Here is a 72,089-nt window from a genome sequence, read left to right on the forward strand (position 1 = left end):
CTAAAGAGAAACATATCTATATCTATCTATATCTATCTATCAGTCAATCTGTATAAAACACCGTCCAAGGGACCTGCCATTCCTGAGCGATATATATATTCCAGAGAATATATATATTCCAGTGGTGAAATTTAAATTTTTTGACTACTGGTTCTGTAGGCGTGGCTTGGTGGGCGTGGTGTGGCTTGGTGGGCATGGCAGGGGGAAGGATACTGCAAAATCTCCATCCCCACCCCACTCCTGGCGGAAGGATACTGCAAAATCTCCCTTCCCACCCCACTCTGGGGCCAGCTAGAGGCTGTATTTGCTGGTTCTCCGAACTGCTCCAAATTTCCGCTACCGGTTCATTCGGAACCTGTCAGAACCTGCTGGATTTTACCCCAGATATATATTCGCTCTGGTCCTTTAATCCAAGACAGAAATGACATGCGTCCTTATTTTCCCTCACAAGAGCTTAAATAGTATTTGAACTGGTGGTTTTTGTGAAATGACTTTTTTTTTTTTTAGTAACTAGTATGTCCCAAAGATGTTTTTTTTTTTTTCCCAAGAGGCAACTGGACTTTCTTGTTTTTCTTTTTCTTTGAAGCTTCTCAGGTGGGAAGCGAAACGTCTTTGAAGAAGCTTCTTGGATGAGAAGCGAAGCACCTTCAAAGACGCTTCTTGGATGAGAAGTGAAATTGTCTTCAGAAGCTTCTTGGATGAGAAGCAAAGCATCTTCAAAGAAGCTTCTTGGATGAGAAACAAAACAGCTTCAGAAGCTTCTTGGATGAGAACAAAATCGTCTTCAGAATCTTCTTGGATGAAATGTGAAATTGTCTTCAAGAAGCTTCTTGGATGAAAAGCAAAACATCTTCAGATGCTTCTTGGATGAGAAGCAAAATCGTCTTCAAAAGCTTCTTGGATGAGAAGCGAAACGTCTTCAGAAACTTCTTGGATGAGAAGTGAAATTGTCTTCAAGAAGCTTCTTGGATGAGAAGCGAAACGTCTTCAAAGAAGCTTCTTGGATGAGAAGTGAAATGCCTTCAGAAGCTTCTTGGATGAGAAGCGAAACATCTTTTTTAGAAAAGGAAAACCAGAAAGCCCAGTTGCCAATTGAAAAAGCACCTTTGGGACAACTATGACTTGGATGATTGAGAATCTCCATAGACATTTAGCTATGCACTTTGGGATGAACTAGTATGAATCTCTTCTGTAAGTCAAGGTCTAACTAGTGGTTAAGGTGCTGGCCTAGAAACCAGGAGACTGCAAGTTCTAGATCTCCTTTAGTCATGAAAGCTGCTGGATGACTTTCAGCCAGTTGCGCTCTCTGAACTCACAGGATTGTTGTTGTGGGAAAATGGGAAGCAGAGGCATGTTCACGCCTTGAGTTATGTATAATAAAAAATAAAAATATGGTGATAGCTAATAATACTGTATGTTATTAGTGTTACTATAGCCAGGTGCTATAATATCATTATATCAGGGTTCTGTTTGGATCCACACCTTCCCCTGTTGATTTTATTTACTAATTTGAATTGCCAGAATACCATTCCCATCTTTGCAATGAATTCACTCAGTGCTGGCAAGCATGTGATTTGGTCTTAAAAGTTAATGTTATAAGTGTATGGTAATTTGTATAGGTTTATTTACTGGTCCCCTTTTTGAACCCATTTTTTTTTGTTTATAGAGAATCTTCACAATGACTACAGTGGTAGAGCGGAAGTTTGTTAATTTAAGGAAACGATTGGATCAGTTGGGATATCGACAACCACTGGGAGTAGAAAGTTTGCCTCTGGTGGAGAAACTTTTCAGGTATTAAAAAAGGAATAGAAAAAAAATGCTTGGAACAGTGCAATTCTTTATGGAAGAGGACCCAGTTTAGCAATTTATAAAGTAGTATCCCTTTTTGCAGGAAGGATGTAAGATTTTTCTTGTGCATCTTTTTTAAAGCTAAATTAATATGAACCTATTGTTTTGCATGCATATTGAGAAAGAAAACATTAGAATTGATTAGTAATCAAAATATATGGTTACTATTTATTATGTGGTGATTCAATAGAATACTTGTAGGAAATTATAAATACAGTTTCAATATTCCGTATTTTGATTATTTCTTTTATTAATTTTAGTGACCTTGTTCATACAACTGAGAGTCTCCGGAGCACAAAGTTATCTGCTGGAAAAATTGAAAAAGAATGCAGTAACTTTGATGTTGTTCTGGAACCTTATCGAGAAGAAAATGCTAGGCTCACACGTGAAAATAATGAATTGCACTTAGAAGTTCTGAAATTGAAAGAGCAATTGGAAGATCAGGTCAAAGGTAATACAATTTTTTTTTAAAAAAAATAAAATCTACCTTAGATTTTGCAGTTTGTTTTTGCTATCTGTTTTTAACTAAATATTGTCCCTAAATCTGCAAATTTTCTACCTTGATGCTACACCTACGGGTTTTGTTAAAGATAAATAACATCTCCTATTCCCCTCTTCCATACCAAGCTCAAAGGGGAAACAGCAATATCACACTTACTTTTTTCAATTTTCAATTAATTTCGGAAGAAGATGAAAGTAGAGGCTAAATTCTGGTTATACAATTAAGTTTCATTTAAAAGATCAGGAAACCACTGAATTTTTTTTGTGCAAGCAGATTCAGACCAGGAATCTGGAAACAGTTTTTAAGAAACTACTTTTGAGCTAAACATTAATCTGGTGTCTGTAAATACAGAAAGTCCTCATTTACCAACAGTAATTGGACCGGAAACGCCATTGCTGACTGATGTCATATGTCACGATGTTAAGTGACCGTACCGAATTATGATGGCCATTCTAGCAATTTAAGTTGGTGCTGGTAAGCAAATTGCAAGTAGTCGCAGCATCTCTATTTGCTGGCTTCCCCATTGATTTTACTTGTTGAAAGCTGGCAGTGAAGTTTTCGTATGGTGATTGTGTGACCATGGGATGCTGCAATGTCATTGCAAACCAGTTGCCAAGCTGACCGTTGAAACTTCAAATGGTGGCTAAATGGATGGGACTTAAACAAAGGCAGCCGTATATTGTACAGAATTAACATTTTAAATGCACAAATTTTGTAAGAGAAATAAAACCACTTCATATAATTCCCTGGACATTAAGCAAATATTATAGTTATTAGGAGCACTCCCTGTTTTGGCTGGAAGCCAGAAGTAAATGTTGATTTCTGGCGAAAAATGTCATAAATTGTACTCGTGACTATGGAGCGTTGCAAACAACCATAAATGTGAGCTGGTTGCCAAGCGTCCAAAATGCAATCAGAAGATGAGGAAGGGGAGGCGATGTCAGAACTCTGAAACCAGGTCGTAAGTCTCTTTTGAGGGGGAGTCTGTCATAACTTCTAATGGGTATTAAGTTGAGGAATATCTGCCATTAAATCATTGATAATGCCAGTGATTTAATTCTTGCTTAACAATTTTGTCATCATAATGAATGCAATATTTTTGGAGTCCTGAGCATGTATACTCAATATGAGAGGCTCATAGAATGAATGCTATAGTAGTCTAATCTGCTAAAATGGTTGCAGCAGGTCATGCAATATTCCTTTGCTTTTCTCCATATTGTCTACAGCAGCGCCCCCCCCCAACCTTTTGGGCACCAGGGACCGGGTTCTGTGGAGAGAGGTTTTTCAATGGACCGGAAGGGGCGTGATTTTGTGTGCTGCGTGCATTCCATGGATGGGGCTTTGCTTGTTTGCATGGACCAGTTTCTGGCATGCTGCGGCCCAGTGCCGGTCCACAGACCTGGTCTACAGCTCCACGAATGTCCTCTACTTTTCCTTCCTTTCTTTCTTTCTCACCAAGTGGGCTGTTTCAAATACCATTCTTATTTCTTAACAGTGCTGCTCTTCTGCCATTCTTGGAAATAAAGAGGATGCAGACTTTTTTTTTTTTAAATTTGATTTATATGCCGCCCTTCTCCGGAGACTCAGGGCAGCTTACAAAGCAATAGCCTTCATACTTTTGTATATTTATACAAAGTCAGCTTATTGCCCCCACAAACTGGGTCCTCATTTAACCTACCTTAGAAAGGATGGAAGGCTGAGTCGACCTTGACCCTGGTAAGATTCGAACCTGCAGTAATTGCAGGCAGCTGTGTTAATAACAGGGTGGTTTAGACCACTGTACTACCAAGGCTCTCTTGTTTTTCAACGTGCTAGCTTCCTATGCATTTTTTATTTTTTAAAAAATTCCAGATGGAACAAAGAATTTGGGGGTTATTAAGGGTGATGGCTGTATACATGAGCTCTGTTAGCATACTGTTGCCTATGATTATGATCAATAATCATAAATATGTCAATGTAATTTGAGGAGGCGGCTGCTGCTTTCTGTTCAGTCATGGCCAATTCTTGGTGATTCTGTCCACCAGCTCTCTCACATGCGCTTTCTCTCTCTCCGCTAAACATTTTCTGATCTTGCATGACTTCTTTCAGTTGTTCTGTGCTCTGCCTGGTGTTGGCTTTGATAATGTCCAGATGCCATTTTGGGCAGCTTTATAATAATTAAATAATACAAGAAAATAGTTTTTGAAGCATTTCTTATTGTTAGCCTTGTGCAGTTAAAACAGAAGCATGGAATCAAATTGTTCCCCTCCTTACAGATCTGAAAGCTACTTTGAGGAAATTTGAACATGAGAATTCGGATATGAAATTTTTGAATAATCAGTATATACATAAAATGAGGTCGTTAGAAAAAGAAAACAAAGCCAAGACTGACAAAATTCAACAGCTTCAAGAGAAAAATCTACAAGCTGTGGTACAGACGCCAGGTACAGTGACAACCTATGTGCTCACCATTCTGGTCTGATGATCCTTTTATTGGACTGTAATTCTGTGCACTCTTACTACTATTGAAGTAACTTTAGTTTACTTCTGGATCCTTTAGCTCCTTTAGAAGCAAAGTATCAGTTTAAGCACTTGATCCCGAAGAGCATAGGCAAAACAAATGAATGAGTATTTCAATGGACTCTTGTACTGTTTTTCTAAAAACTTCAGTAACTTTCCTATGTGGACTTCAAAGAAGGTGTAAACTATCTTTATTCTCTGAATACCAAGTACAAATTCTGTTTTCCTATTTTTATGCTGTCTTCAATTCTCAGTTTTACTTTTTAAAACCTATTTTAGTGACTCATAGTTACTAATTTGCTTGAAAATGTCAGGGAATAGCCTCTTAACTTATTTTGGTGGAACTCAAAAATACTAAGGCCTGATTAGTACTTGGATGAGAGTACCAGGAAATCCCAGATAATAGATTTATGACTGGTCGTTTAGCAATCATTTGAGATTACAATGGAACCCCCACCCCCCCACCCCAAAAAAGCTATTTACAACCTGGTTTCAAAGTTATAACTGCTACAGGATCCCCCTGACCTCTGAAATTTGTGATTATTTGCCCTTACAACTGACCGAAGGGATGCTGCAGTGCACCCCCACTTATCTTCCCCATCCTGCCCCACTGGGTGTCCACAGGCCTTGGACCTGCTTCCCCCTTCCCCAATTGGGTCCCCTGCAGCCTTGAACTGGGTTTCACATCCTCCTTCCCAACTCTCATCATCGATCACACATTTACCACTGGAAGAGCTCTGGAGCTTGCAGTGGGAAAGAAAGCAGGCCACTCCGCTCTTCGGTTGTCCCTAGGTTGCGTGTCTCCATCCAGGAAGCAAGTGCCATTTTCGGAGTGGCTGCATTGAGCACAATTGGTGATTGAGTAGGAGGAGGGTTTGTGATATGGTGAAATGCGAAGTAGGCACAAGATACCACTAGGGTTGGTGGTGTAAAAACAGGTCCAAGGCATGCACAAACCCTTAGGGGTGGGAATCAGAGCCCAGGATGCTTCAGAGGATGGGGAAAACTCTGTCAGGCCCTGGGCAGTTAGGCCTTGATTTTCACTGAGCCTCCCAGGGCCTCCCCCACCCCTGTGTCCTCTGGTCTGCACGATGCACAAAAATTCTATTGCAGCATGAAAAGGTGGGGGCAAAATTGGAGTCTTTGGGAGGGGGTAGTTTATGGGGTAAAGTGGTGCCTTACATCTTGTACTTAAAATTATCCTAAGAACGGGATGTTTAGATGGTGAAATGATGCCTTAACCACTAGCAAGGTTTAAGATACTCACTTTACTCTTTAAACTCATCCTTTACCCTCAAGACTGCAGGTTGCTTTGTCACTATTTTATGTATTTGTATGTCCTTGGTGTTTCTTAATCGTGCATAATTTTTTTTATTGCAGCACCAAGATTGCTTATGTTACCGATTTTTAATTAGCACGTGAATAAATGCATTATTTACTGTTCACATAATCACAAAAAAGATCCTATTTAAAGTATTGCTGATAAATAGTTTTACTTCAAAAACACGAAACTCTGTAATTTCCACTTTATATATGAATTATGTATGAAAAGACATGACCTGCCCAAAGTTCTAGTAAAACGCATTTATCTTTGAAGGTGGTAAGAAACGAAATATTCCATTTCGACGTCAGCGTATGCAAATAGATCAGCCAGTTCCTCCTTCAGGGATTGGCGCCTATCCGGTTCCTCAACCGAATGACCCATATATTGCAGATCTTCTTCAAGTGGCTGACAACAGGTGATTAAGCTTTAGCAATATTTCAGTTTTAGAAGAAATGCATAATTTATACATATTTATATTACCCTATCCTTGACTGAGAAACTGAACATTTCTACAGAGATATTTATTTACTTATCAATTATGTAGATTAGATTTGAAGAGTATAGTGGAGATCTTATTTTTTATTTATTTATTTATTTTTCATATTTGTATACCGCCCTACTCCCGAAGGACTCAGGGCGGTGAACAGCCATAATAAATACAAATACATATAGAAGTTAAAAACTATTAAGAAACAGATTAAGTAATTTAGGCTCAAAGATTAAAAACATCCAAATTTATCTAAAGAGGTTTAAAACCCAATTTAAAAGCCAGTTTAAAAGCCAATTAAAAAGGGAGAGTTAGGCCAGACCAGCTTGTTGGAATAGAAATGTTTTCAGGGCACGGCGGAATATGCGTAAGTCTTGGATGTTTCGTAACTCCGGGGGAAGCCCGTTCCAGATGGTAGGTGCCCCCACAGAAAAGGCTCTCCCCCTGGGGGCCGTCAGTCGACATTGTTTGGCCGACGGCACCTTGAGGAGTCCCTCTCTATGGGAGCGAACTGGTCGGTGAGAGGCTATTGGTGGCAGGAGGCGGTCTCGTAAGTACCCTGGTCCTGAGCCATGGAGCGCTCTAAAGATAGTAACCAAAACCTTGAAGCGCACCCGGAAGACCACTGGGAGCCAGTGCAGCTCGCGCAGGAGGGGGGTTACATGAGAGCGCCACATTGCTCCCATTACCACCCGCGCGGCCGCATTCTGGACCAGTTGGAGCCTTTGGGTGCTTCTCAAGGGGAGCCCCATGTAGAGAGCATTACAATAATCCAGGCGTGAGGTGACAAGGGCGTGAGTGACCGTGCGTAACGAGTCCCGATCCAGAAAGGGATGCAACTGGCGAATCAGGCGAACCTGATAAAAAGTCCTCCTGGCTACGGCCGTCATATGCTCTTCAAAAGACAGCCGTGAGTCCAGGAGGATGCCCAAGTTGCGAATCTGTGGGGGCCAACGACTCGCCCCCAATAGTCAGAGATGGCGCCAACTGACTATATCGGGACGACGGAAACCACAGCCACTCGGTCTTGGATGGGTTGAGTCTGAGTTTGTTCCTCCCCATCCAGATCCGTACGGCCTCCAGGCACCGGGACATCACCTCGAGGGCATCATTGGGGTGGTCTGGGGTGGAGATGTACAGCTGGGTGTCATCAGCGTACTGATGGTACTTCACCCCAAAACCACGGATGATCTCACCCAGCGGCTTCACATAAATGTTGAATAGAAGGGGCGAGAGGACCGATCCTTGTGGCACCCCACATATAAGAGGCCTCGGGGTCGACCTCTGCCCCCCTGTCAACACAGACTGCGACCGGTCAGAGAGAAAGGAGGAGAACCACTGTAGAACAGTGCCCCCCACCCCCCACCCTTCCAACCGGTGCAGCATGATATCATGATCAATGGTATCAAAAGTCGCTGAGAAGTCTAGTAGGACCAGGACAGAGGAGCAACCCCTGTCCCGAGCCCTCCAGAGATCATCAACCAATGCGACCAATGCTGTCTCTGTGCTGTACCCGGGCCTGAATCCCGACTGGAACGGATCTAGATAATTCGATTCATCCAGGTACTGAGGCAGTTGTCGTGCAACCACACTCTCAACAACCTTTGCAACAAAGCGAAGGTTGGAGACAGGACGATAATTTGCTAATACAGCTGGATCCAGGGAGGGCTTCTTGAGGAGGGGCCTCACCACCGCCTCTTTCAAGACGGTGGGAAAGACACCCTCACTCAAAGAAACATTTATAATCTCCTGGAGCCAGCCTCGCGTCACCTCCCGGGAGGCCAGTACCAACCAGGATGGACACGGGTCCAATAAACATGTGGTCGCATTTAGTCTGTTCAGTATCCTGTCTACGCTTTCGGGAGTCACAGGATCAAACTCTTCCCAAATAATATTCTCAGGACCTGCCCCTGTCATCTCCTCTGGATCAATCCAGTCAGAGTCTAGCTGTTCACGAATCTGAGCAATTTTGTCATACAGATATTGTACAAAATCCTCAGCTCTACCCTCCAAGGGGTCTTCCCGCGTCTCTTGATGGAGCAGAGAGCGGGTCACCCTAAACAGGGCGGCTGGGCGATTATCTGATGACGCAATAAGAGTAGAAAAGAAGTTACTCTTCTCTACTCTTATCGCCACTAGGTAATTCTTAATATGAGATCTTACCAGTGTTCGGTCGGATTCAGAACGACTAGTCCTCCAACTGCTCTCTAGGCGTCTTTTCCGGCGCTTCATCTCCCTCAGCTCCTCAGTATACCAAGGAGCCAGGTGAGACCGGCGCCGGGTCAGAGGCCGCAAAGGCACGACTCGGTCTAAAGCATCAGCCGCCGCCCTATCCCAGGCAGCCACTAAGTCCTCAGCCGAGTCGTGTGCTAGAACCTCAGGAAATGGCCCAAGCTCCATCTGGAATCTCTCAGGATCCATCAGGCGCCTGGGGCGGAACCACCTGGTCGGTTCCGCCTCCCTGCGGTGGGGTGTGGCGGTTCGAAGGTCCAGGCGAAGGAGTAGAGTAGAGCCATAAATTAACTGGGTCAGGTCCATAGCCGTCATGGAAGCCATGAACTCCCGAGCCACCTCAGATGTCTCGCCAACTGATGACAGGTTAAAATCCCCCATGACCATAAGCCTGGGGGTGTCAACAGCCACCGCGGCTATAACATCAAGCAGCTCAGGCAGGGCTGCTGCCACATGGTAGGGAGCCAGGTATGTGACTAGCAAGCTCATAATAGCTTATAATAGCTCATCTGCTTGTTTTCCCCCTTTTATATATAAGAGATCTAAAAGTGATATAGTTTCTTTCATACTTGAAAGGAAGAGCCTTGGTGGTGCAGCAGATTAAAGTGCTGTTAAATAGCACCAGCTGCCTGCAATTACTGCAAGTTCAAATCTCACCAGGCTCAAGGTTGACTCAGCCTTCCATCCTTTCGAGGTAGGTAAAATGAGGACCCGGGTTGTGGGGGCAATAAGATAACTTTGTATAAAAAAGAACACCGCTGGGGGGGGGGCAAGGCCCTACTAAGCAGGTATATACAAAAGTATGAAGGCTATTACTTAACACATTGTAAGCAGCCCTGAGTCTCAAGAGAAGGGTGGCATATAAATTGAACCAATAAATAAATATAAATTGAACCAATAAATACTTGGAAGTCCTGTTTAAGAGTAAAGGGAATTTAGATTTTGTGAAACCATGTTTTTCTCAATCTTCTACCAGTTCATTTTTTCCCCCTGGATGATCTTTGGCCATAAATTGTGGAAACTTTTCATACTATAATATACGAACATGACAGTGCAGGCCCCTATCTAATTGTGAATCTCCTTACCAGGGAAGGATCTCTACAAAATTCTAAATTTCTAAGGAAAACATTTTTTCGTAAATGTATTTAAAACTGGAAGATTGTGTGCATGACAGAGCCAAAATGAAGGTGGTTTATGTATGTATTGAATATTTCAGAATTCATGAGCTGCAGATTGAAGTAGACGACTTGCAGGAAAAACTAGAGATAGCTGAACGTGAAATGAAAAATTACAGCAAACAGGTATATTAAGCTCTTAATAGTTTTGCTTACATATTTGCTAATATCTATAGTTTCTGTAATATTGAAGAAGTGAGTTTTTTATTACTATTGTCCCGTTTCTCTATATATGTACATCTAGAGCTATAGTATACATATATATTTGTATCTACATATACCACATACACCATCAACTCATGATGGCAAACATATCTAATACCCCTGCCTCCTACACTATTTTCCCACAACAACCCTATGAGGTGATTTCGGTTGAAAGAGATTGACTGGCCCTAAGTCACACGGCTAGCTTTCATGCTTAAGGGAGGCCAAAATTCACAGTCTCCCAGTTTCTAGGCCAGCATCTCAACCACTTCACCAAACTGGATTTCATCTCTTAATATTAGAGATGTGCAATCTACGCACAAATCATTCTATGCACAGAGCAGCTAGTTTCTCATGCTTTGTTTCCAGGTTAAAATATTCTCATTTCTATGTCTGAACAAGTCCTGGACATAAAGGGCAAGAGAGTTGAGAGGACAGCAGGAAAATGAAATATTGAGTACAATTGGGGGAGATATGGAAAGAAAAGAGTGGTATCGCTGGGGCTGGGAAGGATTGGATGGGATGGCCAATATCCTTGGCTTCAAGTGCACCATATTCAACTTCTTTCCTAATCTTCCACAGTCCTTATTTCCTTTTTTTTTAATGCTGCACTTGAGGTCAAGGACATTGGCAGCAGCAAAGGGGAGGTAGAGAGAAAGGAAAACCCTGGGAAATGAGTGTGGGTGAATTGGTTGGATAGCTACTATTGCTGGTGTTCTTGGCTTCAGGCTCAGTGGTTAGGATACATTATTGCAGGCTAACTCTCCTGACTGTCAAGTTTGATCCTCACCAGCTCAAGGTTGACTCAGCCTTCCATCCTTCCGAGGTCGGTAAAACGAGGACCCAGATTGTGGTGGTGGGGGCAATATGCTGACTCTGTAAACCACTTAGAGAGGTGGTGAAGTGATGTATAAGTCTAAGTGCTATTGCTAGTCAAGTAGTGCATGTGTGTGATTATATCATAGGGAAAGACTTACAGTACTGACTGGATTAACGCAGTTATTTTTTTTCTTTGAAGGTTGAGCTCCGAGACAATGAGATTGAACGTTTAGCATTCGCACTAGATGGCGGTCGTTCTCATGATGTAATATCTCTGGAAGCCAAAAGCAAAAGTAATGAAAAAATTATTGATCACTTGAATTTGCAGGTAACACTGTTGATTGTCTTTCAGCTTCTACATCTAAAGCATCACCTAAAACTTTAAAATATGGATCCTCTTAACATTAGCCAAAGTACAGTGAAATTTCCATTTTCTACACCTTGATTAAATGGACTTCCCAATGCAAATGGGTAAAATTTCCATGCCATTTGGCATAATGATAGCATTACATAAACAATGCAAAAGGCCAGGTGTCAATTTATGTAATTTTGCAGGATAATGGCATCTTCATACAAATGAATAACAGACACAATTAGTCCATTCAAATGAGATTTCACTGTAATTATTGTCATTTCCTGGAGAACTACTTTTGGTATCTTGGCTTGATGAATGCATGCAGATTGTAATTAAGGTTATCTTAATTATGTTTTATATGCCTTTCCAGTTCTCTTTTGAAATGTCTGAGGTCTAACATATAACTTACACAATTATATATAACTTAGGAGACTTTTTTATGATTCACAGATTTAATGTATTAATTTGTATTCGAAGGGCAGAAAGTACTGTTTGTTCATTAGGGAAGATCCTTGAAGGAATTCCTAAATTTTGTTCAGGTGAATTTAACTGGATACATGGTGTCAATATTTATAGGTTGAATTTCTACAGCAAACAAACAAAGAGCTTGAAAAGCGCATAGAAGATCTTTTGGATAGCAGGCAAAATATGACCAGTGAGGTGGCTCATTTAAGCAACAAAAATGAAGAACTATGTCAAGAATTGACTGAAATTGATCACTTGGCCCAACAGTTGGAGAGGCATAAAGAAATTGTGCTTGAAACTGCAGATAAAGAAATTGGAGAGGCTAAGGTAAGAAAATTTCGGGAATTACTAGAACATCAAGAATATGTTCCAATTCCTTGGGAAAACATTCCACACTTTGTTTTCTTTCACAGTTCATTTTTTGTTTTAAATCTTACATACTAAAAAGTTGTATGCTGAAAAAGTTTTCTTATATTTTTACTAATTAAATGAAATTAATAATGTTAGTTTTAATGGTTTTGTACAATTGTTCTGCATAAATGAATAAGAATTTTTATATTTTGCTGTTGATTAGAATGTATATAACATCTTTCTAGATTTGATAAGTGGGAAAGTTCTGAAGTTAGCCCAGAAACTAATTAAGAGTTTCTTAAAATATTGAAGAGGATTAGCATTTCATAAAGCTACATAAAGATTACTTAATAGAACTCTGTGGGAATATCTAACCAAAAGAAGGCAACAAGTCTTTAGTATGAAGCTGGTTAAGAGCTTTTCACTTTCAGGCAGCAGCTGCCAGTGGCCCAGCATTCAGTTAAGGTCACAGAGCTGAGCTTTTTAATTAGCAGTTAGGACTTTTTAGGGAAGCTTTGGGCGGTGGAGAAAAGCAGTAAAGGAAGAGAGAGCTTGTTTAGTCATTCTTTCTGCTCTGGAGTGGGCAGGAGCATATCATGGGGCAACTCTTGGTTGGCTGTAATGATAAACATGTGAACGAGAGAGAGAGACACTGCACAGGTTATAAATGTGGGCATAGATTGCACTTTTTCATTCCAATCGTAACTGGAAACCGTTGCTGTCCGAGGCAGTTGCTAAATAAGGAATACCTGCGCTTGCGCCTCCAGCTGGTCTTCGGGTCTCTGCCATGCATGCATGGGGGTGCGGGGTATGTGGGGTTGAGAGCGCATGTGCGGGGTGCGTGGGGGTTGCATGTGGGGCACTTGGGGGTGCGCATGCATGCACGGGGCAGGGCGCATGTGTGGAGCCCACACGTGCATTGCATTTTAGGGGTTCGGGTGCACACACATGCATTTGCACGCACACGCTTTGGCCACTCGGTCCGGAAAAGGTTAGCCATCACTGGGCTAGACACACCTAGTTCCCTTAACTGTTCGTTGTACAGTTTAGTTTCCAGACTTATCATCTTTGTTGCTCTTCTCTGCACTCTTTCTAGGGTCTCAGCATCTTTTTTGCCCTGTGGCCCCAGAATTGGACACACTATTTCAAGTGTGGCCTCACTAGTGCAGTACACAGTGGTAGTGCTGCCTCTCATGATCTTCATGTTATCCCTTTGTTGATGCAGCCAATGTTGTGGCCCGTCAGCGGCCTGTGCAGATTGTAGCTGATTCCAACAACGAGGAGGCTGGTGTGGTGCTGCGCCAGCAGCCTATGCAGCTGGCGCTCGAGTCGGACAGTGAGGAGGCTGGAGAAGATGTGGTGCCAGAGGCAGAGATTCAGTCAGGGCCTTCAGAACCTCTAGAAGCTCCTTTAAGTGAAGGGGACAAAGAGGAGGAGCCTCTTCTCAATGCACGAGCGTGCAGAGCTGCCAAAAGGCAGGAGTGGCTCCTCAGGAGGAGGTCTCCTCGAGAGTAAGGCTTGGGGCTAATTGGCCACTCCATTAGCCTATTTAAGGAGGAACACCACTTGCAGCAAGCTGTAGGGAACAACTTTAGTTCACTCTCCTTCGCGTCTGGATTCTCTTCAAAATTGCTTCTGGGCTTTCTGCCAACTCTAGTAAGACTGTGATTACCTTATCTTAGAATTCTGATAGGCTGTTAAGACAGTTTATTAACAGCCTTGTGGTTGATAAAGACTAAGTTATTCGAGTAAAATAAGCTTTGTATAGAGTTTGTGTGTGCTGCGTTCTTTGGGGTCTGTAGCTGGGGCAGAACAGCCAAGGACTGAATTGGCTGTTTTGGCAGCTGCAACACACTGGCTCAGACTTCAGTGGTGGTCCAGTTGTACACCTAGGTGCCTGTCACAGTTACTATTTTTCTCACTACTGAACAGCCTCTTATTGGATAGGGTCCATTCCAGCTACTTGGTTGTGCCATTCAGTGGATGCTGTTCCTGCCTGCATCTTCCATCCTGCCACCATGTGTTGGATGGTCTCTGAGGCTTCTCCACATAGTCAGCACTTTGGGTCCTGTCCTGTTTCTATGGATCTGGTGCTTCGTTCCTATTCTTGTGCGGCTATGATCAGTGCCTCAGTGCTCTCCTGTTCTTTCTAGCCATTGATAAGCTTTTCCAATGTCAGCCACCTCAGCTAAGTGTTGTACATCTCATGCAGGTCGTGCATGGCACTTCCTCTGCTTGATCTTCCTTCTATGTCAGCTGCCACCTCAGGCATTCTCTCAGCAGTTCATTTTTGGGTGCCAGCTTATTGATGTATTTCAGGATGCTCTGGATTGCTTCCCGGAAAATGACTTTGACACTCATCTGACTCCATCCATCCTCTTTTCAGCTGCTATACAGTCTCTAGGTATTGGGTTTGGGAGAGACCACTATACATACACACACACACACACACACACACACACACACACACACACACACACATACACACACACACACACACACACACACACACATATATATATTGCAAATATTTGCAATCCTTCACCAGTTCTGTAAAGTCCATATTGCAGATGAAATATTGAAATTACTTGAGACCAGCTAGGGAATGCAGATAGATTTCAATTTGATTTCTACTATTTCAGCTATTTTACTTCAATAGCTGATTTCTCAAGATATAAAACTCCCTAATATATTTTAGATAGCTTGGTATTTTTTCCCTCCCTCCCTTTCTTCAATCTTAAACGGTTCACAATTATGTAGGAACCAGTCAGCTTACTTACAGTCGTTTGCCCGTTAGGTTTTTAAAATACAGTATTCCAGAAGTAATGCATAATAAAATAAAACCAGAAAAAAATACATTTAAATCTTATTTTAAAAATATAGCAACTATGTATGTGCAGGAGATAATTATTTGGTGACTGATATTTATAGTAGTGACTGTCCTAATACTCATGCAACAATTTATATAGAAATAAATATTTTACTTCTCAAGTTTTATAATAAAATGTTACTTTAAAAAATAATATTTACATATATTTTATGCAATCAGGAAGAAATTAAAAAAAGACGCAGTGAAGTACAAGATCGCGAGGAGATCATAGCAAGACTGAAGTTAGTAAGTAACATGCCTATTGAACTGAGTTTAGCTTACAGTACTTAATAAACTTTTTAATATTTATGTTTGAATTTAATGCATGCTTGCTAATGACAATTATTAATAGCATAAGAAAGTAAATCAATAATATATTTATAAAAATTCTGCTTTTTTATATTGACACTATTGTAGTAGATTTTTATTAGTAAGTTTTATAAGCCCAATACAAATATTTTAAATATCCATCCTACTGAAGATTGCCTCCAATAAAACTGGTAGAATTAAAATATCTTGCAGTATTTAGATGAAAACTTTCAATATTGTATTGATTTAATTTGTATATCTGGTTTTTCACTGAGGACAAAATTTGGCATATTATTATTATTATTATTATTATTATTATTATTATTATTATTATTATTATTATTGCTTTAATTTATATGCCGCCCTTCTCCAGAGACTCAGGGCGGTTTACAATGCGTTAAGCAATAGCCTTCATACTTTTGCATATTTATACAAAGTCAGCTTATTGCCCCCACAAACTGGGTCCTCATTTCACCTACCTTTGAAAGGATGGAAGGCTGAGTCAACCTTGAACCTGGTGAGATTTGAACTTGCAGTAATTGCAAGCAGCAGATGTTAATAACAGTGCTTTAGTCCACTGTACTATAGGCTATTCTCTATTATTTGAATATATTTTAAGTAGTAACAGATCAGATAATAAAAGAGAAATGATAAAGCTGTGCTAGAGTAAGATTCTTCACTCTTCTCAATCCTAGAATTAAAAATACTGTGGGTAAAAATGTTATCAGTGTCCATTTTGGATGGGGTTGCATTTTCTCTGAAAGATCATTTGCAGCCCGGTTTGACTCCTGGATCCATTTTGTCACTTGAGTTGTCATCTGGCTAGCTGCACTGTATTGTGTCCTACTGCATAATGAGTCTGCCCTTCAAGCCTTCTGGTGCAGAATATGGCTATATAGCAAAGTTATTGTTATATCGGCTCGACTAAATAGCACCAATTCTCAAAGAACTGCACTGGGAGGGCAGTTGTTACCAACTGCATCTCCTTACCCATTTAAATGCTTTAATTGTTTAAGATTGCAGTACTTGAGGAGAACACCCCTAGTATATACCTGCCTATGATCTGGAGTGCAGGAGCTCTTTCTTGTTTCATGACTGGGAAGAGTGCACTCTGTGGGAATGCAGGAGAAGACTTTGGAATGCCTTTCCCCAGAGACTAGGCAAGTGCTAGCTATACATATCCCTTTGCATAAGGTAAAGAAATGGCGGGTTTTGTTCATGTAAAATTTAGTTCACCCTTGCTTGGATCTCTTAATCACTTTTCTATTAATAATCTTTATTTGATACAGTATATTTTAACTGCTATGTTTTTATTTTATTTGTCTTTATTATTTTATCTCGTTTTTATGAGCCACAGTGGCGCAGCGGTTAGAGTGCAGTACTGCAGGCTACTTCTGCTGACTGCCGGCTGCCTGCAATTTGGCAGATAGAATCTCACCAGGCTCAAGGTTGACTCAGCCTTCCATCCTTCCGAGGTCGGTAAAATGAGGACCCAGATTGTCAGGGGCAATATGCTGACTCTGTAAACCGCTTAGAGAGGGCAGTAAAGCACTGTAAAGCGGTATATAAATCTAATTGCTATTATAGATGGTTTTCCACCACGGCATCTTCTGGGTGTTGAATAAGCTATAAATAATATAAATTGACTAGTTGTCATCTTATAAATAATATATCAACAAAATAAATTGTATCTAAGTCAAATTCTCTGATATACAATGAATACTTGAAATAGAAGTAGAATTCTTTTATTGGCCAAGTGTGATTGGACACACAAGGAATTTGTCTTTGGTGCATATGCTGTCAGTGTACATGAAAAGAAAAGATACATTCATCAAGAATCATAAGCTACACCACTTATAGGGTACAAATAAGCAATCAAATCATACTAGGAAACAATCAGTATAAATCATAAGGATACCAGCAACAAGTTACAGTTATACAGTCATAAGTGGGAGGAGATGGGTGAGAGGAACGATGAGAAGATTAATAGTAATACTAATGCAGAATTAGTGAATAGGTTTTTTTTGTAATTTTTATTTTTATTTTTTCCTACATAAACATAAAAATTTTTTTTTCAAGAACGAAGTCTTGGTCCGGTCACAAATGGGTACACTAATTTAACAAATGAGAACAAACAATTTTAACATAAATTCCAACATCTTAATAAATCTTTCTATTATCTCATCATACATCCTAATCTACTACTAAGGCAGAGCTCATTTTTACAAACTTAGTGAATAGTTTGACAGTGTTGAGGGAACAATGAATACTTGGTGCATCTAATTTGAATACAGGTAGTCCTCGACTTACAACAGTTCATTTAGTGACCATTCAAAGCTACAACAGCACTGAAAAAAGTGACTTATTGTTCTGCCCCAGCTACGGACCCCAAAGAACGCAGCACACACAAAGTCTGTGTGTTCAAACCTTAGTTTACTAAAATAAAATCAGGGTTTTTTCTCAAACAAAGGCTGTTAATTAACTTTCTTAACAGCCTGCAAAAATCCAAAGAATAAATAATCTTTCTATGGTTGGCAGAAAGCCCAGAAGCAATTTGCAGAGAACTAAGATCAAGGCACGAAGGAGAGTGAACGGTTGTTCCCTGCAAATTGCTTCAGTCGGCGTTCCTTCTTAAATAGGCTAAGGGAGTGGCCAATTAGCCCCAAGCCTTACTCTCGAGGAGACCTCCTCCTGAGGAGCCACTCCTGCCTTTTGGCAGCTCTGCGCGCCCGTGCATCGAGAAGAGGCTCCTCCTCTTCTTCCTCTTCACTTATGGAAGTTTCTGGAGGTTCTAAGGCCCTGGCTGAATCCCTGCTTCTGGCACCACATCTTCCCCAGCCTCCTCATTGTCCGACTCGAGTGCCAGCTGCACAGGCTGCTGGCACAGCACCACACCAGCCTCCTCGCTGTCTGAATCAGCCACCAGCCGCACAGGCCGCATATGGGCCACAACACTTATGACCATTTTTCATACTTATAACCATTGCAGCATCCCCATGGTCATGTGATTTACATTCAGATGCTTGACAACTGGTTCATATTCAACTGGTTGCAATGTCCTGGAATCACGTGATCATTGTTTGCGACGTTCTGACAAGCAAAGTCAATGGGGAAGCTAGATTCCCTTAACAACCGTGTTACTAATTTAACAACTGCACTGATTCACTTAGCAACTGTGGCAAGAAAAGTCATAAAACGAGGCAAAACTGACTTAACAAATGTCTCACATAACAACATAAATTCTGGGCTCAATCGTGGTCGTAAATCGAGGACTATCTGTATATGGAAATGTTATGTGATTAAAAAATTGTTTTTTTAAAAAAAATGTATTTTTATTGTAGCCACAATTCTAAGTTTTGTAATATTTGTGTCACGTTAGGAGTTATCTTCCTATCGCAGAGAAAAAGAAAAATTGAGTGAAGAACTCTTTGGAAAATCAGAGGAAAAACAAAATATTGAGATACTGTTAAACCAGACTCAAGCAGAAAACCATAGATGGTCCAAAAAAGTTGAAAACCTTGAAATTATAAGTAAGTATTTACATTCCCACGCGCTGTAGGAGATGGATTTTCAGCCTCAAATGAAATCTTGGGGAGGAAAAAACTAAATAAGGAGAGTCAGGAACTTTTTCATAATTCATTGCTAAATTGTTTATTAAATAGTTTCCCTGTAATTATTTCAGATTTTGGTTCCTTTCTTCGGGAGAGCAGAGTCCATTATACAACTTGTTAGTGTTGTATAAAGTATAGCATTATTTTACAAATTTAAATATTTGGTTTCTGTATATTAAAATAATATAATTATTGCATTAAACTGTCAAAGGGGATGCGGTGGCTCAGTGGCTAAGACGCTGAGCTTGTCGATCGAAAGGTCGGCAGTTCAGCGGTTCGAATCCCTAGTGTTGCGTAACAGGGTGAGCTCCCGTTACTTGTCCCAGCTTCTGCCAACCTAACAGTTCGAAAGCACGTAAAAAATGCAAGTAGAAAAATAGGGGCCACCTTTGGTGGGAAGGTAACAGCGTTCCATGCGCTTTTGGCGTTTAGTCATGCCGGCCACATGACCATGGAGACGTCTTAGGATAGTGCTGGCTCTTTGGCTTTGAAACGGAGAGGAGCACTGTCCCCTAGAGTCAGAAACGACTAGCACATATGTGCGAGGGGAACCTTTACCTTTATCTAAAACTGACAAATATTAAATAAACTCTAACCTTAATCCTAAACCATTGGATCATCGTTTCAGAGATATTTACCTACCTAAATAGAGAAACAGAATGACTAAGGACGGGCAAAAAATCATGGCATGCAATTTTGAACTTCCTGCCAGTTTCCCCTTTGAATTTACTTGCAGGAAAACTGACAGGGATTATCGCAAATCTTCCTTTTCCTTTCCCTTCCCCTCCCCTTTTTCATTAAAAACAGAAAAATTTTGAAAGAGTTTTTCTTCATCATTTTCATAACGAATGCTTTAGCTGAAGACTTCTTGTGTATGGAAATTTCATCCTTGCCGATTGTGGTCTGTTGCAGATCGTGAACTTGTCATAGAGTTAGAGAGAATGAGGCTGGAGGGTGGCATAGCCCTTGGAGACAAATCACCTTCTCGCCTAGATGCTTTTGTAAAGACCATAGAGGAAGACAGGGACTATTATAAGCGAGAACTAGAGTGTCTCCAAAAGATATTTAAAAGGAAATCTAGCCCGTTGCGCAAATCTCCAGAAAAGGTAAGGCTTTACTGTGCTTAATTCTTCATACTTCAATGGTATCACATAGTCCAATTACTCATCAAATTATCTTTTCAACTCTTAGCTTTATAAAGCATGCTCTTAGCCATCAGATCGGGGTCAGATAATTCCTTTGGTAGCAGACTGATTATTTACTAGGAGGAGGGCTGCTTTCATACTTTGGCAGCGTGCTGGGTTTCATTTCTTGGCTCATTTCTTTTAGAGGTCTCCTCCTCCTTTGCACTCACCTGTATTCAATTTCTTGTCACTCCTAAGAAGTCAAATAGGAGATCCCGATCACAGCTGCCTATTATTTCACAAAAAAAAGCTGTTAACAGCCAATAAAGTGAAAAGAGAAATGATGTAGTCAGGCAGCATCCTCAACTATTTAGACATATAATGAAATAATAATAATAATAATAATAATAATAATAATAATAATAATAATAATAATAATAATAATAATAATACACACTTTAATAAGGGGGAAAAGCTAGTTTTCCCCAGTTAACATTAAATACAAGGCAATGTAGCTTTGTTAGTATCAAAATATTAGCATGCTTTGATTCCCAGCTTTATTGGATTCAGTGATATTCTTTCTTAATAAGCATGATTAATCTCTCTCAAGTTACAGGTAGTCCTCGACTTACAACAGTTTGTTTAGTGATCGTTCGAAGTTACAAGGGCACTGAGGAAAGTGACTTATAACTGTTTTATTTATTTATTTATTTTATTTATTGTTCACACGACCGCTGCGGCATCCCCGTGGTCACATGATCAAAAGTCAGGCGCTTTGCAACTGATGAATCAGTTTTACATCATCATTTGTGACTTTCTGGACAAACAAAGTCAATGGGGACGTCAGATTCACATAACCATGTGATGGGGCAAAACTCACTTAACCATTGTCTCATCAGCAACATAAGTTTTGGTCATAAGTCAAGGACTTCCTGTAAATATGTTAGAAATTATTTGTAGTTCTAGATTTACCTATTTTTCTTGACATATTTTTTTATGAAATTCTTAAAAGGTTTCAGTAAACAAAGGCAAAATAGAAAATGCTACTGTGTTGAATTTATGTTTTACCGACAAAGAAATAAAGGGAGACTAGTATAGATAGATCTATTTCGAACTATTTAGCTCTCATCAGCTAGCCATAATTCGAACCCGAGCTACTTGCATATTAGGTAGATGTATTAACCTCTAAGCCATGCTTAAAAATGCTATTATTTCCTCCAAGCAATTTTACTATAGAAAAACATTTATCATTTGTAAATCTAATAATTTCCCTATAATTAACAAACATATGGGAACACCAAGTCTGTGTATTTTTCTCTTCCCTCTCTAACATGGCCACAGGAGAAGATGGAAAGAAACTCTTTTAGCCTAACTGCAATTTGCAATTTGCATTTGAATCTGGGTAGCAAATGGTTAGAAAATTACTTGTTTTGACTAACCATAATAAATATATTAATAGGGTGTTTCTTGGCCCTACTTGAGGAGGTGGGACAGATCTACGGGCTGAAGGTTCAGAATATATTCAACAGTTTTAGTGCTATGTTTGAATGTTGAGATCCTGGTTAGATAACTGACATAAAATCAGAATTCCCCAGTTCTGGGCAATGTTAACAATATTGTCAGGGCCAATTTTGTATGATTCTTTGTGCTACATGAACCATGATTTATAAAGCATGGAATGATGATTGTTTTTGGACTGCAATCCTGTCATTAGTAAAATGTATTTTATTGAAATGTTTAATAATATGGGTGAATACATATGTGGATGTATAAAGCATATTCTCACTTTTTCTTTTCCCCTCCTCTTTTTGCAGAGTGAAGATCTTAGGTTAGTTATACGAGAGAGAGATGAGCTACAGTCTATGCTCGACAGATTTGAAAAGCATATGATAGACATTCAGTCTAATGTCAAACTATTAACTGTAGAAAAAGACAAATTAAGTGTCCTTTATGAACAGGTAAATAAATATAACCTTGATGCAGAGCTATATATAACAATGAAAATCTGCAGTCTCATCAGAAAGAAGCTAGATTTATTGCAAACTCCAGTTTAGAATGAGAAAAGAAGAATGTGAATGCAGAACAAAATAGTTGTATAGATACTGAATAATGATTTATCCTATGACACATATGTTGCTATGTATGAAAGGAATAGTTACAACCTGAGATTCCACCCAACATAATTTCATGTTTTGCAGTTTGTGAATGCACGAAGATAAGTATATGCATGAAAAACACATATTATGCATCTCTGTTAATAGTCTAGTAATTACTCGGCAGGGCGTATTGTAATTGCTTTGATTTGTGTGAGCTGCCCAGAGCTTTTGAGAGTCAGGTGGCATCTAAATTTAATAAATTATTCATTTCCTGGGCTAGTGCAATTAGGCATTTGACATTTATTGGAAGCCTATTGAGTTTTGATGCTAAGTTTCATAGATATTTAATATTAATATTTAATATTAATGCTAATACACATTAATCTTTATCAAATTTACTATATTAATATTAATACAAGCTCATATTAATATGAATATATATATATATTTGAAACAATGTGTAATATTATTTAATATTTCATTTTAATTTTTTCCATGAAGGAAAAAATACTTTAAACATAGGTAGAAAGACAGTCTTTAAATTAATTATTTAGTAATATTACATTTAGGAACAAGATTTTCTTGGTTTGCAGTGTAGGAAATTTGAAGATATATTTAGCTAATTTGGTCAAGCCCAGTTTCTGTTTAAAGAATATGTAGCATATATGTCTGTGTAAATGTTTTTAAGTCAAAAATGTCAAAGTTATTTTCAATAATACACTAATATTGTGGAAACGGAGAGTTTTTGAAGTGTATTGGTTTTATTTTATATGGAGAATACTTAAGAAATTTATATTGAGATATTGGAAAGTACTATTACTTCAACTATCAAAGGTTGAATGAACCCATTTTTCCGGCGGCTGCATTTTCTAATAATAAAAAAATAATACATTTCCCTTTGGGAGACAATATTTTACATAAATATATATTAGTTTTATAAATTTTATAATATTATTAAATATCAACATTTTTTTAGTGTTTCTGATTAATTTTCTATTATTTTTTTGTTCACTTCAGTATTATACATTTCGTAAGTAGCATGCTGGGTATTGTTTTCCTCTTTTTTTTTTTTTTTTTTTTTTTTTGCTTGCCTTTTAAAAATTGCAATACAATTATAATTTTTCAAAAACTAGAGAGACAGTTTGGTCTAGTGGTTAAGGCACTAGACCAGGAGCCACGACACTGTGACCTCTAGTCCTGCTTTAGCTATGAACGTTGGCCAGGTGACTTTGGGCCCAACACTGCCTCTTAACCTATCTCGACTCAGGGGTGAAATCCAGCAGGTTCTGGAGAACCGGTAGCGGAAATTTTGAGCAGTTCAGAGAACCGGTAGCGGAAATTTTGAGTAGTTCAGAGAACCGGTAAATACCATCTCTGGCTGGCCCCAGAATGGGGTGGAAATGGAGATTTTGCAATATCCTTCCCCAGGAGTGGGGAGGGAATGAGGATTTTGCAGTATCCTTCTCCTGCCATGCCCACCAAACCACGGCCACAGAACCGGTAGTAAATAAATGTAGATTTCACCACTGTCTCAACTCACTTGGTTGCTGTGGGGAAAATAGGAAGAGGGAAAAGCATAAGCTCACACCTTGAGTTATTTATTTAAATTAATAAAGGCAGGGGAAAAAATTAATTTTGTATTTTTAGTCTCAGAATGAATTAAACCTACTACGGAGAGAGAAAAAAACCTGTTTTCTAACAAAAAATCATGCAGAAGAAGAAAGAAATAACGCATTGGCTGATTTCAGAAGAGCAGCATCTGAAAAAGAAGGACTGAGGGAGAAATTAAAGGTCAGCTTATAATATTTTCTGTACTTTTCAGTAATGAAATAATTTTGGTCTTAGTTTCTTATTTAAAGTGGCTATCTCCGGGGCCTGTAACACTTCAGACCATTATTGATAACATCATAAGGATATCAAAAAGTGCATTTTGGATTTTCTTTCGTAATCATTCTGTTAAGAGTATTGCTAAAACTAATAACAGTAATGTTAATTTAGCATAAATTCTCAAAATGGCAAACATTTTCTGTTGTAATTTTAGTTTGAGGCTTTGTTAAATATTAGGCAACATTGGAAAAAGAAATTTACAGCTGATTTGCAGTTATTGATTGTTGATATACAGTATATTGTTTGTCAACATTTGAGTTGAGAGTTGCTATGCAGAGAGATAAGTGGCATATAAATCAAATAAACATTTGGGGAATTTTTTTATTATAGACATTTATATATTGATTAAACAAAATAGATGCCATTTTCCTTCTGACATTCATGTACTATTGGATCATTTCATTGTCAAGAAATTTAGAGGAATTTGGGGATATTTTAATATTATTAATGAAAGGGCTCATTACTGATCTGTCTACTTTATTTTGTTAGATCCTGCAGGAGGAATATACTTTAGATAAATTAAAATTGGAACAGGAAGTATCAAGATTGGAAAGCACTCTTAAAAGAGTAAGTATTTTGCCCAATTTGGAGCTATAACTTTTTATGTAGTCGCTATTTCATTATTATTTGGAAAGAAAAAGGGAAAATTTCATAGGGGCCACATATAAATGGAATATGTAAATAATTCCTGTTACTACAAGGCAATTTACCTTATTGTGGATTTCACTGCCATTGATCCTTACTACCATTTTAGTGGAACGTATTGAGAAGGGTTGCTTTATCTTGCAGTCTTTAAAATACATTAGGTTTAAAAATGTCACATAGGTTTGGAATTTCTTTTGCTCTACAGTTGGAAACAGAACGTCTTGATCAAGTATCTACAGCGTCACTGTTAAAAGACAAAATAAGCTCTTTGGAAGATGAACTAAACATGAAGACTCATCAGCTCTTAAATACATCTGAAGATTCTGCACAGTTTAAGTCAGAATTGAGTTCACTAAAGTAAGCTCAGCTGTGTATTTTATAGCTAGTAAATGCGTATTTGTAATTCGTGTCATTCTATGATGCTGTGGCTTCAGTGATAAGGCCCTAAAAAGAGGTCTCCAATTTGCATTTGCCTGTTAATCAAACTGGAAGTAATAATATGGCTAATCATAATTGAGTAGTAAGAAAAACCTATGCTGAATTTGTTTAGAAAAAGTTTATATTAATTTACACACATGGAATGGAATAGGAATAGACTAGAATAGAACAGAACAGAATTCTTTATTGGCTAAGTGTGATTGGACAAGCAAGGAATTTGTCTCCAGTGCATAAGCTCACATACATATAATAATAATAAGTAATAGTAAATAATCATAGTTACAATCATTAATCGTAAGTTACAAACAACAATTGATAAATCATAAGAAATCAATAGGAGAAGATAGTAGGAAAGATGAGAAGATGGGAAAAGGTGAGAAAAGATTAGAAATGAGACAATGCTAGAGATTAATATTAATTCAGTGATTAATATCACAGATATTTCTTACATGTGAGTTCCTAGATAGTGATAAGCAGAAATTTTAGTGTTTATATGACCAGATATGCAGGAATTAATATTAAGTGGCAGGGCAACCTAGTCCTAGTCAATTCCACATTCACTCGCACAGATGATGTTACCTAGTTGGTAACAGTCCTTAGTCTCCACAAAATTCCTGTTTCATTGGAAAGTTGGGGGCTGGTGTATTTCTTAAAAGGTATCCCATTTAGTTTCTATATGTAATTATGTTTGATGATACCCATACTTAAGAAAATTAAAAGGACAATTTTGGACTTTCATTAGGAAAACAGGATTTTTAATTCTTGAAAATCTAGACTCAAAGGTATAGCACTGATTGGTCTTTTACTCAGTCTAACTCACTATTTCTTTATAAATTATAATACCCACTGAAGATACAGTAAAAATGGATTCATATCCTGTGCCCAATATTGTATTTAACATAACTGTCTTGATTTTACAGACTATTAAATGAACAGATTCAGAAATCCCTAGATGAGATACAGCATCAACTAACTCTTAAAGAAAATGAACTTCAATCAGCACAAGAGGAAATTGAGATATTAGAGGACAAAATAGGTGAATGAGATTGTACTGTATTATTAAGAAAAAGAAGTACAAATAATCTAGTTCAGTTCTGCACAAAATCATTCACAGTCAGGTTTTTAACAGGAGTAAACAGAATATAAATAAGACAAATAATAAATTTCCAGTTCAAACTTGAGATTGAATACTTTAGCATTCAGGCTGAATTTATTCTAGCTCCTGGCCTTTCTTTCTCTACAGGTATTTTTTAAACTTTATGTTATTCAAATTAATTAATAGTAAAAATGTACATGCAAACAATATTAATGAAAAATTATTCAAAATTAAGTATAAAAAGCCATTGTATAAACAACTACAAAATTTTGACCATATTCCTTGAATGTCATTTTGGCCCCTTTAGCCAAAAAAAAACCAAACAAAAAAAAAACAAATACTCAAAGGAATTATAGACACACTAATTGTCTTTTTAATCTTTGAATAAAAAAGTGGGATAAAAGTTCTTGGAGTTCTTATATCAAACAAAAAGCTAGAATACAACATAAAATACTGTGTCTCCTGCATGTCAAAATTATTGATTTGACTGAGGACATCAAGTCTAGTTTGCTCCAATTCATAGAGTCATTGTATAGAAATAAAATCAGGAATAGAAATTTTCCCTTTCTCTACAAAATATAATCTGTGTTGAGTACATTGTTTTGCTCTGCCTTCTGCTCTAATTCCATTAGCTTTTTCAGAAATTCTAATTATGTGCATTACAGATTCTAAAGCTTAATTAAGGAAAAAGCACACACAAAAAATTCCATTTGTTTCACTACCTGAATATATAGTTAAATCAAAGAGAGAGCGTGCCATTAATAATTATACAGTGTAGATTACAAGCTATTGAAATATAATGGGTGTGTGTGTGTGTGTGTTGATTTTCTAGATTTTGGGACTTTCCATTTGTGTAAACTTATTTTTGTGTTTTTATAATCTTTTTCTATATAGATTATAAAAAACAATATATATTTTCTTGGTGTTTTTATTTTACATTGCCCAGAGTCCTCATAGAGCTGACACCTTTATACATTTAAAAAATAAATAAATAGAACTTTTGGGGGAAGGGGAAACAAAAGTCAAAATGGCAGTCATTCTCTGACAGGTATTTCCAAAGTTCACCAGGATTTTAACTTTCCAAGGTCACATAGCTGATTCGAAATTAGCAACAACAGAAGGTTTGTAAAAAGCAATACACTTTTAAATTAAATTGGGATGACTGACTATTCTTCCCCCAATCATTTGTTGAGTGCAACAATAAAAGAATCCCATAATTCAGAACAGAGGAACCCAGAACAAATACACCAACACTGGTGTGCTTATAGGGCTTAGAGTTTTGCACGGTCAAAGCAAGTGAGCCAACTAAAAATTTTATTGTTGTTGTTTTGCTATTTTCAGAGACACTCCAAACTAAGAGCTTATCACAAAATGAGTCTGTTATGCTGCTCAGAAGTACCGTTAATGCCTTGGATAAGGAAAAAGACAGCCTTCAGGAAAGTATAGATGAAAAAACTGAAAAAATTGCATATCTAGAAGACAATTTAGCTAACAAGGTATTTATACAAAAGAGGAAATGGATTATCAGAACCATTTTATCTTAATACTTACTGTATCAAGGGAAGAATGTTATTTGCTACCCTGTTTCCCCGAAAATAAGACATCCCCTGATAATAAGCCCAATTGGGCTTTTGAGCACATGCGCTAAAATAAGCCCTCCCCGAAAATATTTAAACGCAGAGCTGGAAATCAGGTAAGACAGCAAGAGGAGTCCCATCTTGCTCCACACGCCCCAAAATAATAAGAGACCAAGCACTTATTTTGGGGTTCAAAAAAATATAAGACGGGGTCTTATTTTTGGGGAAACATGGTAGACATGTAACCAAGGAAGAATTTGGGATATTTAAGGTAAAATGATAGATAACTAGAATGGCAAAGGGATTGTTTCTACAGCAAATTCATGGTTTATATAGAAAACAACTGTCCCTCATGTATGATTCCCTTCAAATATGGCAGTTTTATTGCAGTGTAGAAATATCTTCTTGAATGGGTCATTTCTTCCCAAAAGACAGGCATTTGCAAATTAGACTAGCTGCCCTTTCTAGGGCAACAGTCCTCAACCTTTCTGGCTTGGCAGCCAGGCAGAGTCATGGGGAGGGGAGAGGGAATGGTTCCATGCACGCGGCAGGTATGTGCTTGAGCACACACAGCTCCCGCGAATGGAGCTGCACACGTGCACGCTTGCCTGCCACTTGTGCGGCCTGGTTCCAAATGGGCCACTGCCTGGTAGTGGGCCGTAGCCTGGGAGTTGGGGACCTCTATCCTAAGGGAGTAATTTGTTTTCAGTTGCATTTTTGCTTCACTCAAAAAGGCTTACAGGCCTTTTTCGCTTTGTTTTCCTATAACTCTTTTTCTCTTAATTTCTCTCTCTTTCTTTTAACAACCTTTTAAAAAAAATATTAAGGTTTATGGAAAGAGAGGAACATCTAATCTGAGAAAGCTAGCCCCAAGGTGTTATGTGGGACTCTTAAGAACTTAGTTGTATCTGCCTGATAAAGAAAAACATGCACGACATAAGTTATATCACTACGATGGCTGATGGAGAGAGAAGATGCTGGTTAGTAGATGACATCTGATCTCAGTTTTGGTGCTGGAACCACAATAAAATTGATGAGAGTATCAAAGCAGAATTCAGCAATTACCCACTTTGATGATAGATGGCTGTTCCCAGCTCTCAGTAAAAGGATAGTCTTTAAGTAAGGCTAATGTAAATTCTTTTCCATTCTTCCCATGGAACAAAGGTATTCTCCCATTCCCACACCACTATCCACACCCACACAGACAGCCATACAGATGTCTTATATAGCAGGGGTCGCCAAGCCCCAAACTGTGGCCCTCTGCCGGGCTGCAGCTCATTTGGAACCAGTCTACAGAAATGGTGAGCAAGTGAGCGCGTGGTCGGCATGCAGCTGCATTTGTGAAAGTGGGGCGCGCATGTGCGAAACCATCCTCTCTTCCCCCACTCCCCGCACTGTTTCCACTACAGTCTGCACCAATCCGCCAAGCTGGAAAGGTTGGGGAAACTCTGTTATATAGAATATTTTAAGCTCCGTGTAGACGTTCTAAGCAGCAGAGAATCTTCCCTACTTAGAGAATTCATGGGAAAATATGGACACAAAAGATAAAAAAAAAAGTTAGCCAAGAATGATCATGTCCTCCCAGATGTAGATAATATAGTAGTTTTGCCCAGTTCATATTATGCCTTGCTTCCTAGCTTGAAGGTAGTGAGAGATAACATATAACAAGTGGTTATATGTAAGTTACCTTTGGTAACAAGAAGTTATTATAAAATAAAATAAAAAGGACGTTCTGGTAGTGTCCCTTTTTTTTATCTTCCATTCTCCCCCAGCTACTTGCCAAATATTTTGATGCCTGGATAGCTCTGCAGACTAAGCACTGTAATTTAACACCAGCTGTCTGCAATTAAAGTAAGTTCGAATCTTGCCAGGCTCAAGGCAAGATTCTTTCAGCCTTTCAGCCTTCCATCCTTTCTAAGGTAGGTAAATTGAGGACCCAGTTTGTGGGGGCAATAAGCTGACTTTGTATAAAATATACAAAAGTATGAAGGCTATTGCTTAACGCACTGTAAGCCGCCCTGAGTCTCCGGAGAAGGGCGGCATATAAATCAAATTAAAAAAAAAAAAAACAAGCAAAAAATTATTTGAAAGACAATAAGAACAAAATTATATGTAGTAAATGTTTAGGAGTATTATAGTTAACAACTTTGCCACTTTATTGCTTGTAAAATCATAAATAAAATCGCTTATAAGTGGTTGGCAGAGAACTGTAAATGTATATTAAAGTTGTATTAGTATGTCTCTATAATGTTATGTATATTAGTGTCCTGTGCTTGTTGTGGGAGCTTTGAATGAAATATTTGGTTAGGATAGAGAAAGGATAGTTTGTCAAATTACTTAGTTTCATTAATGCTACGTTAGATTTAAAATTACAAGAAAAGAAAATACACAACATGCATAACTCCTTCTCTTTAAACAGGAAAAAACTATCTTCAGTTTACAAAAAACAGTTGCTCAATTGGAATTGTCTTTAGAGTAAGTAATAAAATTATAACTTTTGGCTATTCTGAAACTGATTTTGAAATCAAAGTTGGGTAATTTTAATAAGATTATAAAATTAACTGAGCTACTGCATACTTCATGAGATAAAAGAGACGGGAAAAAAATTGAAATGTGTAGTTTAGCTAATTTTATATTAGATAATTGTGTTATATATCAGGGATGTTATTAAATGTAATGCTTATTTAAGATAAGATGATGGGAGCCCAAAATACTTTATACTGTATCTTTTTTTTTAAATGGCTGGTTACCTTCTAAAATAATTATACTTCTTTATTCAAACCACTTTAATAACCATTCACTTTAATCTCACTCATATAACATTTCACTGTACAGCTGTTTCCTAGCTTTTCTGAACTGTTTTCCAATTTTGCTAAACTGCTATTAATTTCTTTTTTAGTACGGTATCTAATTACATTTCTGAAAACTTTAATTAAAATTATTCACTTTCAGACTTTTTCAAATGAAAGTTAACAGTTTTAAAAAGAATGCAAGGTATGGGAGGCATTCTTGAGAGTGTCAATTTTCCTCTTGTCCAAAGATCTCAAAAGAAAATATTCTTGTTACTTGCCCCTTGTACTACTGCTTGGTTGCAGGGAATATACACTACCACTCTTCAGGCTCCAGAAAGTGCTTCAGAGTTTCAAGGGTAGGATAGCTAGAAGCAGCAATGACTAATTTTAATAGGGAAGTACCCTGTACTTTCTTGACTATGAACCAGATCTAGCTTATTCTACAAACTTGGTTAAAATTAATTAAGACTTAGCATCATACCTGTCTTCTACCAATGCTGCCATTTGTGCCATAGTGCAAGAAATTCAGGTATAATTTCACAATTGCTTGGTGATTTAGTTCTTCTAAAGAAACAAGACAGAACCATGTTCAGGCACACAAACAGTTCTGTACTTGTTGGTAATATGCAAAATATCTTTGGTACTATTCAGTACAAACATAAATTTTAGTTAATTGCTATAATTTTTAAATTATGGCCATCATGTATACACTGTATTGCAAAAAGATGAATGATGTTTAATATGATAAACATAATGAATTATGTAAAAAAAATCCCACATTTTTTAGCCAATTAAAGGATGCCTTAAATGGGAAAGACCGTGACCTTGCCAGTCTCCACCGCCAGTTTGATGCGGTACACTCAGAGCTTGGAGAAACCATCAGAGTGAAAGAAATGGCTCTGAAGGAAAACAGAAGATTACAGGATGATCTAGCTACAATGACTAGAGAAAACCAGGTATAAAATAATTCATATAGTGCACATCGTGATTTATTTTGTGCCAGTAACTCTATGTACAAAGGATGTGATGTGCCTCTTCGGAAACATCATTGTAACCAAAACAATGTCAACATTGTTTTTAAGTAAAATAAAATATAGGTAGTCCTCACTTAATGATGATAACTGAGATTGACCATTCCATTGCTAAGTGATGTCATACAATGTGACATCATGTGACCACACCAACCTATGATGGCAGTTGTGGCAGTCTCAGTTGCTGTGATTAGGCTAATCCTGTGTGATCATGTGATCATCATTTGCCACTTCCTACCAGCTTCCCCTTTGATTGGAAGTCGGCAGTGAAGGTCGCAAATGGCAATCATGTGACTGTGAGACACTGCTGTGTTATAATTGCAAGCTGGTTGTCACGTGCCCGAATCAAGATCAGGCTGCAAGAACCTTAATTAGAAAGATTGCCATAAATCCGCTGTGTTCGGCACCCTTGTAACAACTGAATGCTTGTTGTGGTTGTTCAGTTACAACTATCTGTATTACATATTATGGAGCGTAAAGAGTTTTTGTAAGCATTTTATTTTGTTCGTATTCCTGTTTCTTTTAGTTATAGATTCCAATATCATGCTCTCTAATACTACTATACATTAATATCCCAGGTTATCTTCCTAAAAAAAAAGTACTTTGCTTGTAGGTTTTCTAAATTTTATAAGCTACTTAAAGCTCGAGTGCCAGATCTTTAAAAAGATGTATTGTTTAGAAACAATCTCGTTATTTGATTATTAATTATCAAATAAATTACACCAATTTGGAATTGTGTGTGTTTGTAATAATAGTCCACTTAAAAAAAGGTTTTCCTAATGTTTAATAGCAAACCTGAAGATTAAATGATTTTTTTAAAAAAAAAAATTAAAGATTCTTCATATTTTCACCCAGCAGTCATGGACTGTGTACCTAGTGATGATCAGATATTTAGTTCTTTCACAGTAAAAGAAGAATAGAGACCAGTATAGGTAATTCTCATGGTCACGTGATAACATTTTGGGCCCTTGGAAACCAGCTTGTATTTACAATCATTTGCAGCATCTTGTGGTCACTTGACCACAGTTTTCAGCATTTTTTTGCTAGTTTCTGATGTTTACTTATGGTTTCTGGCAAAAAAATCAGAATGGTTTTTATGGATTCAGTTTAATGGATTCAGTTAATGACTGCAGTGTTCACTTATCATAGCAATCATTTAACAACAGCCACAAAAAAGCTTGCAAAAGCAAGCACAATCATATAATGATCCACTTAACAATCACCTTGACTTATGACTATAATTCTAGGCTCGATTACGGTCATAAATCAAGGACTATCTGTGTACAACTCGTACAGCCAACTACAGTGGCTGTAGTGAATTCATGTTCCTTCCTCGCCTCTGACCACTCTTTTACTAGCATTCCAGCTGGAACATGTATTTCTTGGTTAGCTAACTGCGATAGCTAGACTGGAAATTCTCCTTTCCAGTTATTTTTTTCCAATGGTTTCAACCAACTCTGAACGACAGTATTTTATCCTATCATAGTTAAAACATCAGAGACTCATAGTTATTCTTCTTTGTATTTTACTGGTAAAGATAAATCCCTTATGGCAACATATTTCACAATTTTTCCAGAAAAGGTTCTCTAATGACCTGCTTGTATGTATATCCCATTTATGGGTATTTTTAATGGTGTGGTAACTGTTCTAGTTTAATCTTGACTACTACAAACATTGAATAATTATATCATTTGAAATATTTAATTAGGTATCAATTAAATTTTTTGAAGTGCCAAGTGCTAATACCAATATGGGCATTGCCAGTGCCAAGTATCAATGCCAAAATAGGCATTGTCCCAAATCTTCCATAAGGAAAATTACTTACCCATAGGTTGGAAATCACAAGATTGAATGCTGCTTTTTTTTTTGGTGTTTTTAATCTGAATATGAGGAACTCATAACAAAGAGAAACACTGTCACAAGCTGCCTCTCTATAATGGAATAGATCATATTTAATTGACAACTGCTTTGTCATCAGGTGGTTTATTTATTTTGTGAGTAATATGTCTAACAGTATGTAATATAAACAGGTAATCTCAACTGAATTGGAAGTAACTTTACGTGAAAAAGAAGAACTGAAAGTTAGAGTTCATAATTATATTACTGAAGTCTCCAGATTTGAAAGTTTAATGTCCTTAAAGGTGAGAAATATTATGAAAATATTATTTTTTAATAAATCAATTTTGGTTTTGGGTTTTCAAATCATTATTGGCCACTGCAAGACTCCCAGCCATTACATGGAAAAGTCCATGCAGTTTCCTTGGCAACATTTTTAGAAGTAGTATACCATGGCCCAAAGTCACCCATGGCTTCATGTCCAAAGTAGGACTAGAATTATGGCCTCCCAGTTTCTAGCCTAGTGCCTTTAACTACTGTATAAAATGAAAAATAAAATATACCTTATTTAAGTGTTAAAAGTAAGCTGAAGTAAAGTAGCCAAGTTAGTACACAAAGAAAAATTCAACAATGAACTAAAGGGCCACCATCAGTGAGCTGTTGGACAGCATTACTTGGCCTGTTGTGTGGATGTTTGGGTGGTTTAGGGGTGGGGAATTGTGCTGAGTGGGAGTGTGTTTGGGGATTGTTATGTGTGTTGGACCTGGTCTTTGGGTATTAAGTGAATTTCGTTGTATGGGTATACCGTGTTTACACGTAAAATGACAATAAAGTTGTTGTTGTTGTTGTTGTTGTTATTATTATTATTATTATTATTATTATTATTATTATTCAATCTATTCTTTAAGAGAAAAGAGTAACATTGAGGGAAATGTCCTTTCTTAGCCCTATAACATTTAAGCTACATTTCGCCGGGTTCTATCATTTCTAGGAAAGTTGGAGGGGTATTATTTAGAATTATCATTAGATTTAAAACAAATTGGGACTTTGTCACAAATGCACAACTGTGATTGAGTCATTGATACACACATACAGGTAGATATATCTGGGCATATATAGATGTCTAGGATAGTTGTATTTAAAACCTTCAGTATGTGAATAGCGTACATACGTACAGATGATGATGATGATAATGATGTTATCCATTCAGTTGTGTTGGACTCTTGGCGATTCTATGGGCCAGGTTTCTCCATATCTTCTGATCTTGCACTTCTTTGAGTGGTTCTCTGCTCTGGCTGGTGTCAGCCTTGATGGTGTCTAGTTACCACGTTCTTTGGTGGCCTGGTTTCCTTTTACCATAAACTCTTCCAACCATAATTGTTTTCTCAGTGAATTTCCCCACAAGACATGGCCAAAATAACTGAGACACTGTTTGTGATTTTGCCTTTCAGTGACGTGTCTGGTATTATGTGCTCCAGTACTTGCTTGTTAAGTCATTTTTGCTGTCCAAGGAATAGACAGGAGCCTTCTCCAGCACCACAGCTCAGACGAGTCAATTTTCTTCCTGTCTGGCTTTTTTAAGGTCCAATCTTCACACCCATAGGGGAACACAAGGGAGTTAACTACATACACTTAATTGCCAGGTTGATCTCATTGCTTTTTTATACATACACCTAGACAACATCAAAAAAATCCAAATTATTTATTGTAAAATCAGTATAGAAAATTGATATAAGGTATTACATTCTTATGTATAATGATCAATTGATGTAATATCTGTGTCAGGGTTCCAGGGCTGACAATTTGCCTCAAATCTTTTAAAGTGTTAACTGTAATAGTATAATCATTTAATCTTGAAGTTATCTCAAATTGAAAATAACACATATTCAGGTTTCTTCAGTGGAACAAATTGCTGACAATTTCTAAACAGAAGAGAGGCGGAATAGTAGCTGAGACATTTGTTTCAGCGATTTATTGCTCAGTGGATATATTTTCTCTTAATACTAGGAAAGAGAAAATAAAGAATTATTGGAGAAGTTCCAGATGCTTCACAGCCAAGCCGAAGATTGGGAAGTAAAGGCTCATCAAGCTGAGGGACAAAACAGCTCTGTACGATTAGAGCTCCTTTCGGTTGATACTGAACGAAGACACCTTAGAGAAAGAGTAGAATTATTGGAAAAAGAAATTCAAGAGGTAATTATAAAATTATAGCTTCCTAGACCATTTTAATGTGCTTTTCTTAATCAAATACCTTGACATTAATTGGAAATTTGTACAAGGAGCAGATGGCATTAATCATCTGTATGGTCTCAAGGGGAAAACTAATTTCAGATTTATGCCTGCTCTTGCCCAGTACTTGTTAAGTCTTGCAAATGGTTGTAAATGTATTTTGGAAGGAAAAAAAATACTTCCAAGTCGATATGTTTTTTGTTTGTTTCCAAATAACTGAGTACAATAGGAAAATGTAATAGGAACACCTCATCTGTGCTTGTAAAAAGAGCTACTTTTGTCTTTCACATAGCACATCATTGCACATCAAACATATGAGTCACAAATTTCTTCAATGGCAAAAAATATGGCCAAGCTGGAAGAAATTCTCAGACGTGAAAAAGAAGAAAAATCTTCAATAAATCACGATGTGTCTGCTGTTAGAGATTTATGTGTCAAACTGGAATCTAGCAAAGATCTGCTCTCACGTCAATTAACATCCAAATCTCTGGAATTTGAAAGGGTAAAAGAGAAAAAATGTTGTTCTTACAGGAGATATATATATATAAATCCATTTTTTATTTAAGGTAAAATGTTGACAGTAAAATAAATAGATATATACTCTTAAGGTAAAAAAAAATCATCCTCAAGCCACTGTGGCTTGAAAATCCGCCCTGGGAAAGATGGGAGGAAAAGCATATGGAAGGGCTTAATGGAGAGGTGGACAGGAACAGCAAGCTTACTTAGTTACTGTGAGGTTATTTATTTAATAAATTCTTTTTATGCTCTAGATTATGTCTGAATTTGAAGATACAAAGTCAGAAACAGAGCTGTTAAAAAAGCAACTGTCAAGTGAGCGACTTACAATACAAAACTTGGAAACCCTCTTGTCTACCAGCAGAGACAAAGATTTTCAGAATCATTTGATAACCCATGAAAAAGATTCAGAGATACAATTGCTCAAAGACAAGTTAACTCTCTCGGAGAGTAAATTGTATGTTGAAAAGTATAAAATGAACAGTTTTATAATATTTTTCTTTCAGCTGTTTCTAATTTAGGGCAAAAATGTCTCCATTCTTGAAAAAATAATAATAATATATTTTTTTACATAATGAAATCCAGATTTTCTCATTAGTAATGTGAGAAAAGTTTTGTAAGAAACAACAGGCTTCAAATATTTCCCCTGGAATTGCAATTTGCTTAACTTGCATTGAAAGATGAAATTACTCATCTTTGGTTTATGTGTTTCTTTCATGAAAGTATGCTTATTTTCCTACCTTCCATATACCCTTTATAAGATATAGTATAATATAATATAAGATATAATATGATAAAATAACAAATGTCAATCTGTATTCTTCAGGCTGAAGAATGAAAAAAAATTTAGATCAGTGTTTTAGAAATTTAGCAACCTGACGATATTTTGACTTCATCTCCCAGAATTCCTTAGTCAGGATGAGTTGGGAATTCTGGGTGTTGAAGTCCACACATCATAAAGTTGCCAAGTTTGAAAAACACTGTTTTAGATTATTACAATTGTCACTACAAATGCATGTAGTACTGCCTATTCATATGCAAGTATCTCGTTCATTATGGCCCCTTGGAAATTCAAAGATTGCAATACCGAAGAAATTCTATCAGCAATATGTCAAATGGGTGCACTGTTTTAAGTTTTAGGTGAATGCATTCCCAAATATACATATTTTAAGTAGACTGTTTTGTGGTAAATTGGTGGGTTTTTTTATTTTAAGAACTTTTTTGTATGTGGATGCCCAAATATGGGTATATTTTCTTAATTTCTAGGTCTCTGTTTATCTGTTTGCAGCTATTTTTAAAGTTTTTGTACAATGCCATCTGTGAACATGTAATAGATATTTTTCTCTTTGTTTTACAATATTTTTAGAACAAGCCTTAGTAGAGAAGTTTCTATACTGCGAAATAAGCTTGCACAGCTGCAGACTGATTATGATATTGTGAAAAGACAGCTGACAACAGAGCAATTTGAACGGTATGTGAATTAGCTTCATTAAAAAGGCAACTGTTCTGAGTCCCCATGTAAGGAGGAAACCATAAAAGCACACTTTATAGTGTTGCACAGAAAGTATTAAAACTGGTTTAATAATTAATTTTCAATTCTGTTTCTTAGTTATACAATCTATTTCTTACCCTTCTTTCTGTACTATTGCGGTTTACAACCTAAAAAGCAAACAAGGGGCATATTCAAAATGTGTTATATTAAATATTACCATTTAAAATAAACTAATGTCTATCAGTAAATACCACAAGACCTTTCAGTTAAGCATCTGTGGAAATTGATACGTTTAAAAAAAAACAAAACTCTTAAATTGGGAACAAAACCGTGATCAATCATTCGTCACTTAGATTGAACAAGGCTTCCTCCCAGTAACCAAATAGTGCAAATAGCATCGGGAAACCAACAATTTGCTGGTTTCTGCACGTAGCTGATTAACAGGCTGGCAGGAGGGCACTTTTAGTGCTATCTGCTGAGGATCCGTTCTTAGATTTACTGCAAGTAATGATGCTTGTTGCTTCCTCCTCCCTTCATTTAATATTTTTCAGGTTCATTAGGAAAGAGAAAGACAGGGACATTTAAGACATTTAGGCACATCTCCCAGCCAAGCAATGAATATAGGAAACCTGAAGTTTACCAGATTTCTACTTACAACACCTTTATACCAATCCTTCTTGTCCTAGCCAGGAGAAGAAAAAAAATTCACTTCACTTTGAAATCAGATCTATCTTAGAAATTGATGGAGTTGGCTGATTCGCAGAATTGACTACTTTGATTAAAGAAAAGAACATAAGCACTTTTGTTTCCACATGGAAACTCTGTGCTTGATGTGGGAAAAGAATGAAAATTTGACTTTGGGTTTTACCGATTAGACCGATAGATCTTTATAGAAATGGCTTGTTCATATTATTATGAAAAAGCAAAAAGTTGTGATTTGATGTTAATGCCTTATTTTACTGTAACAGAGAGTTGGAAGTCAATGCTTCTTTTTCTTCTTTTTCTTATCTTTCCTCACTTCTCCTTTCCTTTTCTCCCCCTCCCCCCCACTGCTTTTCTATTTACTTTCTATTTTGTATTTTATTTTATTTTTTTTAAATTTGATTTATATGCCGCCCTTCTCCGGAGACTCAGGGCGGCTTACAATGTGCTCAGCAACAAAAATGTTGACTGGAAATCAGATCTATCCTTATTAAGCTCTTTTCAACTAATTTCTGTACCACCTATAGTCTACAGGTAGTTCTCAATTTATGACCACAATTAAATCCAAAATTTCCATTGCTAAGCAAGACAGTTGTTAAGTGCACTTTGTCTCATTTTACAACCTTTTTTGACACAGTTGTTAAGTGAATCACTGCAGTTGTGCAACACAAGTGTTAAGTGACTGTGGCGTCCCCCTTGACTTTGCTTGTCAGAAGGTCGCAAAAGGTGATCACATGACCCCGGGACACTGCAACCGTCATAAATATTTGTTTTTTGCAGTTGCCAAGCATCTGAATTTTGATCATGTGACCATTGGGATGCTGCAACGGTCATAAGTGTGAAAAATTGTCATTTGTTTCAGAGCTGTTGTAATTTCAAACTGCCACTGAACAAATGGTTGTAAGTTGAGGACTACCTGTATTATCTAGAACAGGGGTGTCAAACTGATGGCCTGCGGGCTGGATGCATCATATTCAGGCCATGCCCACCCCAACACCATGAAGGGGAAAAATGTCACGAAACATCACGTGACAGCAATGTGACGCCGTGAGGTTTGACATCCGTGATCTAGAGTTACTGGAAAGGAAATTCTGACTGAACATTAAGAAAAACAAAATTCTAACAGCTAGCAAAGTAAATAATTTTTTTAAAAAAAGTGATTCCAATTTATTGTGTAGAAAAATGGTGAACCATCTTGTTTTCTGCATGAGAAAATATTTGGAAGTGCAACTTGAATTCAGTTGTAATTTTCTACTTGGTAGGGAACGGGCCATTCAAGAGATGCGAAGGCTTGGCTTCACTGCCTCTTCTCTCCCCACCTCTTCACCGCTTAGCTCAACTTTGAGATCCCCATCACATTCTCCAGAGAGGGCATTTTCAGGAACAACAGAACGAACAGAAAAGTAAGTAATTAAATCAGTAGCTTAGGCCTTTGTTTGTTTTTTAGGCATATGGTTAATTGAGATAATATTTCAAAATTCTATGTGAGATTGGATCTGTATTTTGCGTTTTTTCCCAGGGACAAAGTACTTTTAGAAAGTTAAGCTCTGAATCTTAGTAGTTACCATTTTTAATGTGGGAGAGATGAGGGCAGGTAGATAATTAATACCTACTGGGTGCTTTTGTGTAATTAAAATCATGTGAGTATGGCTATTTTGAAGATAGTTCTAATCTAACATGATCTAACGAGGCACAAAGTATACATTCTGAAAAACACAATATTCTAAGATTATTAATTCTTAATCAGCATGTTTTCAATATAATCATTCCATTTTCTTTCTTCTTAGAAATGTGGGCTTCAAGGATTAATCTGTTACTTTAAAAGCAGAACAATAATGGGATGTTTCCATGTTTGGACTCACTGTCAGCGTTGACATGAATTCTACCTCTAAAATGTTAAATCATTAACACTAGGATTATTGAAACAACAAGAAGCTGTGTGGGAGCACTTAGGGTGTAAATCAAACTTTGCAACATTCTGCTATCACACATAGGCTGGGTTGGTTTTTAATAATTCTGATAAGTTTGCCCTGCAGTTTAAGACTAAACATCTGAATTGGTGGTAATAGTGTGGTTTGTAATTGTTACCTCTTCTTTCAAGGTTATTTTATTTTCAGTTAATCAGCTATGGTCTGTAGTTGCTATTGACTGCAAAACAGATAAATATGGAAGAAGAAAAGTCCTTTAATCATGAAATATATCTGTTATTCAGGTTGTTTTTATACCAGTAATTTTATAAAATGTGTGTATGTATGTATAAATAAATTATGCAAAGTTTAATTTAATAATGTCCTTTAACCTGAGTACAAATGTTACATCATTAGTTAAAAGGCGTCTTTTAAATGTTATCTCTAAAATGAAGTATCTCTGCATTTTAAAAATGGTTTTATATTAAAAAACAAATTTATATACATTAAATTATGATAGTATAAATAATGTTAATATCATGTCTGTCTCAAGAGTCATCTAGCAATGTTGTTCCTTTCTTTAAAGTTCAGAAATAAAGTTTGAGGAATTGACACACCTGAGTTCCAGCTTTTAAAGGCAAAATGAGGCAGTTTAAAATACAAAACTAATTAGGTAAGAATGAATTTTATTGCAAGGAAACTAATGTTGTAGTTTTTGTCACAATATAGTAACAAGTTGTCAGATACAGTACAATACATCCCTTAATTGACAAAGCTTTGTACCATCTTGACATTATCAACAAGCAATCTGCACAAAGCACTAAAACATTTAACATCCAGAGCTATTTTGGGCATAACTTGACTATGTTTGTGGATATTTTATTAAAAGAACACAATTTTAATTACTGGAGAAAATCCATGAATTAAAGCAGCAGGAACATTCTTGGGCCATCTGTGTAACCAAAAGTTCATGGAATTTTGGATTGGGGTATATATGCCATAATAATAGCTGTTATTTTATAGCATTAATTTTGGATTATGTTGTTACTAATGTACTTGATATCACTAAGAAGACGATACTAAAGATATTATGATTAAATAAAGTAATTTCAGTTTTCGAGGAATAGTTGCAGATTGATTTATATCCTTTGAAGAAGAAATATATTTTCCGGTTCTCCTTATAGACACTGGCAAGAAGAACAGAAAATGCCATTCAACAGAGAACGACAAGCCAATTCCTAAATGTAGTGAAAGCTTATTATAATAAAGTATATACATAAACTGGAACAATGGTCTCGGTAGAAGAATTCAAAACATACAGTTTTAAGTACTGATTGATAATTCACATGGTATCATTTTACGTCACTCCTGTTCTTAAAAATTAAAAAAAAAAATCATTAGTGTTTTTTAATATGCCATACAATTAAGGCCAAACTGCCCATCCAGGCCCATTTTAAAGCCTCCTTTGTCATGGTGATCTTTGCTGATGTTAAAATAGGAGGAACTATCCCATATAAAACTCTTAACATATTTTTTTTTTTAATGCAAAGTCTACTTTTCTCCCATTAAGGAAAAAAAAATCTTGAAATTGGTCTCACCAACCAGATGTTTCTGGTTAAATGTCCTACTAACTTGTTAATCAAAAGAATTAAGTGTTATCTCTCTTAAAAAAAAATAATAATACCTGCCTCCTCCTGTATAATGTGGGAATGACTTTGGGAGACAGGACAATGAGATAAAACCAAGGTCAGATAAAAGGCAAGAATGTGGGTGGGACAATAGGCTCAGAAGAGACCCTGGTTTGTTTTGCAAATGGGATGGGAGGAGAGAGAGAAAATTACTTTCAGACTTGCAACCTTCTGTTAACGTAACCTTACAAATGAGTACAATTAGCTTGCGTGGCTGCATTTTGTGTCTGGTCTACAATGAGGCTGACCTAACATGAAAAGTGACATGAGAATTAGTTGATAACTTTTGAAAAAGAGGTTCCTTCCCTTGTGCAGGAGCTGGATCTAGTAATTTCTGTTGGTCCTCCAAGAATATGGGCAGTGATCTCAGATCAGACTAGAATACGTTCTCAACCCACTAAAGCAGGGGTGTCAAACTCAATTTCACTGAGGGCCGCATCAGGGTTGAATTTGACCTCGGGGGCCAGGGTGGGTGTGGCCAGCTCGACGTCACTTGTGTCGGGGACTTCGGTGGTGGCCCGAGCACTCTGCCAGTGAAATGAATATATAGGTTTATTGCAAACTGAAGCTCTCTACAAGAATCTGAACTACTAACAATCAAAGCAAACTGGTAGTAGATATGAGTCAACAAAATTCAAGGTGGACTGAATTTAGACTGAATCTGTTGTATGTGGGAAGGGGCTCGAAGCTGATGAAGCTGGTCATCTACAAAAACTAGGGATTGGAAAATTCCTAGCATTTACCTCTTAAAACCAGGCATTCTGATCAGACATGGTTTAAACCACTGAAAGATATAAAGATATAGCTGGATTCCTAGTAAAGTAAAACTTTATCAGCAAACATTCAATACTTGCTATTCACCTTTTAAAAATACTAATTTTAAAGGCAAGCCAAGATTCCTTACCTGTAACTTTGATTCTCTTTAATAGTTTATTGGTGGAAACCTTCCCTGACGAAAGCAAGATCAAATAAGTACAATGCTCCATATAATTTATAATGGTACTTAAACACTTTTGTGAACCCTTGTTCAATATTTCTACATAAATATAACCTACAATGTAATCTGTTCTCCATACTAGTCCTAAAACTACAAAATGGAAACCAAATCAAAACAAATGAGTTAAAAATATTTATGCAATGAAAACTTTTCAACTTAAGACCAAGTTGAAAATGACACAAACATCTGATTATAAATGAACAGTACCAATTTGATTGGCATGCACAGATGCACTTTTAATAAATAGAGTGAAGTTGCTTTAATATAGTGGACCAAATTTGAAGGGTTCTACACAGAAATAGGCTCAGTGGCTAAGATACTGAGCTTGCCAATCAAAAGGTTGGCAGTTCTGCGGTTCGAATCCCTAGTGCTGCATAACAGGGCAAGCTCCTGTTACTTGTCCCAGCTTCTGCCAACCTAGCAGTTCAGAAGCATGTAAAAAAATGCAAGTAGAAAAATAGGGACCACCTTTAGTGGGAAAGTAACAGCGTTCCGTGTGCCTTTGGCGTTTAGTCATGCCGGCCACATGACCATGGAGACGTCTTCGGACAGCACTGGCTCTTTGGCTTTGAAACGGAGATGAGCACCGCCCCCTAGAGTCGGGAATGACTAGCACATGTGCGAGGGGAACCTTTACCTTTTTACACAGAAATGTTTTTTTCATAGCTCCAACATATAGTATCTGCTTTCTTTTATGGCACCAAGGAAATTTACCTTTGGCAAGTGTGTGTTACCTATATTCTTACTGCATTGCAGAGGAGGTGAATTCTGGTATTCATTATATACCTTGATCTGTGCATGTTTTTTTTTTTTTTTTAAAAAGACATCACCCATCATAACAAGTTCCATCACCTAAGTCTCTTATATGGTTTTCTCCAAAAGTCAGCTAAAACAACAGGTGAATGTGGATTCAGGCCCTTGGATTTAAACCAATTTGATGGTTAGAGAGATTTTAGTTGTTGATACTCTTTTTTGTCTCTGTGCCACTTCTTATCTTTCAAGGAATGACATGCTTAAGCGCATTAGCAGTAGCTGCTGATTGGATTGACTCCGGGGAGTTTACCAGCAATTCTTTGAAGACTCCTTCCTTTGATAGAACACAGACCACAGAATAATAGAGTTGGAAGGGACCTTGGAAGTCTTCTAGTCCAACCCTCTGCTCGAGCAGGCAACCTTACGCCAGTTCAGATAAATGATTGTCTATACCATTTCAGATAAATGATAAATTTCAGATAAAAACTTCTGAAGTACCATTCCTGAACGGAAGGCACAACTGCTGCTGCCTGTACTAAGTTCAGAAAAGTACCCTTCTGAGACCCAGCTAGCCACTTTAAACTCTGCCCGGTGGTTTCAGAAGTCATGTGAAAGGAAGATTGTTGAAGCAAATTGCAAGTTCTGTGCAAAGGCAAGGTCACATACCAAGGTCCCATACCAGGTGAGGCCTGACAGAAGGGGTTCCACTTTCCTTCTGGAAATTTGGACAAATTGAACTTCCACGCTGTGAATATTTCTGTCTGACCAAATCCTGCTGGTGAGAAAGTATTTTAAGAAAAGAAAATAATTTTTTTGCTCTAAATTGCTGATTTCTCTGGAGCTCAGTGAAAATCCTGAGTATTGCTGTCACCAAGATAAAGGAATATGGAAGGCTGGATGGACATTTTCCTTGGAAAAGCTTCTCTTCAAAAGACCAGAGGTGGGTTTCAGCAGGTTCTGACCAGTTCTGGAGAACCGGTAGAGGAAATTTTGAGTAATCCCAGCTGATCAGGAGGAAATGGAGATTTTGCAGTAACCTTCCCCTGGATTGGGGAGGGAATGGAGATTTTACAGTATCCTTCCCCTGCCACGCCCACCAAGCCACTCCCACCAAACCATGCCATGCCTACCAAGCCACACCCACAGAACCGGTAGTAAAAATTTTTGAAACCTACCACTGTTGGGAAGGCAGGTGGACTGGTAGAAGTTAGGAATGTAAAGGGCATCTTTGGACTTGGGTAGACACATCTAAAGCAAGTAAGCATGAGTCTGATGAGAAAATTCCTTCAGACATAATGGAAAATGGGATTTCATTTTTTTTTCTTGCAATTATCCCCACTTTGCATTGTTTAGGTAACCAAAAAAATTCTGATTTGCTTGCAAGATAAGCAGAATGCTACTGTTCATTGTGACTTAGTTCCTGGAGGGGAAAAAAATGTTTTTGAAGATTTCGGAGCGTTAAGACAACAGAATGGGTTTGGCATATGACCTTGCCTTCACACAGAAGACAACAAGCAAGGCAGCCGGCATCAGTGAAATCAGTTTTACACCTTGATTATCTTTGTACTTTTCCATTAATCTATTAATGTGGATTAAAACCTGTTGTGTGAGCCCCAATCAACAATGTGGAGTGATATTTCTGAATGTGATTATAAAAGGAAGGTTGAGAATGTAGTGCCCTTTAAAAGGTGCCAACCACAGTTGTGAGAAAGGCAACTATTCCCATTGTCTCAAAACCTGCCAGGATCTGCTGCCTTGCAGTTTCTTGGCAAAGAGCAACTATTTGAAGCACATGTGGGTGATTGCCATCCTCTGCTTATCTGGAGAAACTTCAAAGAACTGTCTACCCACTGGCTCTTCCTTCTTCGCTGTGATTGTCAGCTTTGCTCTTTGCAGAGCCATCTTTAATCTGCCATTTCTTCTTCCTGAGAAGGACATCTATATGTTAGTTATTGACGTACTACGCTTATAGTAAGTTTTAAATATTTAATTAACTTTCACATTATGTGCCACCCTGGACTGCCACTGAGCTCCCTTTGCTTTATATGTGCCCATGTTTATATTCATAATTGTGCCGTGTGGTTCTATTTGAAATAACATTCGGTTTAATTTGTTTTGTACACTTCTGTCAACATCATAGTTGTTTTATGTCTTCAAAGCTAATCTTATCTTATGCAAAGCTCCCACCTTAGACAAACCCATAATATTCTAGAATTAGTACAAATAGAAAGCTTTTTTTTTTTTTTTTGGAAAATAACAGATTGTGCAGGAAATATTTTCCCAATTATTACTTGTTTTCTTTCAAAGCGAATTCATTTTCTCAGAACTATTTCATATAAGCAGAAATTTTACTTTTCTCCATACCGTATCTCATTTTCTCAGAGCTGCATGGCTTTACCTAAATTGTAAAATAATTTTGTTATGAGATCTTTTAACACATTTAAAATTTGGTAAGTTTTTTTCCTGTACGCTATTTCCCACTGACCTACTTCCAGAATACCACAGACTCCATTCCCACAAGTTACGTTAGTCACCCAGGTCATGGTTGACAAGGAAGTCGAGTTGCCTCTTGAAAAAAAGCACCTTTTGGATAATCTCAAAGATGCTTTTTCAAAAGGCCACTGAATTTTGTTTTTGTTTTAAAAAAGACATTTCATTTCTCATCCAAGAAGCTTCTTCAGTTCTGACTGGACGGTAGAGGATGGAAGGCTTTCTCTACTTTGCATATGACTGCAGATGACCACCATTCAAGTCAGAATTGAAGAAGCTTCTTGGATGAGAAGCGAAATGTCTTCCAGGAAAAACAGTGTAGTTGCCTTTTGGAAAAGAAAGAAAAAAAAAACAGCACCTTTGGGACAACCCTGACCTGAGAATCAAGGTTGAGTGAGAATCTCCCTAGACAGATTTATGCTCACCTTTAAACTCCAGAGGGAGCCAGGGAAACTTTTTGCGAATACTGCAACCTAATTTAAGGATGCTAGGGAATACTTCTCTGGCAAATAGATGGGGGAAAAATGGAGGTAGTGACAGATTTTATTTTCCTGGGCTCCAAGATCACCGCAGATGGCGACTGCAGCCAAGAAATTAAAAGACGCTCCTAGGGGAGGAAGGCTATGGCAAATCTAGACAGCGTACTAAAAAGCAGAGACATCACCCTGCCAACAAAAGTGCGTATAGTCAAGGCTATGGTTTTCCCAGTTGCAACGTATGGCTGTGAAAGTTGGACCGTAAGGAAGTCTGAGCGCCAAAGAATTGAGGCTTTTGAACTCTGGTGCTGGAGAAGACTCCTGCGAGTCCCTTGGACTGCAAGGCCATCAAACCGGTCAGTCCTAGAGGAGATCAACCCTGACTGCTCTTTAGAAGGCCAGATCCTGAAGATGAAACTCAAATACTTTGGCCGCCTAATGAGAAGGAAGGATTCACTGGAGAAGAGCCTAATGCTGGGAAAGATTGAGAGCAAAAGAAGAAGGGGACGGCAGAGAACGAGGTGGCTGGATGGAGTCACTGAAGCAGTCGGCGTGAGCTTAAATGAACTCCAGAGGATGGTAGACGACAGGAAGGCCTGGAGGAATGTTGTCCATGGGGTCGCAATGGATCAGACACGACTTCGCAACTAACAAAAGGGAATACTTCTAGTAAGGCCAGGTCACTTTGGGAGGGAAGACACCGCCTGTTCCTACTCTGATCTTCAGAGGGCCTTAAAGTATGGAAGCTCCCTTTCACCCAAACCAAATGGAAGGAAATCAATGAGGATGCCACATGGGGGTTTGTTTTTTTCCCCCCTCCCATAGAATAGGATAGGGTACGATAGGACAGGAGTCTGCAACCTTAAACACTCAAAGAGCCATTTGGACCCGTTTCCCACAGAAAAGAGACCACCAGGAGCCACAAAACCCTTCCCGTGCCTGACTATTTCTTGAGCGGCCACAAAACTAGCACGTGTAGTTGAATTAAACGTTCTGTTTCCTTCTGAAACTTTTCTTTTCTTGGATTTATCCATGGTTGGCCTACCAGGGGTTTGAAAAGCTCAATAAATCGCGTGCTGGTGGGTGTCGCACACTGGTGGTTGTGACGCATATTTTGAGTGACGGAGCCGCAGCAGAGGGATGAAAGAGCCACATGGGGCTCCAGAGCCGCAGATTGCTGACCCCCAGGATATTTCATTTTCATTTTCATTTTCATTTATTGGATTTGTATACCGCCCTACTCCTGAAGAACTCAGGGCGGTGAACAGCCGCAGAATAAAACACATAAATACAAAATTTAAAAACAGAATAAAACCGAATTAAACAATTTGGCCGAGACAAATTTAAAACACCCAATAATTTTAAAAACAAATTAAAATTTACATTTAAAAGGGAAAAAGATTTAGGCCAGGCCGGCTTGATGGAATAAAAAAGTCTTGAGAGCGCGACGGAAGGTGCGCAGATCCGGGATCCTCCGTATCTCCGGGGGGGGGGAGCTCATTCCAGATAGTAGGTGCCCCCACAGAGAAGGCTCTCCCCCTGGGGGCTGCCAGTCAACATTGTTTGGCCGACGGCACCCGGAGGAGCCCCTCTCTATGAGAGCGTACCGGCCAGAGGGGTGAAAGAGCCACATGTGGCTCCAGAGCCACAGATTGCTGACCCCCGGGATAGAATAGAATAGAATAGAATAGAATAGAATAGAATAGAATAGAATAGAATAGAATTTTTTATTGGCCAAGTGTGATTGGACACACAAGGAATTTGTCTTGGTGCATATACTCTCAGTGTACATAAAAAGAAAAGATAGATTCGTCAAGAATCATAAGGTACAACACTTAATGATAATCATAGAATAGAATAGAATAGAATAGAATAGAATAGAATAGAATAGAATAGAATAGAATAGAATAGAATAGAATAGAATAGAATAGAATAGAATAGAATTCTTTATTGGCCAAGTGTGATTGGACACACAAGGAATTTGTCTTGGTGCATATACTCTCAGTGTACATAAAAAGAAAAGATAGATTCGTCAAGAATCATAAGGTACAACACTTAATGATAATCATAGAATAGAATAGAATAGAATAGAATAGAATAGAATAGAATAGAATAGAATAGAATAGAATAGAATAGAATAGAATAGAATAGAATTCTTTATTGGCCAAGTGTGATTGGACACACAAGGAATTTGTCTTGGTGCATATACTCTCAGTGTACATAAAAAGAAAAGATAGATTCGTCAAGAATCATAAGGTACAACACTTAATGATAATCATAGAATAGAATAGAATAGAATAGAATAGAATAGAATAGAATAGAATAGAATAGAATAGAATAGAATTCTTTATTGGCCAAGTGTGATTGGACACACAAGGAATTTGTCTTGGTGCATATACTCTCAGTGTACATAAAAAGAAAAGATAGATTCGTCAAGAATCATAAGGTACAACACTTAATGATAATCATAGAATAGAATAGAATAGAATAGAATAGAATAGAATAGAATAGAATAGAATATAGAATATAGAATATAGAATATAGAATAGAATAGAATAGAATTTTTTATTGACCAAGTGTGATTGGACACACAAGGAATTTGTCTTTGGTGCATATGCTCTCAGTGTACCACCAAGGGTACAATAGGCTGTGGCAGGTGAATCTTGAGTGAAAGTTGGGCGGGTTGAGGGAGAGGAGGACCTTTTTCAAACCCGGCAAGGCCGCTGGATGGACCCCTAGCGAGGCTTCTCCCGCTTTCCTTCCCTCCCTCTCCCTCCCTCCCTCTCCCTCCCTCAAGGCTGCCCGGTTGCAGGAAGGGAGCATGTGATCGCTGGCGGGTCTCGAATTCGCTCGCCTTGCCATGGTGTGGCAGCAGCGCGGAGCTGAATGGAGGCTCCTTGAGAAGAGCGGGCTGGGCTGCCGCTGCTGCTGCTGCTCCTCACTTGCTCATTGGGATCCACCGCTCCTTATTCCCGTCCGCCAAATCAAGGCTCTCTCTCTCTCTCTCCCAACAAGGTAAGCTTAACCGCGCTTGCATGAATGGATCCACCCCGCCTGCCCCCTCGCTCCCCTCTTCCCAAGCCTCCTTCGCCGGGGAGCAGAAGTTTGCCAGCCCCGAGAACCTCGCAGCCGCCCGACCCTTCTTCTCAGGCTTCTTCCGAACAAGGGGGGTGTTTTTTCTCCGGGCGGCCCCCGACTTTGCTTGGGGAAGGGATGAGAAGGGGATGGATCCGCGCAGGGGAAAAGATCCTCGGTTCTGGATCCCGGGAAAAAGGCGGCGGCGGCGGCGTTAGGAGCAAGAAGCCGCGTCTGTGATGGAGAACTGGGGGTGGGCAACGCTGTAGTAATACTGTAGTAGTGACAGCGCTGCTCCCGAAAGGATTACAATCGAGCCAGCCTTGCGGAGGCTGGGGTGGGTGGAGGGATCCTTCCTCTCTCTCTCTCTGTCTGTCATGCCTTGGGGGAGATCCACTGACGTCTCCCTTCCCCCCCCCACTCGATCGGTTCCCCTGTTTTCTTTTCTTTCTTAATTAATGTTAATTAATGTTAATTTCCCCGGGGGTGGGGGAAGAGAAAGAGAAAAAAAAAAGAAGGGGTGACTTTTCTCGCGTGGTCTCCCAACCCCTCCCTGTCTCTGGAGCTGCATTGCTTTGTCTGGAAACAGCCCCCCACACACACACCCCACTTCCCACCTCAAATCCTCACAGGACATGGGTGCCTCGTGTTAAAGGGGGCTGCAAGTTAAGATTTGCTGGTGGTGGGGGGGTGGGTCGCATCCTCCCCTTCCTCCCCCCCCCGGCGGGAAGATAGGCGGGAGACCCTTCCCAAGCGACCCCTTTGATTTCTCTCTGCCGCCTCACACCCCACACCCCGGTTTTGCACAGCGGGAAGGAAAGCTTCGCACTGCCACACACGCGTCTGTCAGAGGACGCGCGGCTTCTTTCCGCCGTCTCCCCCCCCCCTCAAAAAAAACTGGAAAGGCTCACCTGCAGGAATCTCACTGCTGCTGCTGCTGCTGTTTTGGCCTCCGGAGGGCCCTGAGGAAAGGGAGGGGGGGACCAGGCATGGGTGAAAGAAAGGGGAAAGGGAGAAAAAGGTGTCGCTTCGCACCCCCCCCATCCCTCAAACTCCCCACCCCACCCCCATCGAAAGAAAATTGGAAACCACAACTCTCCCTCTTGCAATTTTAATAAGGTTCGCAATAGGTGTGCTGAACCTGAGCTGCTTAAGGGAGGAGGAGGAGGAGGAGGAGGAGGAGGAGGAGGAGATGTTAGTAGGGAGAGGGAAGTGTCTTTGGCAACCCAGGAGTAATAAAGTCACTTGCCATGGGGTGGGAATGTGGCTTTTGCTTCGCAGTGGAGAGACCCCCCTGGCGATGACAAGGCAAAGTCACACAGGCGGCATTTCAACATGCCAACAAAATAATAAGTCGAATTGTAGCTGAACCAACTTGTTTAGTGAAGGCGGGCAGGAGGTAATTACCGACGCTGTTCGAATATGTGGGGTTTTTTTTTTTTTTTGTCTGTGGGCTTTTATTTATATTTTACCCTTCTCGATGTCCTGCTTTTCAGGAGGCATAGCCTTCCGTGGCAGGAGGCTTACCTGAAGCTACTGAAAAACAGGTTGTGTGAACGCAGAGGTGCCTGGTGAATAAATCCAGCGTAGTAAGTTCTGTGGGAAACCGCGATGAAGCAGAAAATCAGAAACCGCGTGTTGGTTTTATTCAGCAGAAACTGGCTGTGCAGTGATTTTTATCTGCCGCTGACTTCCTGTCAGGGTTGGATTGTCATCCCCACGTGCTGGGCGCAGGGAAGAGGGTCAAAAAGGTCAAGATGGCAGCTACAGCGATGTGATCAGGAGTGAAATGCTACCGGTTCACACTTGTTGGGTGAACTGGTAGCGGTGGCGGCAGGTGGTTCGGCGAACTGGTAGCGGCAGCAGTGCGAGGCTCTGCCCACCTGCCCAGACATTGTTACTTTCTGGTTTTAACCAAAATCACACATGATGCACGCACGGACACTTCCAAACTGGTAGGGAAGATAAGTAGATTTCACCCCTGGGTGTGATCCAAGTCCACTAATTTTCTACATTTTTTTTCCTTTAACAATCTTGTAATACAGGCCTGTCAAACTGGCGGCCCGCGGGCCAGATGTGTTATGCGCAGGCCACGCCCAACCCAGCTCTGCAAAGGCAAAAAGTGTCATGATCTGTCACGGTACGTTATGTGACATGACCGATTTTGACACCCGTGCTGTAATCCCTTGCATCAGGATGGAGTTGGGGCAACTGAATGGAGCTGAGCATTTACTGGCCGAATGCCCTTCCTGATGCCTATGTGGAGTTCGTAGCAGATATTATCTCTGTGTACTCAGAGAGAAAAATAGCTGCTACTACATTGGATTGAGCTCACAGTCTCCTGATTGTGAGGCGAGAGCTCCATCTCTATGCCACCACTCATTTTATACATGATACACACAAAATAGGTGGAGCTTTGACACTGTAAATTATAACTGCCATCTTGACTTTTTTGACCCCTTTTTGCTCTTTCCCTCTAAAAAGGAGTTAGAAAGAAGAAGCTAGTTGTCAAAAGTTTCACAAAGTAAAAATTATATTCTGTGGCTGAATGCAGAAAATGTTAATAGTTTTTGCCAAATAGTCAGCTATTAAAAGTAGACGATCGAATCACCCAAAATCAATACAGGATTAAAGATTGCTATATAAATGAGGTGCTAAGCAGCTGGAAGGACTTCCCAAGCAGGGGAAGAGCTAGGGAATTTTTGTAAAAAGATGACTTCGTTGCAGGATCAGATTATCACTAAAAAAGTAAAAGGTGTTAGAAGTGGTGTAGCCTTCAGTATCTTGATCTGCATGGGCTTAGCTTAGTAGTTTCAAGTTTGGCAATTATGCATGTGGTGGCCTTTTAGCCATCTATCAAATCGTGTGTATTTAAGATATTTTTAAATCTCCTATGATAGGGGTATCAAACTCAGTTTCATTGACTGCTGCATCAGGGTTGTGTTTGACCTTGGGGGGCTGGGGTGGGCGTGGCCAGTGTGGACATTGGCAGCTTGAAGTCACTTGTGTTCGGGGGACACCTGTGAGCGCCCGAGTGCTCTGCCAGAAAAAATGGGCTCCCGAGCTCCGTTTTTGGCTGCGACAGCCTCCTGCAACCCTCTGCCAGCAAAAATGGAGTCCGCGGCCCTCCGGGGCTCCGTTTTCCCTGGCAGAGGCACCACGGCCCAGTCCTTTGCTGTTTCCAGGGTGGTCCCGCAGGCCAGATCTAAACACCCCGTGTGCCGGATCCAGCCCCCTGGCCTTGAGTTTAACACCCTTGTCCTATGATCACAAATTTGCCTTGGGAATTTGTTTTGAGCTCTGCAAAACCTGGCAACTGGGGGAAATAGATCAGAGATATCCTGTAGTGGTTGGTGCTTTTTAGTTTAAACGAGGGTGTCAAACTCGATCGCATCACGTGATGTGGTGTGACGTGTTTTTTCTTTTGCGGAGCCAAGGTGGGCGTGGCCTTCAGGTGATGTATCTGGGCCGTGAGCGGCCTGTTTGACAGGCCTGGTTTAAACAGTTTGCCAGTTGGTTAAACTAAATGTCGTGTGTACGAAGAATTGAGCACCTCCATATTCCAACTCTGAAAAATGGCACATGAATATTTTTAAAATTTAGAAGTCCCTTTTTTCTTCCTCTTGTGCCATATCTGTCATCGGATGTTAGCGATCATGTTGGCAATCCTATTTTTTGTCAACAGCCGCATGAAAAAATGCTGCTGAGTTTTATCCAAACCAGTCCTTTAGGTTTTGAAGCCATGATGTTCTTATTCTGCCTGGACCTCGTTCGCCTTCAATCCTGAGAATTAAGTGAAGGATGCTGTATTTTTCTGGGTGTCGCATCACATGTCCAAAATATTCTAACTTTCGCTTTTCAATGGCTTTGATGATTTCCCTTTGCTTTCCCAGGCGGCTTATCACCTCCTCATTTGTGATTTTGTTAACCCAGCTTATACGTAACAGCCGTCTGTAAATCCACATTTGAAATGCTTCTAGTTTCTTCAAGTGGTTTTCTGTCGGAGATAAACTCTCTACTCCGTAGAGTAGAAATCCCTGCTTGTTAAAATTCTTCTCATCGATTATTATTCCTGTCTATCAGCTGGGTAGTTGTGATGGTAGTATCACAAGCTCGAAAATTCTTGTTGAGTTACTAGCAGTTGGTTTAGATCACTTTAGGTTTGCATGCCTTAAATCTCATGCGCTGTCTAGTCATTCAGTCTGAAGAATAAATTATTAAAGAGACATGTTTTAGAGCTCAAAGTGCTGAATACTTTAAACAAGTGTTTTATACTAATGTAAAAAAATTAATGTAAGATGCTTGTTCCTGGTTTAGCCTAATTTGGCAAGACGGCCCCCTAGGATTTATAAAATTTGGTGTAGACTTTTGTGTCTTGTTTAATGAACAATGGTTAAAAATTCTGCTTTAATAGTAAAGAATCCTTACTATTAAATCTAACCTAGACCCTCGAGAGGAACCTGAAATGTATTTAATGGGAGAAAAAGTAGGTTCATCTAGAGATGGTGATGTCTCTGAATGAAGATTTGAGGAAATCATTGTGCTGATTTATGAAACCAAGAGAACTATTATTCAAAAATGTCGTTTTAAGTCTTTGGGTTCACTTCAGCTGTAACGGAAGGGAATAAGGCTGCAACAGTACAACTCATTAGGAGACAAACATGGATTAGTTCATTGTGTGCACTTGATAAACCAGGTTGACATAGTGGTTAAGGTACTGCATAGAAACCAGGAGACTGTGAATTCTAGTCTTGCCTTAGGCATGAAAGTCACCTGGTGCCTTTAAGCCAGTCTCTCTCTCTCAGTCCAACTCACAGAGCTATTTGGGTGCAGGGTGGGATGACAGGAGGACTGAGTATTATTTATGTTTGCTGCATTGAGTTACTTATAGAGTAATAAAGACAAGATAAAAACGTAAACCAAAAATTGGATTATTTCAATAGCCGGATTGTGTTACTAAGCCCTTATTAAAACTCTTTTGAGCTGAGTTTGACAGTTGGTGGCTAATTACGGTTGTCAACATTGGCAAATGGCATACGGAAATGGTTGTGATTGTCTAGACCACAGCCTTGAGGTTTTCTAGAAGCCCTCCATCCAAGTACTAACTAGACATTAATTTGGCTAGTTTTTTTAAGAAGAGCCAATCTCACTAGGTGCTATCATTAACTGCAGCCCAGAACTAAAAGAGACAAAGAAGGAAGAAGTAATAGATTGTTGTAAAAGAGAATCTAACCTGATTATTTTAGGACTTCCAATGAAGTACCCATCACCTTGCTGCTGGTCATTCTCTTTCCCTCTTTTCTTCCACCTTTCCCAGCACTAGGGCTTTCTCTAGAGCAGGAGTCTCCAATCTTGGCAATTTTAAGACTTGTGGACTTCAGCTCCCAGAATTCCTCAGCCAGCTTTGCTTTGGTGGCTGAGGAATTCTGGGAGTTGAAGTCCACAAGTCTTAAAGTTGCCAAGGTTGGAGACCCCTGCTCTAGAGAGAAAAAGACCTTCGCTTAATGTTTCTGAAATGGGATAATTTGAGGCTGCTCATGTGTGCCTCAACTTGATTGATTTGTCCGATGACCCATTTGTTTGTTTTCATGGTATTTTTTTTTTAATTGAAAAGTTTTATAAGAAATACAAACAATTTTCTCCCCCCACCCTTTCCCCCTCCCCACATAATAGAAAGTGTACATTTTCTTATACATAATAAATCCTACTTATACATGTTTCCCTTAAAGAAAGCATTAAAATAAGACATTTTAATTACATTCGGAGTTGCTCTTCTTCTCTTTCTTCCCTCATTCCACAACAAACCTTCTTCTTCTCCTCCTTTCTTTCCCTTCCCTCCCTCCTCTTCTCTCCTACTTTCTCCTTCCTCCTCTCCTACCTCATCCTACTTCCTTTTCCTTTCCCTCACTTCTCTCTTCTTTTCCCCCTTCTCACTTTCACTCCTACTCCTATCCCCTTCCCTTCCTCCTCTCCTTTCTTCCATTCCTCTCCCTCCCTCTCCTCTTCCTGTTTTCATGGTATTCTCGGGAGCCCTTTCCAGTGCCAAATTTCAAAATTTGTGATTGGATAGGTAATAGACAAGTTAAAGAAGCGTTGAACTAAGTTGGCTGGAGATGCTAATTTCAAAAAAAGAAACTAAGCCAAGCAGCTAAAGAAGATTAGCAGACAATATAGAAACCAGAACGGGATCATTAGAAACTGTTTCTACAATGCTCAAAGCTCAACTTACTTATACTGCAATCGATTTGTTTTGACTAGCAATAAGAGAAATATTGCCATTTTGGCCTCCCAGATGTTATTGAACTAAGCCCCTGAAACCTTACAATTGGCCATGTTGTCTGAGGTGTTAGAGCACGGGTGTCAAACTCAGTGCGTCACGTTGCCGTCACATGATGATTTGTGATGTTTTCCCCATTCGCGGAGCTGGAGTGGGCGTGGCCTGCACGTGATGCATCTGGCAATGGGCCGCCAGTTTGATACCCCTGTGCTAGAGTTTGTAATCCAGCAAAATATAGTGAACCACGGACCTCACCTTTCATTCAAACCCGCCCCCCACCCCTCAGCCATACTTTCAATCTATCATTGTGGTCATTTATTAAATTAGTATTGATAAAGGCTAACGTCCTAAGATGTGTGAATAACTCACATAATTATAAATCAAGTTACATGGAAAATAACTGAAAATTCAGTTATTTAAAATTCAGCCACAATGATGGCTAATAACAAATAAAAAATAACACAATAACACAAAATAACACAATAAAAAAATAAATGTGCATTGTGAAGTCACACTATAAGCACTGCCATTTTGTTTTTACATCATATTTAAGTATGATATTAGGGCAAAATTTGTATTATGATGAAAGGACAAATTTTTCCTCACTTGCCCTTTTGTCCCAGGGATGGGCTTCAGATCCTTTAGCAACAGGTTCACTGCCCCGTTGCTGGGTGGGCGTGGCCATGGTGGCCACCTGCACCATAGCAGGAGGGGCGTTTTCACTCTCCCCAGGCTCCAGAGGCTTTCCTCGAGTATCTGGGAAGACGAAAACTGCTTCCCCTGGGCTCCAGAAGCCCTGTGGAGGCTGGAAACAGGCCCATTTCTGGACTTCCGGAACTTCCAGGAGGCCCATTTTTCACCCTCCCCAGGCTCCGGAGGCTTTCCTTGAGCATCCGGGAGGGTAAAAATAGCTTCTCCCAGGCTCTGGAGGCCCTCCAGAAGCCAGAAAGAGGCCCGTTTCTGGACTTCCGGAACCTCCAGTAGGCCTGTTTTTTGCCCTCCCAGACCCTCCGCGCGGCCCTGCACTTACCTGGAATGATGAATGGGCCGCGTGGAGACTCCTAGGAGGGGCCAGGTGGGCATAGCCAGCCAGGGGTGGTATTTGGGCATTCGCCGAACCCCGGCGATCCTTGGCTAGAGGATCGCCTGAACCCTGCCGAACTCCCAGAAACCCACCCCTGCTTTGTCCCCCTTCTACACATGTCAATGTATATGAATGTCCATGGGGGTTAAGTGTTTTGGGGGGGGGATAAATTACAAAACAGGCATGACCATTAATACCTTTAATCCATAAAATACATATACATACTTTATATTAAATACATGATAAAAATATAATGCAGACATTTGTGTGACGATGTCAATGCACACATGTGTTGTGGCCCGTCAGCGGCCTGTGCGGATTGTAGCTGATTCTGACAGCGAGGAGGCTGGTGTGGTGTTGTGCCAGCAGCCTGTGCAGCTGGCACCCGAGTCAGACAATGAGGAGGCTGGAGAAGATGTGGTGCCAGAGGCAGGGATTCAGCCAGGGCCTTCAGAACCTCCAGAAGCTCCCTTAAGTGAAGAGGACGAAGAGGAGGAGCCTCTTCTCGATGCACGGGTGTGCAGAGTTGCCAAAAAGCAGGAGTGGCTCCTCAGGAGGAGGTCTCCTCAAGAGTAAGGCTTGGGGCTAATTGGCCACTCCCTTAGCCTATTTAAGAAGGAACGCCGACTGAAGCAAGTTGTAGGGAACAACTTAAGTTCATTCTCCTTCGCGTCTGAATCTCTGTGAATTGCTCCTGGCTTTCTGCCAAACTTAGCAAGATTGTGATTTACTTTATCTTTGTTTTCTTGTAGGCTGTTAAAGAAGTTTATTAACAACCTTTGTTTGGAAAAGACTGAGTTATTTTAGTAAATTTAAGTTTTGTACAAACTTTGTGTGTGCTGTGTTTTTTGGGGTCCGTAGCTGGGACAGAACAACATGGTGTCACGATGACATTATTGTAGTTTGCAGTGGATGTGGCTGAATCCATGCTCAGCATGCTGTGTGAATATGGCAAGTAGGGTTTGAATTAACCTAGTTCAATATATTGTGAGTACACAGCTGTGCAGTACCATCAAAGAACAATGTTCCAGAACAAACTTCTAAAAATAGATGAAAGATATAACTTTTATCTTTCTGATTCCTCTCCCAGTCTTTCATCATATTTATTCCCTAAAAACGATGTCTTGGTTTCCTGGTATCTCACCTTTGAGATTTGATAATGTTCTCAAACAAAATTCCCCCTTTTGACTTTATTTGCTTTTTAAAGGTCTTAGGTGTTTACTTGTTCCTACACTTGAAAGTTTATCTTCCAACTAGTACATGAATTTGTCCAAAAACTTGTACTATAACCTCCGACCATCTAATATTAGATTTCAGAGAGTAATTGGGTGGAAGCTTCTCTTCTTTTTCTTGAATGCGTTTATTAACCCGATGACAATGGTGATAGAATTAGGTACCAGTCAAATAACTTTTAGAAATCCAAACATTTCAGCCCCAGACCCATGTTGTAATGCAGAAGATTCTTAAAATTAACATAAAATTGAAACCTGAAGGATTGTTGGAGAAGGAGTTGGGAAAAAAGATTTGGAATTTTGTTCTTCTATATGTTGGTTGCAGCGAGAATGCTAGATGCACAGAAATGGAAAGATATATCAAGCCCCACAACAGAAGAATGGACGTAAAAAGCAATATTGCTGGTAGAGATGGCAAAATCGACTATTTCAATTAGAGAAAAGAATATATCCAGTTTTGTTTCTACTTGGAAACCATTTCTGGACTTTGTGCAGAAAAAAAATTGAACTTTTGACTTGGGTTTTGTCGATTAATCTAGTTTTTTGTTGTAGAAATGGCTTGGGGCTTGATGGTAAAGTAAAAAGTTGAGGATGTACTTCTATTTTGTACTTTACTGCACTGAAAAAAGTTGGAAGTCCATGCTTTTTTCTTCTTTCCGCTTTTGCCCCAAATATCTCTTTCACCTTTTTTCCCCCTTCCCTGTTTCCCTATTATCTTTATTATTATTTATTATTATTATTACGGGGTATTTTAAAATTCAGCCTAAATTATTTAATTCGTTTTAATTTATTTTAAATTTTGTATTTCTGTGTTTTATCTTCTGGCTGTTCACCGCCCTGAGTCCTTCGGGAGAAGGGCGGTATAGAAATTTAATAAAATAAAATAAAATAAAATAAATTATCTTTATTATCATTTGTATTTTATATCATGGTAATCTTAATGGAATTCTGGGGAGGCGGGGGGAAGAAATCCAAGAATTTCAGCATGTAACAAGTAACATTTATTATGGCTTGTCCCATTCTGTTGGAATTTGGGACATTTCCCCCCAGTTTTTTTAATGTATTTATTACATCTGGCTAGAATTTAGAATAACAGAGTTGGAAGGGACCTTGGAGGTCTTCTAGTCCAACCCCCTGCTTAGGCAGGAAACCCTACACCACTTCAGACAAATGGTTATCCAACATCTTCTTAAAAACTTCCAGTGTTGGAGCATTCACAACTTCTGGAGGCAAGTTGTTCCAGTGATTAATTGTTCTAACTGTGAGGAAATTTCTCCTTAGTTCTAAGTTGCTTCTCTCCTTGATTAGTTTCCACCCATTGCTTCTTCTCCTGCCTTCTGGTGCTTTGGAGAATAGTTTGACTCCCTCTTCTTTGTGGCAGCCCCTGAGATATTGGAACACTGCTATCATGTCTCCCCTAGTCCTTCTTTTCATTCTATGCCACCTTTTGAGATTTTCTAAAGGAGGATTTTTGTCAACAAGACGTTTAAAAAGAATCAGTCAGTCAAAAAGTTAAGAAACACCAGGTTGAAGTTCATTTTTTTAAAAAAAAAAGAGTTTTGATAACAGCGATGACTGATGACATATTGCAACATGTTTCTTTCTTTTTAGCTTTTGCCTATGTATATTTTGAGTGTCATAAATTTTCTAGAAGGATACATGTAGGCCTCTTTAGTTGGATGCCAAGAAGCTTGCTCCTTCAAGAAAATGCACAATTGTTCACTTGTTTTCCAGCTGCCAGAAGGTGGGTGTGATGGCAATGCTGCACCCAGTTTGGGTGTATTGTTGCAGATCGAGAAAGGAATCAGGCTAGGTGAGGAATGCTTATACAGGAAGTGGCCCAGGCAAGTAGGCATAAAAACCTGGGTTCAACCAGCCTACCATTAAACCCGTTCTGCTTTTTCACACAGGATCTGTTGGGAAAAGTGATGATGACTTAGCCTGATGGGGAAGCTGTCAGGGGAATCTGTTTGTTGAGGTCGCACAAGTCTTGAGAAGAGAAAAACCAATGAATGGAAAAGCTCCTAAAAAAGCAGGATTGCTATGGGATAGTTGCCCAGATGCAATGGTGAAATCTAATTTTTTTTACTACCAGTTCTGTGGGCGTGGCTTGGTGGGCGTGGTGTGGCTTGGTGGGCGTGGCTTGGTGGGCATGGCCTTCCGGGTGCGCTTCAAGGTCTTGGTTCTTACCTTTAAAGCGCTCCATGGCTTAGGGCCCGGTTATTTACGAGACCACCTTCTGCCACCGATAACCTCCCACCGGCCAACTCGGTCCCACAGAGAGGGCCGTCGGTCAAGCAATGTTGACTGATGACCCCCAGGGGGAGAGCCTTCTCTGTGGGGGCACCCACCCTCTGGAACGAGCTACCCCTAGGAATACGACTAATCCCGGACCTCCGGACCTTCCGTTGAGCTTTGAAGACCTTCCTATTTCAGCAAGCTGGGCTGGCTTAAAATTTTAATGGGTTATTTTAAGGGTAATGGGTTTTAATTTTTGGGAAGCCAATTTGATTTAATTCTGCTTTTAAATTATTTTAAATTTTATATTGTATGTATTTTAATTTTGGCTGTTCACCGCCCTGAGTCCTTCGGGAGAAGGGCGGTATACAAATTTAAATAATAAATAATAAATAAATAAATAAATAAATGGCAGGGGAAGGATACTGCAAAATCTCCATTCCCACCCTACTCCAGGGGAAGGATACTGCAAAGTCCCCATTCCCACCTCACTCGGGGGCCAGCCAGAGGTGGTATTTGCCGGTTCTCCGAACTGCTCAAAATTTCTGCTACCAGTTCTCTGGAACCTGTCAGAACCTGCTGGATTTCACCCCTGCCCAGATGGGATAATTTATAGCAATAGCACTTAGACTTATATACCGCTTCATAGTGCTTTTTACAGCCCTCTCTAAGCGGTTTACAGAGTCAGCATATTGCCCCCAACAATCTGGGTCCTCATTTTACCCAACCTTAGAAGGATTGCTGGAAGTGTGGGAATGGTAGTGGGACGTACTACCACCAATGGTGGACGTGCTCCAAAGCAGGCAAATATTGGTCCAAGGTTCGTAATTGGATACTGGAAATTACAGGATATGACTTAGAGCTGAAACCAGAGATTTTTTAATTAGGAATGAAACCAGACAAAATAACAAAGGAAAAATGGTACTTGATCCTCCACATCACTACTGCAGCTAGGATAATATATGTGCAAGAATGGAAAAACGAATTAATACCCACAGAAAATAAATTGATTTGGAAAATTACAGAATGCGCAGAGGCAGACCGGTTAACGAAATTACTTAGGAACCAAAAAGATTCTGATTATTACAAATGTTGGAATTCATGGTATAATTGGGTGAAAGAAAAGAGAGGGAAATGAAATGGATTGTATTAGTGGTATAGGCGCATATTTGTGTACGTTAGTTGCAATAACCTTGTATGTATATATGTAAAGTATTGTATTTTTAAAAATGAAAATAAACTTTGATTAAAAAAAAAAAAAGAAGGATGGGAGGCTGAGTCAACCTTGAGCCGGTGAGATTTGAACTGCCAAACTGCAGCTAGCAGTCAGCTGAAGTAGCCTGCAGTACTGCGCTCTAACCACTACACCACCGCAGCTCTTTATGAATCTTAGATATTTAAATGAGTGCATTTGTTGGGCAGGAAAACCAGGACAGGAAAAATACTGAGTATACCAACTTTTGGAGTACTATTATGTTAACTTTTATGTTGCAAGTCATTCTTTTTTACTTGACCTACCAGAGTGGTATGTTTTGATAGTTTTTGAGATGTTTCACTGAACTTGTGAATATGAAATTCTCAATAACCGATAAATATGAATGTACGTGTGATGTATCATATGTTTTGCCTCAGATATTTTTAAGAATAACTGTTGGATTTTTTCATGTTTCTTTTCTGGAAACATGAGCTCTGGGTCCATTAATTTGCAAAGCCATATTTAGTTTTCTACAGCGGTTTCTCAGGAGTCATTTGTAGTCAGGGATAGCTGCCGCGAAAGCTAGCAGAAAATATTAGCACGCCAGGAATACTTTTATAAATGCTCACCATTTGTGTTTAATAATCCAGGTTAATTATCTCTTTGACCTTCATGTAGGTGGTTTAACATGGAACTGCAGGTATATGCAAATCCTACCCAGCTGCATTTTGGCTTTGAAGACACATTCAGCTGATTTTTTTTTTTTAAAAAAAACATTCTATTATGATTCATTGTTCACCAGGCCTTTTTAAAGACAGTCTTCTGTCTTTACAGATTAACAAATTTATTGGTAGCATAAATTTTGTGGAATAAACTCTATTTTAGGTGTTGTATGAAGTTATTCTTAAGATGAGGAATGGAGAAAACTGTGCGGTTTGAGCAAGACGATACGAGCTTTAAAGAGTGCAACAGTCCAGAGGTGGGTTTCAGCAGGTTCTGACCAGTTCTGGAGAACCGGTAGCAGAAATTTTGAGTAGTTTGGAGAACTGGTAGTAAAAATTCTGACTGGCCCCGCCCCCATCTATTCTCTGCCTCCCAAGTTCCAGCTGATTGGGAGGAAATGGGAATTTTTTAGTAGCCTTCCCCTGGATTGATTGATTGATTGATGTAATTTATATGCCGCCCTTCTCCCGTAGGACTCAGGGCGGCTTACAAAAACAAAACAAGGAATTACATAAACAATTAAAATCAGTTTAAAATTAAATTAAAATCAATTAAAAATTATTAAAATTATTTGAAGTCACCCCTATGGATTCAGCCCATTTGGTGAAAAAGCCACGTCTTCAATTCGCGGCGGAAGGAGAGGAGGTCCGGGGCTGTCCTGAGGCCGGATTGGGGACAGAATGGAGATTTCACAGTATCCTTCCCCTGGAATGGGGTAGGAATGGAGATTTTATAGTATCCTTCCACCAAGCCACGCCCACCAAGCTACACCCACAGAACCAGTAGTAAAAAAAAATTGAAACCCACCACTGCAACAGTTATGTTGCAATCCACCCATCTTAAAGTTGCCAAAGTTGAGAAACACTGCTCTAAATTTTTTGGAAAAAATATCAGGCAAAGAAATTCTTTTTACAGAAAAAAAAAAGTAAAAAAGTAATGTGTCTAAACTGTTGTCACTTAGGAATGTCTTTTGCATTTAATGAGAAATCTGTATCTGAGAGAGTTTCTCCTTGTGATTAATGATTGACAATGAAACTCTACCATATGTGTATATAATTATATATATTTGCAAACAGATAAAGAAAGACTAACAATGAGAGCTGATTGTTTTAATATAATGAACATACTTCAGCTGGACTGCCTGAAAATGTTAGAGGGAATCCTTTAAAAAGGCTCACTAACAATTATTAAAATTCTCCCCCACGAACTAAGAGGAATATTTAAAACAAAGGAGTGTTCTAGGGGAGTTACAATGAAACATGCAAGAGTGGGAAGGTTACTTTGCTTGCTGCTCTTCACGCAACTAATAACTTTCTTATCAGTGACTTTAAACGCTTCTGAGAATGCAATATAATGATTTTGCAGCTGCTGGCATGGGATCAAATGAACAGGCCTTGCATCACCGAGAAATAAGATTGTCAACCTCTGTGTGCATTTCTTATACATTGAGTGCAAATCAATTTCCTTGTCTTTCTTTCTCAGATCTGTTGGCTTCCAAAGCTTTTAGGATTGCACCTTGTAAATGTATAACTGAAGTCCAGCAGCTTGGAGATAATCACTCTTCAGAAAACACACGCTTGGTGTTATAATGATAGCAGACTTTGTATTTTGAGATTTTGGTTCTTAAGAACTGCTTAATCAGAAGTACAATAATGATAACGGTGTGTTTGGTAATGAAGGGCTATATGGCAGCTTCAGGAATATATCATTTTATTGCAGATGAATAGAGAATAATTCCACTGCTCCAAGCAATTTGCATTTTGATGCTCCTATCTAGAGCCCTGTATATCAAACTACAAACAGATGAAAATGTTTTGCTAAAGAGAATAAAATTTATAGAGAGCTTTTATTGTCTGAGAGGGATATGTACAGTATGTCTCATTAGTGGCTGCCTTTGAAGCCTGGAGTCCATATAACTACTAAAACTTCATTGTCATGACCTTTAACTAGGCAAATTTGGTACTTCATAGAGCAACCATTTTTGAACCAAGATACTTCAGATCAGGGGTGAAATCCAGCAGGTTCTGACAGGTTCTGGAGAACCGGTAGCGGAAATTTTGACCAGTTCGGAGAACCGGCAAATACCACCTCTGGCTGGCCCCCGAGTGAGGTGGGAATGGAGATTTTGCATCCTTCTCCTGCCACGCCCACCAAGCCACACCCATAGAACTAGAAATAAAAAAATTTGGATTTCACCACTGTTTCAGATGGGTCCAAAATCCTGGATCCATGACTCCAGAGAGAATGAAATTTGGGGAAGTTTGGACCATTTCAGTGCTACTTTCACGAGAACTTCATCCTCAGTATTCTGTGAAATTTTCCCAGCCAGCTTTTGCAATCCTTTACTCCCCCACCCAGCAGCAGCTTCTTACCTGCCTGCAGCAAAGGCAAGGCAAGGCAAGGCAAGGCAGGCTGGAAGGAAGGAAGAAAGGAACTGTCACACACTCTCTCCCACTCATGCCATTCTCCATGAGCGCCTTTGATCTGTGCCACCCCTCTTGTGTCTTCCCTGAGCTGTCAGCCCCCATTTGCCTTGCCTGACCCATGCATCCTTTTTGACCTATGTCACTCTTCCACATGCCTTCCCTAACCTGAATAGTTTTCCTTGTGCACCCCAGACACCAAGGCAGGCAGAAAGGAAGGAAGGAAGGAAGGAAGGAAGGAAGGAAGGAAGGAAGGAAGGAAGGGGCAGAATTACAGCGAGGGAGGGAGAGAAGAAAAGAAAGGTGGAGGAGAGGGATGGAGGAAAGAAGGAATAATAGACTAACAGAATTGGAAGGGACTTTGGAAGTCTTCTAGTCCAAGCCCCTGCTCAGGTAGGAAACCCTATACCAGTGATGGCTAACCTTTTTGCCGTTGCGTGCCAAAACCGGGGGGCAGTATGGGGAGTCGCGTGCATGTGTGTCCACACCTATAATTCAATGCACATCCCCCACACATGCATGTGCAACCCTCCCACGTTCCCCCTGCTTTTGGCATGGTGGGCCTGGAAGGCTCATTTTTTTTCTCCCCAAGCTCCAGAGCCTTTCTAGGAGCCTGGGGAGGGCAAAAACAGCCTTCCCCACCTCTCCCCCGGAGGCCCTCCGGAGGCCGGAAGCAGCCCGTTTTCTGATTTCCGGTGAGCCCGGAAGGGCCAAAAATCAGCTGGCTGGCACGCGCATGTGCACTGGAGTTGAGCTAGGGCAACGCTTGTGTGCCCACAGATATGGCTCCATGTGTGCCACCTGTGGCACGCGTGCCATAGGTTCGCCATCACGGCCCTATACCATTTCAGACAAATGGTTATCCAATCTCTTCTTAAAAAGCTTCCACAACTTCTGCAGGCAAATCATCGCACTGATTAATTGTTCAAAATTTCCTGACAGGAAGGAAGGAAGGAAGGAAGGAAGGAAGGAAGGAAGGATCTGAAACAATGACTCAATGGAACACAGATTGTTTAGTCCATTTTAAAACTCAGTGTATACATTTCTATGTTGTTGTATGTTAATACCTGCAATGAGTTACTTGCTCTTTTTCTCACAAACATATGTTCTTCACTATTTAATGGTGGTTGTTAACATATAAAAATACTCAAAGAGCATCATTTTCTTTGGCCTGTTTTCTGGATATTTATACATCCCTTCCTATTTTCTGGAAAGTATTTCTTGAAGATTGATGTCATGCCTTTTGATTTACCCTTTTCAAGTGTATCCTAGTGACATTTACTCATATTTTCCATTACCTGATTAGACTGTAACTATTGGAAAGCAGAGGCCTGCCCTGTATGAATTGTTGTCCATTTTGTGTAAGATTATAAAAATAAACTGTAACCACTGGTACTTACTTGATTTAGTGAGGCAGTAAGGAATAATCACTTCTGAAAGATGAGAAAACATATATTTCAGGATTGAAATGTGGAATTCCTGGTGCTGTCTGAGCTTGTTTGTTGTTATTTTGTTACCTAACTAGGTAACATCATTCTATTATGCAGTACAGGTAATCCTCAATTTACAACAGTTTGTTAAGTGACAGTTCAAAGTTACAGTGGCACTGAAAAAAAGGGACTTATGACCATTTTTCATACTTAATGACCGTTGCAGCATTCCTACAGTCACATTTTCAGAATTCATATGCTTGGCAACTAGTCCATATTTATGACGGCTGCAGTGTCCTGGGGTCATGTCAGAGGTGGGTTGCTACCAGTTCACCTCAGATCAGACAAACCGGTAGCAGTGGTGGGAGGTTCCGCCCACCCACCCAAACGCTTCTGCGCATGCGCAGAAGTGTTGCGCACGTGCCCACAAGCGAACTAGTAGCAACCGGGTCACGAGATCCCCTTTCGCGGCCTTCTGACAAGCAAAGTCAATGAGGAAGCTTAATAACCATGCTACTAACTTAACAACTGCAGTGATTCACTTAGCAACTGTGGCAAGAAAGGTCATAAAGTGGGGCAAAACTCACTTAACAACTGTTTCACTTAGCAGCAGAAGTTGCAGTCATAAGTTGAGGACTACCTGTATAATAAACCTGTATAATAATAAACCTGTATAATTTTGCCAGTACAACTACTATCTCAGTCAATGTAATCTCCTGGTATACTTAGAGGAGATTCACACTAGTGGTGGGTTCCTCCCGGTTCGGCCCGGTTCTCCCGAGCTGGTAGCGGTGACGATATGATGTCACTGAACCGGTTCTGCCCCCCCACGCACCCCCCGCACCCCACACCCACCCACCCCGCATTATTCTTACCTTTTATTTGGCTCCATCCCCAATCTATTGCTGCCTCCATAGTCCCAGCTGATGACTAGAGAGAAAAAAACTGTTTAAACTCTTGCCGCGGGGCTTCAAAGGGCCGTCCTACAGCTGATCAGTCTTAAAAGAAAACAAATGAGTAGACCGGTGCCTGCAAAAATACATGAGTAGATCAGTGCCTGCAAAAATAAATGGGTAGACCAGTGCCTGCAAAAATACATGAGTAGATCAGTCCCTGCAAAAATAAATGGGTAAACCAGTGCCTGCAAAAATACATGAGTAGACCGGTGCCTGCAAAAATACATGAGTAGATCAGTGCCTGCAAAAATAAATGGGTAGACCAGTGCCTGCAAAAATACATGAGTAGATCAGTCCCTGCAAAAATAAATGGGTAAACCAGTGCCTGCAAAAATACATGAGTAGACCGGTGCCTGCAAAAATACATGAGTAGATCAGTGCCTGCAAAAATACATGAGTAGATCAGTGCCTGCAAAAATAAATGGGTAGACCAGTGCCTGCAAAAATACGTGAGTAGATCAGTGCCTGCAAAAATAAATGGGTAGACCAGTGCCTGCAAAAATACATGAGTAGATCAGTGCCTGCAAAAATACATGAGTAGATCAGTGCCTGCAAAAATAAATGGGTAGACCAGTGCCTGCAAAAATACGTGAGTAGATCAGTGCCTGCAAAAATAAATGGGTAGACCAGTGCCTGCAAAAATACATGAGTAGATCAGTGCCTGCAAAAATAAATGGGTAGACCAGTGCCTGCAAAAATACATGAGTAGATCAGTGCCTGCAAAAATAAATGGGTAGACCAGTGCCTGCAAAAAATAAATGGGTAGCTCTGCAAGCAGTTAAAAGCCTGGTAGACCAGTACCTCTGCTAAATCCTAAAGAATTGTCACAAGACCATCAAACCACGCCCACAAAATAAGCCACGCCCACAGAACCGGTAGTAAAAGTTTTTAGAACCCACCCCTGATTCACACCGCTTAATTAATGCCACGATTGGAGTAAAAATAGAACTTTAATGGGGGGGGGCATTTTTGTCTTTTATCGAAATTTACATAGCAAACTCTTAAGCTGAAGCAATGTGACGCCTGCTGTTCACACCTTTGGAAAAACTGCTTATAAGAACAATCAAACTCTAGGAAATGAAGTTGAGCATAAAATATTTTGACCGCCTAAAAGCACCTTTCCAGTGGTGGCAATTTGATTTCCCATAAGGGGCAAATGCTAAGTCAAGTATTTTCACCTTTTTTTTTTTGCAAGCGTTAGGCTAGACGACTGCACATTTGTAAACAAGATTAGAAAAGAACGCTTGCCAAGTGCTGGGAATTTTAAATTAACATGGGTGAAGTGAAACAATTACTACTGTGTATGATCGCTGTTTTTCATTTGTAGAACCTCCCATCTTTGGGGATAACTATGATGATATCGCTATCCTGGGGCCATTGTCTTGAAGTAATAACAGCTTCTCAATTTGTAGAGGGCTATAACATCAAAGAATTACTATGCCTGTTAGGTTCTAGCTTTTGAAATATCAATCCAGATGGAAAACATATAATTGCTACCCATTTGTTGATAGTTGTAGTCAGTGGTGGGCTGCAACCAGTTCGGTGATCGCGTGCTTTGTGGCCACACGTGCGCTTCACAGGCGCGTGCCTAACACGCTTCCACGCAGTGTTCAAAATACAGCAATTGAAACTCAGCTGCTTACTTTCTAAGGCAGCCCCGGTAAGTAGAACAGAGGAGGTGTGGAAATCAGCTGTGCCGGGCGAATCAGCTGAGCCAGAAAGAAGGAAATATAGGACAGGATAGAGTGGGGGCGGGGGGTGGAGCCAGCTGATTATCGGAACTACCAGTTCGCCCGAACCAATCTGAACCGGCAGCAGCCCACCACTGATTATAATTAACATTTCTAGTTTCTATACTATTGTTTAGAAGCAATATAGTGTGTACGACAAGACAATATTGTGTCTTGTTGTACACCAAGATTCATCGTGGATTAACAGGCTCTTCTGCTGTGTAGGATCAATTCCTCTAAAACCTGAATTTCTTTGGGCAATTAAAATTAAATTAGCATGTCAGTCAAAATCAGGGTTGGGGCAGGAAGGAGGGGTTTTGGTGTGATGTGGCACATTAAAAAAAATCCGGGAGAAAATGAATGAGAGAAGGAAAAAGTTGTAAGTTGTTATTCAGGTGTTGATTTGGCCTTACCATTTGGCAATTAAGTGTTGCAAAATATCTTTATTTATTTAGTGACTGTTCAAAGTCACAACGGCACTGAAAAGGGACATATGACCGTCAGAAGCTCGCAAAAGATAGTCACGTGATCCCGCAACCATCATATATGCCAAGCATCTGAATTTTGTTCACATGCTGCAATGGTTGTCGGTGTGAAAAACGGTCATAAGTCACTTTTGTCACTTTGTAACGGTCAGTAAATGAACTGTTATAAATCGAGGACTACCTGTAGATCGGTTACTCCTGTTAGAACTGTCCTCTGTGAATTTACTCGCTCTCCTTTTACACCCAAGGTAAAGGAGCCATCGCTGTTGCTTGTGGTAATGAATTTCACAATTTAATTATAAGTTTGGTGAAGAAATGCTTTCTTTGGCTTAAGTTTATTTCCGATCATCTTTTCTCAGATTCTAGCATTCTGGGACATCTCCATACCACACGTGATTTTTATACCACTCGATATTGTTTTTCCCCCCAAGACAGGAGTGTCAAACTCGATTTCATTGAGGGCAGCATCAGGGTTGTGTTTGACTTTGTGGGGGGGTGGCCAGGGGGCATGGCCATCTTGATGTCACTCGTGTCAGGGACGCCTGTGGCCCGAGTGCTCTGCCAGAGAAAACGGGCTCCCGAGCGCCGTTTTCGGCTGCAACGACGCCCTGCAACCCTCTCCGTTTTCGCTGGCAGAGGCGCTGTGGGCCAGTCCTTTGCTGTTTCCAGGACGGCCCTGTATGTCAGATCTGGAAGCCATCTTTCTACCTTTGTGCCTTCAGGCTTCAGGCCTGCCACAAATTCTATTGTGGGAAATTGGGAGAGGGGATTGTATAGAGTGAAGAAGATATGCAGTCAAAATAAAATTCTTTATAGAAAGTCAAGGCCATTGTGCCCTGCAGCTGTGTTGCGAAGAATGAGGAGGTATCTTCTGTTCCAGACGGTACCTGATTGGACGTGTGGTGGACATGTGGCAAGGTCTTGAACTTTCTTTTGGGTGTGGAAAACCCGGAAGCTCTCAGATTCGGGTTTTCCCAGCTGTGCCACTATGACATCTCGAATAAAAGTTAGCTTTGCGGAACTTCAAGCCTTCGGAATTTGATTTCGTTGGGGGTGTTACTTGGACCCCTGACATTTTGGGGCAGATCTAAGCACCCCGCAGGCTGGATCCAACCCCCAGGCCTTGACACCCCTGTTCCAAGAGAAAGATGCATTTGCTAGTCTATTAAATGCATATCTCCAAACAAGCATAATCATTTTCTCCTTCATGCTCGCAAGGCTGATGAGAGGTTGGAACTCTAATGTAAAGTCTTATTCTGCTCATCCAGTTGAGACTTTCCCCCTGGGATGGGATACTAAATCATATCCAGATGGGTGGTTTTAGCTCTTGGACAGGGATAGAATGGAAATCTCAGCTTACGAACCTTGTCAAGTTAATTGAAATAGTGCAGTAATGTGTGATTTGTGGCAGTGTGTAATCTTTGGTGTGAGAATCAAAGCGTTTAAAATAGAAGCTAATATTTAGTGCAAAGGATCCCGTTTTGCTTTGATTACTCAAAGGGTGAGGTTTGTCCTTTCCCTTTTTGGTTTACTTAACATTATGATTCTAAATCAGGCATTTCTTTACAGCTTGGGATTTAAGGAGGTGGCATTCTGTGAAAAGGGAACGGGGAAAAAAGTGGGATTACTTTATACCTGTTGATGAAAAGGGGGTTTGCGTGGACTTTAGACGATTGCAAACTATCTTTGGGGGAGCTTATACAGATAGTCCTTGACTTATGACCATGACTGAGCCCAAAATTTCTGCTGCTAGGCAAAACAGTTGTTAAGTGAATTTTGCCCCATTTTAAGACTTTTCTTGCCACAGTTGTTAAGTGAATCACTGCAATTGTTAAGCTAGTAACTCAGTTGTTATTGAATCTGACTTCCCCGTTGTCTTTGCTTGCTAGGTTACAAAAGGGGATCAGGTCAGTGGTGAAATCCAAATTTTTTTACTACCGGTTCTGTGAGTATGGCTTGGTGGGCATGGTGTGACTTGGTGGGCATGGCAGGGGAAGGATCAGGAGTGAAATGCTCCCGGTTCAGACTGGAAACAACAAAGGACCGGCCCTTGGTGCATCTGCCTGTGAAAATGGAGCTTGGGAGGGCCACACTTGGCCCTCCCAGGCTCCGTTTTTGGCCGTGACGACCTCCTGCAGCCCTCTGCTAGTAAAAACGGAGCTTGGGAGGACCACACTCGGCCCTCCCGGGTTCCGTTTTCACTGGCAGAGGGCTGCAGGAGGCCGTTGCAGCCAAAAACGGAGCCTTGATGAGTGATGTTGATCTGGCCACGCCCCCCTGGCCTCACACACCCAGCTCCTCCCCCCAAGGTCAAACACAATCCTGATGCGGCCCTCAATGAAATCAAGTTTAACACCTCTGGCTTAGAATATGAAAACATGGCATAGTATTATCTATTATCTCAAGGAATGGTGGAACC

The 72,089-nt window shown here is 39.6% G+C and overlaps 1 protein-coding gene across 1 annotated transcript; it reads left to right on the forward strand.

The window, feature by feature from the left end:
* Positions 1 to 1,678: 1,678 nt before the first annotated feature.
* Positions 1,679 to 41,487, forward strand: CEP135 (centrosomal protein 135). Its single transcript, XM_070948942.1, has 26 exons — positions 1,679 to 1,791; positions 2,109 to 2,299; positions 4,606 to 4,773; positions 6,447 to 6,588; positions 10,109 to 10,193; positions 11,290 to 11,418; positions 12,022 to 12,237; positions 15,311 to 15,376; positions 18,819 to 18,969; positions 19,963 to 20,156; positions 21,259 to 21,266; positions 21,991 to 22,132; positions 23,918 to 24,061; positions 24,647 to 24,724; positions 25,008 to 25,159; positions 26,161 to 26,276; positions 27,678 to 27,832; positions 30,333 to 30,388; positions 31,493 to 31,661; positions 33,767 to 33,877; positions 35,580 to 35,765; positions 36,094 to 36,303; positions 36,572 to 36,774; positions 37,684 to 37,788; positions 39,774 to 39,914; positions 41,005 to 41,487. The coding sequence occupies exons 1-26, from the start codon at positions 1,679 to 1,681 to the stop codon at positions 41,051 to 41,053; spliced, it is 3,480 nt and encodes a 1,159-aa protein (XP_070805043.1). The 3' UTR covers positions 41,054 to 41,487.
* Positions 41,488 to 72,089: the final 30,602 nt, after the last annotated feature.

The sequence above is a fragment of the Pituophis catenifer genome, unplaced genomic scaffold (genome assembly GCF_029215685.1).
Source record: "Pituophis catenifer annectens isolate HBS135680 unplaced genomic scaffold, rPitCat1.0.hap2 SCAF_8, whole genome shotgun sequence".
NCBI classification, from domain to species: Eukaryota; Metazoa; Chordata; class Lepidosauria; order Squamata; family Colubridae; genus Pituophis; species Pituophis catenifer.

Coding starts and splice junctions, on each gene's coding strand:
- CEP135 (XM_070948942.1), top strand. CDS start 1,679: ATGACTACAGTGGTAGAGCGGAAGTTTGTTAATTTAAGGAAACGATTG. Junction 12,238..15,310: donor AAGAAATTGGAGAGGCTAAG/GTAAGAAAATTT, acceptor TTATGCAATCAG/GAAGAAATTAAAAAAAGACG. Junction 35,766..36,093: donor TGGAAAAAGAAATTCAAGAG/GTAATTATAAAA, acceptor TCTTTCACATAG/CACATCATTGCACATCAAAC.